The 72,089-nt window shown below is 35.3% G+C and overlaps 2 protein-coding genes across 2 annotated transcripts; one reads left to right on the top strand and one right to left on the bottom strand.

Moving 5' to 3' along the window:
• Positions 1–23,719: 23,719 nt before the first annotated feature.
• On the bottom strand, positions 23,720–24,517 carry LOC127121887 (uncharacterized). The gene is made up of 2 exons (XM_051052318.1): positions 24,226–24,517; positions 23,720–24,183 (listed from the first exon to the last, which is right to left on the bottom strand). Exons 1-2 carry the CDS (start codon positions 24,515–24,517, stop codon positions 23,720–23,722), a joined length of 756 nt encoding a protein of 251 aa, XP_050908275.1.
• Positions 24,518–26,226: 1,709 nt separating this feature from the next.
• Positions 26,227–30,563, top strand: LOC127118047 (GDSL esterase/lipase At2g42990). The gene is made up of 3 exons (XM_051048181.1): positions 26,227–26,670; positions 27,429–27,918; positions 30,088–30,563. The coding sequence occupies exons 1-3, from the start codon at positions 26,296–26,298 to the stop codon at positions 30,279–30,281; spliced, it is 1,059 nt and encodes a 352-aa protein (XP_050904138.1). The 5' UTR covers positions 26,227–26,295; the 3' UTR covers positions 30,282–30,563.
• The last annotated feature ends 41,526 nt before the right edge of the window (positions 30,564–72,089 follow it).

Genomic DNA, 72,089 nt, shown 5'->3' with positions numbered 1-72,089 from the left:
ATGACGTTGCTTGAAGTCCAAGGGATCTAATACAAAATATGATAGTTTCCTTAGCTCTTTCAAATCGGGACATTTGAAACTGTACTTCTTAGTGTTCCTTCATCCACAATCCATGGTCTGAAAATGTTTGCAAATTAAACCTCAGTTCCTTGAAGTTATTTTTCGTGTGATGAATGTAATTATGCACATGAATGCATGAATGCAACAATCACAAATAAGGGATCACACACAAGGAATCCAGAGGTCAAAGGATGAATCAAGTCATTGTCAAGATCAATCATCCATTTTGGTGGATTATGGTTTTCACCTTATCAACACCCAAGTTCCATTGATATTGACAAGACTTGATTGGATCAACCAAGAATCAAGGGTTTGTTGTGAGTCACGAGCATAGAGTCAGGTTAAGAACCTCCCGAAGGAGTGTACTAAGGATAAAAAACATGTAGTTCATGTTCTAAAAAGTTCTCATAGTCTTAATTCCATCTATCGGATATTATAGGTTAGGATGACTGACTCATCAACCCATAATATTCTCAAGAGAAACTCGTCTGAGTGTAATATCGTGTAACAACTGTTATCAAGTCTACACCTGAACAGTCTTCGTACTATGTCCTAAATAGGCCAAGTTGGGTTAAATGTTCTACAGTCCTCAGCTTCTCGGACCCCAAATCAGAGAAAATAATTCCTAACCACAAATAACTTGTGTGACATTAATAGCTCCTAAAGGGTCTCCACTGAGTAGATGGGTATCAAGCCAACTTGTTAAGGACTACTCCACACAAGTCGAACATGACTATACCATCCTCCTACCTTAATTGCACTCAAGTTCGGGTTAAAACGTATCTCACCACACAGAGATCACCAAGCATAACAAGCAGATTACATTATACAAACAAATATACAAATATCAAATATACAATTATATACACATAAAAAAGTAGGTTAAACCCAGTGGAGACTACTCCCCAGCAGAGTCGCCACATTATTTTTGTAGCGGTGAATTCATGACCATTAAGCTATGGATAAACTTAACGTCAATTAAACTAGAGTCGCCACCGCGCTTTTATTGTTTCCAAAGGAAAAGGGAAAAGTACGAACAAAACCCAAATATAAGAAGTTTTCAAATCAAAACTAATAAAATGCTAGAAATTACAGGTAAAGGAGTTGGTTACACAGAGGGAAGGTGTTAGTACCCAAAGTGTCCTAGGTACTCCTAGGGATCCCTTTTTTATGTGTGCATCTATTTTAGTATGAAATGATGTTTGCAAAAAATAGAGTGATGGGATGAGAAAAGAATTCATTAATTATATTTTTGTGTTTGACAATACCTTCGGACTCGTGCCTGCGTGTTGCAACTGGTGCGAAAAAACAACTGGCGAAAGAAAAGAAAACAGAAGAGTCGCCACCATTCTTTATTTATCCCAAAGGAGGGAAAGGAAACGGTCGAAGAAAACCAGAAGAGAAGGAAAAGACAAAGTCTCGCAACCAAATCTTGGGTTCGGGAGTCGATTATGCGAAGGAAAGGTATTAGCACCCCTACGCATTCGTAGTACTCTACGGGATCCACTCTTGTTGTTCTTATCTAAAAGGTGTAGGTTTATCTAAAGTACTATTTACTAAAAGGAAGGTTAAAAGAAAATGACTCGCAAGGATGTCGCATCCACTGCCTACGTATCTCACCTGAGTATGAGAATCAGAGTCTTCGCAGCTCGGCTACCTATGGGTTAACGAGAAGTGTGATCGCTAAGACATCGTGTCTTATGCCTACGCATCTCGACTGAAATGAGAATTAGAGCAAAACGTAGTTCAGCTAACTACGGGAACAAAGGTCTCGATTGCAACTAGGGCAAGAAAAAGGGAAGGTCTCGATCGCAACGAGGGCGAGAGAAAAGAATCGCAACAAGGGCGAAAGCAAACAAGGATTAGTTGTTAGTCGTCAGTCAAAACTCGGCAAGACATCGCATCTCGTGCCTACGTATCTCATCTGAACATGAGAATCAGAGTTATCGTGGTTCGACTAACTAGGGGTTAAGGATTGCCATCTGAACATGGACTTACAAAAGAGGACACCAGTTATGTCAAACGAAAGTGGGCAATATGTTCAACATTCTAGCAGTAGGTGTCGCATCTTGCTGAATCGAGTCTTAGGTAGTTACCTCTTTGCAATAGAACGGATTGACATGCCACAAGATCGCAGACGCACGGAAGGTCTAAAAATGGGAAAGCTCTGTCTGAGAGTTGTCATGCAATGTGGACATATGTGTTAGGATTTACAAATGGGAACATCTACCTAATGTTAGCATGCAAAGAATAAGGGAATTCTATCTATGTTATCATACAAAGGGTTTTACCTAATGGGTGCTACCTAAACTGAATAAGAGTCGACGGATGGAGCAAGGAGAAGAGTCACGGATAAGGGTAGATGACGATGCATGAAGCAATCGACTTACAGGTAGATGGTGATGCCTGAGGCAATCGACTTACAGGTAGATGGTGATGCCTGAGGCAATCGACTTACAGGTAGATGGCGATGCCTGAAGCAATCGACTTACAAAAGGATGGATGAATACGTGCAAGTTCTGTTAAGTTTTGAAAATGATTACTCGACGTTGGATCGAGCTTTTGATCTTGTTTTGAAATGGTTATCGGATGTTCGTTTTAATTCTTGTATTAACAGATGAATAAAGAATGAAAGAATAAACATTATACACTTCATGGGAGAGGGGTACATTTGTTATGAATGGGGATTGTTCATGGCAATCAAACAATAAGAATATATGCATCATACATCATATAAGTAGGCAACAGTTAATCAAATAAATCAGATAAGTAAACAGGTATAATCAAATAAAAGAATCAAAGAATGAAATAAGGGAGCATTAAACAATGCATGGGAAGTATGAACATGTTAAACAATCAAACAATAGAAAGCATGGATGAAAGAAACAAGTATAACAGGTGACAGATGGATCAGATAGATGAAAAGATGCACACAAGGTTCACTGAATAATTTAATCAGGAAATGAGGTAAGATCAAATAAAATCAAGATGAAAGGCCTCTAATACATGGCATATGAGATGAACAAGGGAGGATCAAAAGATCTCTTCAATTGCCATAAGCAATCCCTAAGTCAAACATCGATCATAAAGAAGTCAACTGAAAATTCAAGTCAACTTAAAAAATATCAAATAAATAACAACTTAATCAAGAAAATTATGAAAAATTAAACTAAATAAGGTGGGCTCAGGACATCATCATCCCCCAAAAAAGATTTTAAAAATAATGAAAATTGGCTATTGAATTAATTGAAATAAAACAGAGGTCAAAACGAAAGTCAACCAACGAAACTAGGTCAAAAATAAATCCAAAATAAATTGAAAAATGGGAAATAAAATTCCAAGAAAAGGTCAGATTGACCATGGGACAGTGGTCAACCTTCACCCCAAAAATCACAAGTTAAAAATAATTTTAAGACATAAAAATAAAATCAATAAAAAAAAGTGTGTTAAAATGGACCATTTAGAATAAATAATTAAAATAAAACATTAACATTAAATAAATACGAAAATAAAAATAAAATAAAATTAAATAAGACATTAAGAAAAGTGAAAAATATTTTTGGGTAATTTTATGGACAAAGAAAATATTTTAAATAATTAAAATCAAAACAGAAAATTAGATGTGAATTAAAAAAGAAAATAAGAGTAAGAGTGACTAGTGTTGATGGGCCCTGAAGGGGAGGTGTGGAAAGCAACGGGCGCAAGGCCCATGGTCCAAATCCAATATTCAGGCGTGACACACTAAAATGTATATTTTATATTAAAAATTCATGTCAACATGGTATCAATTGGGCAAGGCAATGTTAAGTGACTAGAAGACAAAATAGAGATGGATGGCCACGATTAAAACAAAAGCAAACGATCCAAGGGCTATCATTGTGACACGTCCTCATCTTCTTCACTAACACCAAACCCTAGCTCCATGCATGCAAAAAAGCGTGAAAAAGCTGTGGATTTTTCCAAACTTCCATTCAATAATACGCATGCCATAGTGCACCAAATGGGATGAAATAAAAACCAAAATTCAAGTACAAAATGTGTAGATCATCATGGTGACTTATTTTAGTAAAAATAATGGCTTAATCATGGAGAAAAGTTGACCACAAGAGGTCAACATGGACACGGGCTAGGGCAAAAATTCAGCAACACAAATCAATAGCATTAACACAAACATATGATTGGCATGGTAATAATGATGAGCATGGTAAGCAAGCATAGATATATCAAAACATGGTCATGGAAGAGATGATTACCTAGTGGAAAAAATATAAGTGGAATGGTGCTTCCTTCTTGGTATTTCAAGGCTTCAACTTGCTGACTTGTGATGCTCTTGCCACGAAATTCCAATGCCTTCTTCTTAGGTTTAGGGTTTGCCTCTTTTAAATATGTAGGTCAAGTGTTTAAATGGGCTTTGAAACAAGTGATGTCCATGAGAATAAAAGTGCAAAGTGAGGTGTATTTGGTGAGGGCATGTGAGATTGTGTTATTTGGCAAAGTTTAAATGAATGGACATATTGCTGCAAGGCCCAAAAATGAGGTGACAAAATGTGACTTGGTTTGTAGCATGGCTTGGAAAGCAAGAAATCCATTCCAAGTTGGTGACTTTATGGCCATGTAACTTGATGATCAAGCTACCAATTGGAGAAATGATGAAAACAGTAGCAAGATGTCATGGAGTATGTCATCTTTCATATTGATCACAAGTTGAAATGATGAATGGAAGAAGGTGAAAATGGGCCTCAAGTTCAGGTTTCATCATGCAAAACTGATTGGGCCAGTTTTGCCTAAATCTACCTAGAGAATCAAGTCATGGTGCCCATTTTAGGTGAATGTATCTCTCAAACTATGGATCCAAATGAGATGATTCCCAAAGGATGTGAAAGAGGACACGGTAAGGTACAATTGTTATGAATAAAACATTTTCAATTGGTGCCTTGAAGTACAAGAAAATTGGCCAAGAAGTCTTGACAAACTTTGAAGATTTTGGACTTAGAAATTTTTCTAAGTGTCCTAAAAATATGTCTCACTTTGACTAAGCATAACTTTCTCAATTTTAATCCAAATGGAGCAAACTTTATATCTCTAGAAAGCTTGGAACAAGAGGAACAACTTTCATGTTGGAGAAATTTTCAAATGGAGCTTTTATCTTGAAGGAAAATGGGCTTAAAGTGAGTGCAATAATCATGAAAACTTGCCCTAAATGGAAAGTCAACCATTTCCAAATTAAGTAACTTTTCCAATTCCTGATTAAATGATGAATCCATGATCCAACCTTGATCAAATTTCACATGTAGGATCCCCTAGGCATGAATTTTGAGATTCCACTCTTAAAAAGTCAGGAGTTGACTTTTCTGGCCCCACTGTTGACTTTTCCCAAACTGTCTGATTCCCGATTCCATTGATCAATTGAAGCACTTCTGGCTCAAATAAAGAGCTGATTTTTTGTATGTAGACCCTTGTGGACATATGGAGGGCCATGGAAAAGAGTTTCACCCAAAGAATCAGAAATAAACTGATTTTATACCAAACCCTAATTTTAGGGCAAAATGATCGGGAACTGATTGCCAATGGATCTTTCTGAGATAATTGTGAATCTTCCTAGGCCAAGATACCTGTCCAATCATGACATGGATGAGCTTCCCTACTTCCAACCAAACATTGCCTGTTGCAAGTAGCCATGAAACCCTAATTTCCTGATTAAATCTAGATGAACACTCTGATAGCTCTGAATCCTTCACTAATGAACTGAGGACCATAACAAGATACCTGGACCCCCTGAGACCCTTGAGACTTGTATGTTTAGAGAATGAAGTCCAATTCTCAATCTTGCTTTGTGTGGGCTCCTTCTATTAAGGAGTGATCAATCAAAACCTGATTTCCATGTCACTGATGCAGTATGCAATGAATGTGACCTAGTATGATGCTAATGAAATGTGAAATATAATCCCATGCTTCCAGGAAAAATGAAGGGTAAATTTTGGGGTATTACACTGCGTACCAACATAAAATGAGGGATCAAAACCTCATAGTTCGTGATATCAATTTCAAAATGAGTGGAGTGTTTTGAACAAAAATTTAAGTTTAAAAGAGGCACAAAAGGCCTAAAAGAGTTTGGGTAAGTGTTAGTTCTTTTTGTCTTTTGAAATTTTAAGTCAAGTATGGTTAAGTTCATTTACAAGTTTGATTAAGAAAAGAGTGTAAAAATTCAATGGCATAAGGCCAAAGTTTTTAATTTGCAATAAAGTCTAAGTTTAGAAATCATAAGCAAAGAAAGTTTTTGAAAAGGGGGAGAGATTTGAAATTTAAGAAGTTGGAGGAGATGAAGAGACTAATCCTAAGAAAAAATTTAAAAGTTAAGGGTTGGAAATATCTGACCAATGGGATGCAATCCAATAGACAAGAATGTCATATAGAAACCCACTTTTTCTTTGGACTTCGAAACCAAGCAATATCAATACACAAATATCAAGATGAAGAGCAAGGCATCAAATAAAGATATCCACATCCAAGCTAGAAACTTTATAGTCTGCTTCATAATCTTCCCCGTGTATCATATGACATACTCCTTGAATGACTCAGAATAAGGCATTAGACACAGGTTCAAAGTAACATTTGCATCAAGACCATGTAGCAGATGAACTCAAAAGGGATCTCAATACTTGCATCAGATGAAAGTTCAATTCACAATGACTTGGCTTCAAAAAATTTAGCATTGGCCAAGTCCTTTTGCATAGGGAGTGTTGCCTAATTCTAAGTCCAAGTCTCAAATCAAATCTAACAGTCCACACAAACAATTTTTAGGAGTTTTTGTTGTTTATTATGTACTTTAAGGCCATAAGATCACAATTACAAATAAGATACACAAACAAGTATATACAAACATAATATATATGGCTCAAGTGAGCAAAGCAAAAATGACATAAACATAAACAAGTTAAGTGATACGAATAATGGCAAATGATAAAAGGGCTTGAATTTAAAGTGTATAAAGTAAATGAGTTGAAATTAAAAGTTAGTCAAATGTTAGTGGATTAGAAGTTAGTGGAGTTTTTCTTTTTATTGTTTAAGTCATTCTTTGGAGAACACTCAACCCTCTATTCACAAGTATGGATCCTTGAACCAAGACATCTTCTAGAAGGAAGGAAAAAGGGTCAAGTTTCCACATAATACCATGCAAGGGGGGAGACTTAAAATCTCACTTACTAGAATGCTATGCTTTTGGGTCAAAATTTTGACCTTCGTTAAGCAATCATAATTGGACTTGTAAGACCCTAATTTTGACTCTAAGATCCCTCATGGCATCATATCATTGCTCATAGCATTTGCCTCAAGGATCATATCATCTTGGCTCCTTTACCCTTGGGTTGGGAATTGTTGTGAACTAGTTTGAGACCACCAAGCATGCTTGAATTGTATATTATTGCTTTTATTATTTTGTTTACTAACCAAAAGCACAAAAATATTTCACTAACATCTTTTGTTTTGAAGCTTAAGCAGTCATGTGATCCAAGGCTCCTAGGAGGCCCCTATGCTCATTGATATGGCCAGATGAAGTTGAAAGCAAGCATGACAATGGGCCACAAAGCTCTCAATCATCATATATGCCTCCCAAGTGTCTCACTCAAAGGAATTCTGAATTTTTTCTTCACTTTTCAAGCTTGAATTTCAACTTCCCCGGTTGATCTTCAGCTTCTAATTCCTTAGCCTTGCTTCATTGTTACTCCAAGATCAAGCTGCACTCGAGAATTGGATTGGAACAAGCTCACACAAGCTGCACTTCAAAGGTTTTGACCATAACTGTTTTCCTTCGAATCTCTCTTATTATTGTGCATTGCTTGGTTTGGTTGGTATTTCTGAAGTCCTCATGTGAGAGGCAATTGATTTGTGGTTTTAATTTTGAGAATTGGACAAGTTCAGATTGAACACTTCATATATCAAACTCAGGTTTCTTCCTCCATAAGAATCTTGAGAAGAAACTAAGGTCACATGGGTGATGTACATCACCCCAGCTTTCGAATGGTATATGGATCGCGTGCTATGGTTGAGGTTTGAAAACCTGCAAGTAGTGGCCGGATTAAGGCTTCTCACCGGAGAAGACGGGGGTTTCCACCACCGCCCCACGCGTCCAAACCTTGGCCCTTGGATCCATTGCTTCAGATCTAATCTTGGATCTTGATTTGTTTGACCTTATTTAATACATGATGCCACACTATTGACTAGTGTTCACCATGCGCGCGTTTCCCAATCACATGATCAACCACGTCAATTAATGAAGTGAGATCTGACGCCTGTGGATTTTTCCAATTTATGAATTTCCATTTTATTTTCTTTTATTCTAATTATTTTTAAAAATTCATAACTTCTTTATTTGGAATCACAAAAATATGGGACCAATTGCAAAAAATTTCTCTTAAATTCTAGTTTCTAAAAATGATTCTTAATTATTTTTGTGATTCCATTTAATATTTTTTGTGAATTATTTCAATTCTGGTTGTTTTTAATTCATTTAAAATACTTTTTGATATTCAAAAATGCCAAAAATATTTTCTTAACATCTTTGGATGATGACGGATCTATGAAAAATATCCTCATTAATTTCTTAATTGATTTGAGATTTATTTGAGATTTTAGTCCAATTATGTTATTTTTCTTTATTTTTAATTATTTAAAAATAGTTTCTATTTTTAAAAAATGTTGAGAAATTTTTTCAAACCATGTTTGACCATGTTAGACTTATGATGATCCAATTGGACTTATCCAAGTTGATTTGAATTGGATTTGAAGTTTGACCTTTATTTGTTCATTTTATTTTATGTATTATTTTAACTCCAAAAAATACCAAAAATATTTTTGTTATTTCTTGACTGCTAATCTTCATTTCACTTCTGTTTACCATTGATTGATGTTGATTTCATTCATGTTTGATCAATGTGTTTTGGTTATGTGTTTTGAATTTCAATTTTGTACATTCCATTTCCATCTTCATCTTCTTCTTTTTCTTTTGACCAATGAGTTAATGATTGGTGGTTAGCCTTGACATATGAGAGGCTTAACCTTCTTTGGTCCAAATCAAATTCATCTTGATCAAAGATCAAGTGAATTGTTTTGTGTCCAAGATAGGTTGCTTCTTGGTCAAGCAAAAAACCTAAATCCATACAAGGTCATTCTTCTTTTCTTTTGGCATGGCAAGTTATAGGAGCTTGGCTTACTAGTCATGGTCTCTAACTTGTGTTCATTTTCCTATAGTTTTATTGACCGACCTCAGATAGGTGTGACTACTACATTAGTCCACTTACGATTGCTTAACATAGCGCTAAATTGTCGTATGGCGCACTAACACTAACTACTAATGACTAACTTTAATTCAAGCATTTAATTCTTGCAATTTACTTTAATGAAATTTAATTTCTTGTTCATTAATTCATATTGTATTTTTCCTTTGCTCATTTGAGCTCATGTTTATGTTTATGCCATTTTCCTTTTGCTCACTTGAGCACATTATTGTGTATATACTATTGCCTTGTGTTTGTTTTGTTTTTGTTTGTGTGAACCCAATGCAAATGGAGAAAGGACTTAGAATTAGGACCTTACCTATGCTAATTGGAGTTTCAAGAGCAACTAGGTCTCATGCCTTTAGAATGCTAAATATTTTGAAGAGCAACTAGGTCTCATGCCTTTAGAATGCTTAATCTTGAAAGATGAATTGAAAGGACCTCTATTCTAAACTCACTCTTGTCCATTCTTTCTATTGCATTGTGGAACTTTTTGATTTGTTTGTTCTTGTGTGGTAGGGACCCCAAACTTGAGCCAATTAGAAGGACCATTGTCATGGACATTCAAGATAAGAAAGACAAAGCCAATTGGAAGATTCCTAGGACCTTGATTGATTATTTGCTTGATTGTTTGAGTTAATTGTTATTGCTTGCTAAGTCCAAAGGAAGGGAGAAACTTGGATCATCTTTATGATCTCAAGAAAGGAACTCCAAGGGGTTATTTCTCTTCTCTCATCTTTGCATGTTTAGGACCTAGCCCTTCTCTTCTTCTCTCCACTCTAACCCAAGCCAAACTTATTTTGTGCAAACATTAACTTTGTTTTGAAAAATTAGAAACCTAGGCACTATGTCTTTGATTTTTTTCAAACTCTTTTCATAACACTTATTTTGAATTGAACTTTAAGTCAACTTTGACTTTATTTTGTGAATACTTTTCATTTGTAAATACAACTCATTCAAATTATTTGTGTGGTTCCAATGACCATTTTTTGTTAAAGCTTTTCATAAACATTAGCTATTAGGTTTGAGTTATCATAGTGGTTGATATAAACCTCACCTATATCCTTAGTGATTGGACTATAAGTCTTCCATACTTATTATAAGGTGGATCCCTCACTAGTATCTTGAAGCTCTCCTCACATGGTGGATTTGTGGTTTAGGTTGAGTTTTCTCCCTTTGATAACAAAAGACCTTAAAGCTTTTGACCAATCAATTCACCAACTTATTTTGAGATTTTTACCCCGAACTACGAGGTTTTGATCCTACCTTTGTGATGGTACGTAGGCAATGGGTTTATCCATTCAAACACAAAAATTGTAACTAATTTGTATATTCTTTTCTCATCTCCCCAATCATGTTTGCACAAATATTTTCACAAATACCAACCTACCATACAACATTTGCAAAAAGGGCTCCCTTAGAGTACTAAGGATGTTTTGGGTGCTTAAAACCTTCCCATTGCATAACCAACCCCCTTACCCAGATCTCTGACATTTTTATTAGTTTTTGATTTGATAAAACTTCTCGGTTTTTGTTCGCTTTCTAACCTTTCCTTTGGATAAATAGAAGTGCGGTGGCGACTCGAATTGTATGATTTACTTTTGATTTAGTTAATAAATGTAAAGGTAACAAATACCCCGCTACAGGACTTATGTAGAAGTCATAACTATCTGAGGTCGGGCAATAGAAATTTTGGTGTTAATGCATGTTAGAGATATGGTATGATGAACCATACTCCTAAAACATACCACACACAAAAAGAAAATGATCAAAAGGGTGGATAGAATCTCATCCATACTTGTATTGGTTTATGGACCAATTAGCCTTAGGATATAGAGATGTCATTGGTCAACAAAATGGATGGGATAGAATAGGATTGAAGATGAAGAGGGAGGGGAAATGAGATAAACATAAATTGGTCATAGGAGGAATTTTATCAAATTAAAATTATTCATTCATTTTGGGAGATGAAATGTACATTTCATGAATCCCCTAAATCCAATGATTTTAATCTAACAAAAGTCAAATCAACCTTGATCAAAGCCCAACCACAGTAGTCAAACTTCACAAGTCAATAAAAATGGCTCAACACAATTTATTTCAATTAAACAAATTAAAAATCAATTAAAAATGCATTAAATTAAATTATGTTTGATCAAAAACCTAAAATCTCTTCAAAACACCAAATAAATGGCCAAGAGATTTATCCTAGATCAATGAAGGTCAAAAGACCTTGGACAAAAAAAATCATTAGTTTTGGAAAGTCAAAAGTATTTTTAAACAATTAAAAATATGCACACAAAAAAATAAATCAGGAAAAATATTAATGTTGATCCAAAAAATAATTTTAATTCAGCAAATGAAAGAGGAAATTATTTGAAATTATTTGGTGAAAGTCCCATATTTTTTGGATCAATATTAAAATTAATATGAATTAATGAAAATAAAGCAATTAAAATGAAAATTCAGAAATTCAAAAAAATGTAGACAATCTGATCTTCCTCATTAATTGAGGTGGAAGATCAAATGGTCCAAAGCGCGCTTCCATGTGATCTCTAGTCAATTGCGCATCACGCGTAGTAATCACAACCAACGCTCAAGATTAAAACATTTTGAATGGATCATGTGGTTTAGAAGCTTGCCAACACATCGCCGGAGCCAGAGCTCCGGTCTTCTTCTCTGGTGGACCTCACCGGACATGTCCACCTTCAACCATCACCGAAATGAAAGAGCAAGACATGGATTTAAAGAAAAAATGCTCAGGAGCTCCAATCTGGCCTCAATTTTGTCTAACTCCAAGTATATAGGAAGATACAGGGAGTTGAATTTTGAGGATCATGATCTGAGTTTCTTCATTTGACCTCTAAGCAACTCAATCTTGTTGCCTACATTAGTAGGACTTCAAACAACCAAAAACCAACAAGAATAGTGGAGAAATAAGAGAGAATCGAGGAGTGGAAAATCTGGAAAATCACCTTCAATGGAGCTTCATATTGGCACGATCATCCTCTCAATTATGGTTGACCTTGCTTCAGATGCTTGATGGAATGGAAATGGATCAAGGAAAGGGATGGACTCTTGGAGTTTCAATCTCAAAACAGTTGGAGATTTAAAACTCGATTTTCAAAGAAAATCTTCACGCTTATCCTTTAATGGTGAGGGTTAGGGGTTGATGAGTAAAAGCTTGGGCATGAGGTCCTTATTTCTGAGCAAAATAGGTCTTATTTATAGGCCATGAGATTGATAATTGTACACTTCCATTTTTGGCAAAAGTTTGAAAATCTCTCTTGCATGCTTGCATGGGCGTGTGATAGGCCCATCAAGTGATGCACTTAGTTCCAAAGTTTAGGGTAAGCCATGATGAAATCATGTTGTCAAACCATGCATTAATGTATGAAAAACGGAACTTGAAATCATCCAAATGGTCCTTCAACTTTAACCCATACGCAAGTGCCTCATACTTTGTCCAAATTAGATGATTTTGGTCTTTTTGGAAAGGTTAGATCAAGAGGAGCAATTTTAATGTTGAGTACTTTTTCATTTGAAGCTTGGATAATGATTAATTTTAAGGTGGAAATTTGACAAATCAAACATATTAAAAAAAAATTAAGTACCAAGCCATATGTTCACTTCTTCCACCTTGAATAACTTTTTCTATGGACTTCAAATGAGAAACGTTCCTTCATAAAAGTTGTATCTCTTACAAATCCCTTCAATTTCGTAACAAATTTGACCTCATTTGGATTTATCATGAAGGAGTTATGCAGTTTAGAAGTTGAGGAAAATCACTTGTTCAATAGTATTGGCCCAAAATGACTTATAATGTTTCCTCTTGGCACATGCATTTGCAAGTTGAATTTGAACTTCCTCAAAACACCCAAGTTGAAGTAGACATATTGAATTTAATTATGAAAATTGAATGGATCTTATCTCATAAAAATTGAGCAAGTTATGGTCTTGGGAAGCTGACCTCCAAACTAGGGTTTAGACAAAATGACCTATAATCTTTCACCATAAAAAATGATTTTCCTAGCAAAACTAGATCTTGACTTAAACATGAAAGTTGTTTGGAATGTCATTTAGAGTAACTTGTATCTTGGAATAATTTTGATATGACAAAAAGTGTAGGAGATAGGGTCTAGGGAACCCCAGTTTTGACCAATTGACTTTCTCTGGTCAACCACCATGAACCAACTTGCTAGCTTGATATTCGCTTGACTTTTGGGACTCATGGGGGATAATATATGCATAAGATGATGAAATTTGAAATATCCCTTGAAATATTTGATCAGTTGGTGAAGAAACTTGTTGAAGAAGTCACATAAGATACCCAGATGAATTAGGGTTTCCAAGGCAAACCAACTCCTAACTCTTGGTGATTTCTTGATCAAAATAACATGTGAAGATCACCAGGATCCATATATGATACTTAGAGTCAATTTGAACCATTTCTTGATTGAGCTGCTTGCATTGAGGGTCTTAAACCCTAGATATGAGTTTGATAGGACATAGGTGAGCATACCCACTACCTACAAAAGAGTTAAAATATACATTGACATATTTTTTGGCATTTTGGTTAGTAAATAATAAAAATCAAAGTATGATACAATCAAATGTGCTTGGTGATCTCTCCCAATGCAAACCTAATGAATGAGGGGTAAGTAGGATGCCATGAAGGAGAATTGCGGTCCAAAACGCAGCGGAAATTAAAATTTTCTCCTTTAGAGATCCTTACGAATGGTCAGGATCAGTGATAGAATATTTACCTCTTGTGACGACTGAAACCTTTGGTGCAGATCTCTTGTGACGATCAAAACCTTTTATGCAGATCCACGAAGCGATCACGAACGTTGAACGATGACAACGTCTCTACTCAGTCCACACGAACGGGTTCCTTCAATCTCAGTGCTAGCTGGTACGAATGAAGGCTTTGAGTGAGAGAGAGAGAGTGAGAGAAAACGAAAATAATGCAACCGCAAATTTTTGCTTCTGCACAAGGGTTCTATTTATAGAACCACTTGTGTGGGCTTCAAGCTAAAAGCCCACTTAAGTGTATTTTGGCCCATATCTTATAATATGCCCAAAATCACTTAAGCTCATGGTACCTTACCATATTTCGTATTCTACTCAAGTACAACGTACCTTACGATGTTCTATAATTCACTTAAGGGCACCGTACCTTACGGTATTCCTTAGTTACTCTATCTCTCATCAATCCGTCCTTTGTGTGTGACCCTGTAGGTTTTCGTGACGTTGGCAATTATATTAAATCACGCATTTAACATAATAAACAGTGAGCGGTATCTAGCAACACATCACTGCTACCCAAGACACGAAAATGTCATGTGATCTGACAATTCCTTCTGTGATAATACTTATGTGTATAATTACCCTTTTGCCCTTATGTCTATATTGAACACAAGGCATAGACCGTGTCATCCTTGTCCAGTTCAATATTGGGCCCATAGACATTTATCCTGTTATGCAGGATGGGCAAATTCCATCTAGGTCACTCATGTCCCTCAGCATGCTTTGTGGAGTACCCATCAACTGTCTTTATGGTTATCCAGTTACGGACAACGTTGGATCAGCAATAAAGCACTCGACTCTACATCTAGGATCCATAGTGGTTTCAGGTCGAAGAGTGGAATACACTATTATCACCATGAGAATAACTTATGACACCTTGCATAACTTTCTATATAGTATTCTCATAGCGGGTCAATCCGGTATAAATATTACTCCTAATATCCATACCTATGTTTAAGACTTGATAACTCTTTATCCATGATCCATGAGATGTGATCATCGGTCTACAAACATAATAGTCTTAATGCTTTAATGTTATCCCACTTCGCACTAAAGCTCGACTACGGATACTTTAGGAATAGTGTCCTTATGTTTAATGTGTTCTCATGATTAAGTCACACTTAATACATTAAACGGACTATCTATTCCAGGGACTTTATTAATCAACCATAATAAAGAGAATGCCTTTTATTATTCGATACAAGTACCAAAATGTATTGGCCTCTAGGGCTTACACCAACAATCTCCCACTAGCACTAGAGCCAATCAGGCATACCCCGTATGCCCATTGATCTAGTATGGCCATCATGCTTCTGCTGCGCAAGAGGCTTTGTCAGTGGGTCAACTATATTGTCAAGTGTAGGTACTTTACATATTTTCACATCTCCTCTATCTATTATCTCTCGAATGAGATGATAACGCCTAAGTATGTGTTTGGATCGTTGGTGAGATCTAGGCTCCTTGGCTTGTGCGATAGCACCATTGTTATCATAATAGAGACCAATGGGATCCACAATGCTAGGGACTATGCCAAGTTCACTAATGAACTTTTTGATCCAAACAACTCCCTTTTCTGCATTTGAGGCAGCAATATACTCGGCCTCGGTTGTAGAATCAGCAACTGTATCTTGCTTTGAACTTTTCAAGCTCACAGCGCCACCATTTCAGCAAAACACATAACCATTGGAATCATTCATATTAAAGCGTCTCAGCACCTTGTCTATGTACTCTGACTTAGGCCAAGCATTTTATGATCTATCTCTATAGATTCTGATTCCTAATATATAGGCTGCTTCACCTAGGTCCTTCATAGATAAGAATTTCCCTACCCAAGACTTTACTTGTTGCAGGATAGGGATATCGTTTCCAATGAGTAATATGTCATCTACATATAATCACAGGAATACGATCATGCTCCCACTAACCTTCTTGTAGACACAAGGCTCATCTTCGTTCTTGATGAATCCATATTGTTTTACTATTTCATCAAAACGAAGATTCCATGAGTAATACATCACCTTGATCAGATATCCATATATCTCAGGTAGGTGACGTATCCTGCCTGACCTACGCTGGTCTTGTTCTACTTGAGCAGGTTGCTCTTACACAACTACTTGTGTTTCCTGCTCCAATTCCTCCATAGGTGTGTCGATGCTTTGTGATTCTTGAATTTCTTCAAGCTCTACTTTCCTCCCACAGGTTCCTTTGGAAATAAAATTATTTTCTAGGAAAACTCCAGTTCGAGCGACAAATGTAACACCCCGATAAAAATAAGATAATTATTTAATTTAAGTTAATATTATATTTATTAATTTAATTAAATAATTGGAATTATTGGATTATTATTATTATTATTATTGGAATAATAATTATTGGAAAATATATAAGTTGGAAATAAGGAAAAAGAGTTCCATTTTTTGGTAAAAAGAGTTTTCACGTGAAAACAGAGAAGCAGCTCAAAAAGAGGAAAAGGGCAAAGAGGCAGAGCAAGAGGAAGAAGGTTGGAGAAGAGAAGAGCTTGAGGCTAAAGGATTGCCGGATTAACTCAGGTAAGGGGGGTTTATCGTCGTTTAATGGGTATTATGGGTTAACATGTAATGGGTAGTGATAAGCCGTTGATTTGACCCTAATTGGATTATGAATGTTGAAAAATTGTGATGAATAGATGATGTGAAAACTGTAATTGAATCTGTATTTGTGTGAGTGGTGATTTCCCGAACGTATAGCTTTTTACGGAATCGGATTCGGAGGTCCGGAAGTCCTCCAACGGCGGAAAATGCGGATAATTCTGCATTCTGCTTCGTGTTAGCGCAGGAACAGCTCTCTGTCTTGCGTTAACCGGTTAACCCAGGGTGTTAACCGGTTAACACTGTTAGGAATTGTGAGGTATTGCTGTTTTGCTTGCGTTAACCGGTTAACCCAGGGCGTTAACCGGTTAACACTGTTGTGAGTTGTGAAAATATTGCTGTTCTGTCTGCGTTAACCGGTTAACCCAGGGTGTTAACCGGTTAACACTGTTGAATTTGGCCAGGAAGCGTGTTCTGTCCTGCGTTAACCGGTTAACCCAGGGCGTTAACCGGTTAACACTGTTGGAAAAGTGAGAAATTAATATTTGAATAATGTGTGCATAATTGGTGTTTGGCCTATACTGGCGTATGATGTAATAGGGATTAATTCCCGCTGTTTTGAGCAGTATAGGTATTAGTGGAGTGTGCTAATACTGTGATTAATTATTTGACATGATATGATGTTTTGATACATGTGCTGATGATGTGCGAAAATATGCATAATGTTGTGAATGTATATATTATGCATGTGTTGGTGAATGGACTGTTTTATGGCTTAGAGTGTGAGCATATGTCCATTATGGATTGTTGTTAATGATGTTGCATTGCTAGGTGAATTAGCATGCATATTGTGGCCTTTATGGTGGTAGCTAATTCCCATGGTGAGGAATTAGTGAGTAAATCATTGTGGATTATTGTTGATGATTTTGCATTGCTAGGTGATTTAGCATGCATATTGTAGTCTGTATGGTGGTAGCTAATTCCCATAGTGAGGAATTAGTGAGTTGGTGGTAGCTAATTTCCGTGGTGAGGAATTAGTGAGTGAGTCACTAGGTCTCAAATGAGTGGGACTAGTGGGCTTGGTAGCCGTATCTGGATTTGATCGGTGAGGTGAACTATATGTTCACGAATAGTCGGTACCGCATGCATGGAGTCTCATTGCATAATGTATGTCTTGTGTATAATATGAATGGATGTGTTCCAATATTATACGTGTGTGTTGATGTTTATGTTGAGCATGATTATGATGTTTGAGTGGAGGTTGCCGTTACCGAATGTGTGATATGATTAGGGTGATTAATGTGTTATTCACTTAGCATTACATGACATTTTATAATGCTTATTATATCGATTGAGGAACTCACCCTTACAACTATTTTTCAGGTAACGAGCAGTGATTGAGTAGAAGCTAGTGCTTGGAGTCTACTGTAGTCTCCTTAGTGGGTCATGCTCTGATAGATGTAACATCGGGACGAGATGTTTTACCTTGTTGGATAATTTTACATGTAATGTGTTACATGTTTTGCATGATTGATTTGATTTCTATCCGCTGCGTATTGTGCAAATGCTTTATGTTTTGAATTAATAATAGAGCATGACAGTTATTATGGTGAATGGTGTGAAATGATTGTGTGACACCCTTAATTGCATAATTACTCTGATTGATATATTGTTATTTTAATTAAATATTTGGGGTATTTTAGAAGGGTGTTACAACAAACACTTTGCCCTCAGAAGGATTGTAGAAGTAATACCCTCTTGTTTCTTTAGGATACCCCACAAATAAGCATTTGTCAGATTTGGGCTCAAGCTTAGTTGAAATTTGTCGTTTCACATAAACCTCGCAACCCCAAATCTTTATGTAAGACATATGTGGTTTCTTACCACTCCATATCTCATATGGTGTCTTCTCAACCTTTTTGGATGGAACATGGTTAAGTGTGTAAGCTGCTGTCAATGTCCCCAAAAGGAGTTTGGAAGATCGGCGTGACTCATCATGGATCGGACCATGTCTAACAGGGTTCGATTTCTTCTCTCAGATGCACCATTCCATTGGGGTGTTCCAGGAGGAGTAAGTTGGGATAGGATCCCACACTCTTTCAGATGGATCAAACTCTAGGCTTAAATACTCACCACCTCGATCTGATCGAGGAGTTTTAATATTCTTACCTAGTTGGTTTTAACTCGTTAGGTTTCACCCTTTTAGTATTAATGTTATTAATAGGCATTTTGAGATCAAGGACATATAGTCCATTACTCATTTGTGCAGTAGCATAGAATATATCATTCAAATAAATTGAGCAACAATTGTTCTTTATTATAAATGAAAAACCAAACTTGTCCAGACAAGAAATGGAAATAATATTCCTGCTAATTGCAGGTGCATAATAACAGTTCTCTAACTGAATTATAAAACCACTAGGTAAAGTCAATACATAAGATCCTACGGCTAAAGTAGCAACCTTTGCTCCACTGCCAACTCATAGGTCAACTTCACCTTTTGCCAAATCTCTACTCCTTTTCAGCCCCTGCACATTTGTACAAATGTGAGAACCGCATCCAGTATCTAATACCCATGATGCAGAAGTAGATAAATTAATAACAAAATTACCTGAAGTTGAAGTCTCTACTCCATTCTTCTTATCTTCCAGGTACTTTGGGCAGTTTCTCTTCCAGTGTCCGGTCTTACCGCAATGGAAGCAGGTGCCTTCTTTTGCTATGCCTCCACTAGGCTTCAAAGCAGCAGTGGGTCTGGGATTGGCAACTTCCTTGCCCTTCCCCTTATCACTCTGCTTAGTGGGCCTTTTGTTCTGTCTCTTTCCATTTCCGATCATCAGAATGGACTTCCCTTTTGACTTCAGATTCTGCTCGGTAGTTCTTAACATGGCGAGCAGTTCAGGAAGAGATTTGTCCATATCAATCATATTGAAATTTAGGACAAATTGACTGAAACTATCTGGCAACGATTGCAAGATCAAATCAGTTGCAAGTTCCTTTTCGAGGGGAAAACCCAATCTCTCAAGGTTTTCCACATACCCAATCATCTTGAGTACATGGGGACCTACAGGGGCTCCCTCAGCTAACTTGCTTTGGAAAAGGGCTTTTGAAACTTCAAACCTCTCATGCCTTGCTTGCTCTTGATAGAGCAGCTTCAGGTGTTCGATCATATCGAACGCTGACATGTTCTCATGTTGCTTTTGCAATTCTGAGTTCATGGTAGCCAGCATGAGACAAGCAGTTTCATTGGCATCATCGACATGCTTCTTATAAGCATCTCTTTCTGCCTTAGGTGCAGAACTAGGAGGTTCCTCTTCAGGAACAGGTGTCTCCAAGACATACAGCTTTTTATCATGTTTGAGGACAATCCTCAGGTTTCGGTGCCAATCCAGAAAATTTGTCCCAGACAATTTTTCCTTGTCAAGGATTGATCGCAAGATGTTGTTAGAGGTGTTTGCTGTCATGGTTATCTACATAAGGATTAAGAAAATATAAGTATCATTGACATATTTAATTAGGCCTTTAATCAAATATGCTCCCACTATTTTACTCAAAACAAATGACCCTCATCATTTGATTCGGAAAATCCCGTTGGAAGATTTTCTAGTGGGTCGAGATCCATATTTCACTTCGTTCTAAGTCCGCGTAGGCGGATTACACAAAACTAGGTTATTTAGGTAGGAACTCCTTCCAGTTGTATCTCATACAACTCTCGAAAATTTCAGTTGGGTGAATAACTCCTTATTCCAATCCATCATATGGATTATTCCCAACTCTTGCTTCTAAAACATATATGATATTATTATAATTAAGTTTGACCCATTGTCTTAGCAGTTGGATATTACAATTATCCCATCGCACCTTACTAATATAGAACATGCACCTCGCTTTGGCGAAACCTACATTATCCGATACTAGTCTTGATGAGTGCTATAACTTGGAAAGAAAACATATATAATATCATCATAATTTGTTTAGTTAAGTTTGACCCATTGTTTTAGCAGTTGGATATTACAATTATCCCATCGCACCTTACTAATATAGAACATGCACCTTGCTTTGGCGAAACCTACATTATCCGATACTAGTCTTGATGAGTGCTAAAACTTGGAAAGCATAAACTTAATATTTTAGTTTGAGGGAATTGCAATTGTTATGATCTCACCGGCTTATTTATCATATAAACCGTCTCTCACATGCATCAACATACATTCACATGCATCAACATACATACAAACAAAATGAAACAGTTATGGCCCCTAGCGCAATTGTTCTCCCAAGCCAATGAGAGAACCTAAGTTAACCTACAACGATCTAAGCTTCTCCAAGCAAGATCTTCAAGGTTGTCCTCCTTTAATATTGAATTCTTCTCTAAGCTTCTCCAAGCAAGATCTTCAAGATTGTCCTCCTTTGATATTGAAATCTTCTCTTTCTTCATAACATTGTCTTCTTCTCTTTCTTCATAACATTACATTCCAAAAGAAACTCGTTTTACATACGAGGGTTTGAGATGAGAAAAGAAGTTACATTAAGAGATTAAAAGGAGAGGCACGACACGCAGGTCGTATTTAAAACCCAAAACAAAATAAAGGACAACTAAGGCCATAACTGATCACCACAAGGCAATAATAACAAACACATTATTATTATTAATTTTAATTCCTTTAATTAATTAAAACCAAATTAAATTTCGGCGACCGATCACACTACGCATGAACACAACCCTTGCGTAGTCACAAAACAGGAACCCCAAAATTTTGACTCTGGGAGTGTGACGACCGTCACAGGCGTGTGACGACCGTCACAGGCAATGTGAGTGTGACGACCGTCATGGTCGTGTTACGACCGTCACGCATCCAGTTTGTTACGCCTGTTACGCTCGTCACATGAGCTTCACGCGGCCAAACTAATAGGACTTTGAAACAGTCTACGGACCTATTCAAAAAAGCCCTAAATTCACAACTCCTTGACGGCACAACCCTTGCGCCGTCACCAACCCTAATGCGCCAATTTCAGACCGTCAAACACACCTCGATTGTTGATTCAGTATGATTGATCAACAGGTCATTGCTTCACCATACTAATGTCGGGTTCCGAAGCAAATGACCATTGATCGCTCAAAGGAAAACAATCATTTAGTGTTCGAATGAACGAAACAGAAACAGTATATCACATATACCGTATTTTGCATTAGGATTACTTATATCATATATAAGTTGATCGGTCTCAATTGCGTAACCTATGGACGATCGATGTATCGCTGCTTCACCATACTAATGTCGGATTCCGAAGCATAGTCAACATCAATCATCCAACTCGTACACTCATGATGCCAAATTTAATTACTCGTTTAATTAATTGATTCATTCTGTCTTTTAATCATATTAATACAGAAATTAAACAGCTATCAAGTGGCTCTGATACCACTGAAGGAGAATTGCGGTCCAAAACGCAGCGGAAATTAAAATTTTCTCCTTTAGAGATCCTTACGAATGGTCATGATCAGTGATAGAATATTTACCTCTTGTGACGACTGAAACCTTTGGTGCAGATCTCTTGTGACGATCAAAACCTTTGATGCAGATCCACGAAGCGATCACGAACGTTGAACGATGACAACGTCTCTACTCAGTCCACACGAACGGGTTCCTTCAATCTCAGTGCTAGCTGGTACGAATGAAGGCTTTGAGTGAGAGAGAGAGAGAGTGAGAGAAAACGAAAATAATGCAACCGCAAATTTTTTCTTCTGCACAAGGGTTCTATTTATAGACCCACTTGTGTGGGCTTCAAGCTAAAAGCCCACTTAAGTGTATTTTGGCCCATATCTTATAATATGCCCAAAATCACTTAAGCTCATGGTACCTTACCATATTTCGTATTCTACTCAAGTACAACGTACCTTACGATGTTCTATAATTCACTTAAGGGCACCGTACCTTACGGTATTCCTTAGTTACTCTATCTCTCATCAATCCGTCCTTTGTGTGTGACCCTGTAGGTTTTCGTGACGTTGGCAATTATATTAAATCACGCATTTAACATAATAAACAGTGAGCGGTATCTAGCAACACATCACTGCTACCCAAGACACGAAAATGTCATGTGATCTGACAATTCCTTCTGTGATAATACTTATGTGTATAATTACCCTTTTGCCCTTATGTCTATATTGAACACAAGGCATAGACCGTGTCATCCTTGTCCAGTTCAATATTGGGCCCATAGACATTTATCCTGTTATGCAGGATGGGCAAATTCCATCTAGGTCACTCATGTCCCTCAGCATGCTTTGTGGAGTACCCATCAACTGTCTTTATGGTTATCCAGTTACGGACAACGTTGGATCAGCAATAAAGCACTCGACTCTACATCTAGGATCCATAGTGGTTTCAGGTCGAAGAGTGTAATACACTATTATCACCATGAGAATAACTTATGACACCTTGCATAACTTTCTATATAGTATTCTCATAGCAGGTCAATCCGGTATAAATATTACTCCTAATATCCATACCTATGTTTAAGACTTGATAACTCTTTATCCATGATCCATGAGATATGATCATCGGTCTACAAACATAATAGTCTTAATGCTTTAATGTTATCCCACTTCACACTAAAGCTCGACTACGGATACTTTAGGAATAGTGTCCTTATGTTTAATGTGTTCTCATGATTAAGTCACACTTAATACATTAAACGGACTATCTATTCCAGGGACTTTATTAATCAACCATAATAAAGAGAATGCCTTTTATTATTCGATACAAGTACCAAAATGTATTGGCCTCTAGGGCTTACACCAACATGCCAAGGTATGATCCCAATGTCAATGCATATGATGAGATGACATGAGAGATCTTAGGGTCAAAATTGGTGTCTTACAGTTCCTACACTATAAATGAACTTATCGAATCCTGTATGATTAGTTGGCACCCAATTAGCAGCTCCAATTCTATGAAGTACTGCATACTTCACACTCAAGCAACTTGCTGACAGCTACCCTTTTCTAGGTCATTCCTTTACTTGCTTTATAATAATTTCTCTGCAAATGAGATTGTCAGGAACTTCCACTTCAGCTTGTTCTTCTTCATTTCTGCCTAAAACCTTGTTTATGATTTCTGGAGAGAAATCAACACACCTTCCTCTAACATAAACCTCTCTAAACTCCTTACTCCTCTTCTTATCACACTCCTTAGAGATATTCACAATGAATTCTTTAACAAGCGTTTCATAACACTTGCCAAAGCCAGTCACACTTTTTATCAACCCAACTTCTTGAATCAGACCCATGACTTCTTTGCACTCAATGGAATATTTTCCAAGTTCCCTTTCCAAGTCCAGTCTTCTTTGGTAAATAAATTTCCACTTCTCTACATTCTTCACAGAGTGAAAGGAAATATTGTCAATTGGAACTTCAAGAATATTGGTTGGAATCTTCTTCCTAGAAGCTTTCTTTCTTGTAGCAGAAACAATGTCTTAAACATCATATTCGACATCAAAGTCAGAATCACTAGAACCATATGGGACTTCCTTTCTCTTTAAGAATCTCTTCTTAGTGGCATGAGTAACAACCTTGCTCCACCCTTTTGTAGGACCAATATTAGTACTTCTCCTGAGAGCTTTTAAGGGCTTGTTAGAGAACTCGACAACTTTCCCCTTTCTTCTCTTTAACCTCTTAGCTATTCCTGGAGCCAATATCTTACCAATGGACTCATAATCAGAGTCTAGATCATCTATATTCACAGTGTCTATAGATTGATCCTTCTTCTCTCTAAAGTTTTCTTCTTTGTCTGACAAATCACCAGACATGCCATCAAAATCGTCTTTTTCTTCATATTTTTCAGGGGACTTAGTAGGAACATTTTCAATAAGGTTTCAATATCTTACCAATGGGCTCATAAAAATAGGTTTTTCAGAGGAGGCTTAAGAAAAAGAGGTGTGGGAAGTGAGAGTGGGATTTTGTGTACGTCTGATAAATAGAGCGTGATTTTAAGTGTAAAATAATTTTAATCCAAAAATAGAATATGCATACAAACATGTAAGAGGCATATTAACTAAGACAAACACAAAAGGTCGAAGGAGTTTTTACCCAATAACAATAATCCATGTGTCAAAAGACATTCCAGATTATGACACATAAGAGGACAGGTGCCAGAGGTATAGAAAAAGTTTTGTCCACTTGTGTGCTTATCAGAGGTTCAGTTATCCTTATTTTGAGTTTCAGAGGCTATTATACACCAGAAGCTGGTTTAGGGCTTCTGGTCATAGTAGCTTATGAATATCATCACATTCTGCTACTCTAATCAGATGGAAGCACAAACTTGAAAAATAAGATGCTTGATTCTGATATAGGATAAGATTCTCTGTCATGCTGATATAAGTAAAATTAACACAATGAAGTGTAATTATTCTTTCATAAATAAGAAGCCCTTCTAAAATATAATTTTAAAGAAGGGATTAGAAACTGTTGCATAAAAGCTCATAGATACTCATTCCTTTCTTTGTGCGGCTTTAGATATGTTGTTAAGATTGTTCTTGTGAAAGAGACTTTAGATAGTCATTCCTTTCTTTCTGCTCAATCACAGTAGAAAGAGACTTTATTACTCATGCACAGAAGAAAGAGACTTCACTGCTTAAGCAACCTTGCAAGAGACTTCCTCTACTTTAAACAAACAGTTTAGTAGAAATAATCACAATTATACTTTGATACACAATCAGAAGTATATAAGTGTTACAACAATCACAATGATTCTTAGCACTTAAGATTTCTAAGATATACAAAGATAAGAGGCAGATAAAAGAGTCAACTTCCTTCAATGTGTTCCGTTAAGATGTTTGATGATTGTTAACCTTCCTTCAAATCTTCAACTTCCTTTTATAGAGGCAGATAAAAGAGTCGTTGGAAAGTTGTATGTGCAAGAGAACATTGAAATGCAACAACTCTAAGAGAGAGACGTTGGAATAGGGATTCTGTTAAGATCTGCAACCAATGTGTAATAGCATAGTCTGCTGCATCTCTTTTTCATCTTAAGAATAAACCAGACGTGGGGCGAACTAGACAAGTCACATCAACCGTAGATAAATTTCAAATCTTTTTCATCTTAGGAATAAACCAGACGTGGAAGCGTCCCATTTTTCTGGTACATAATTCAAATTCAAATTTTATTCACTCATTTACTTGAATGTTGGAGTGCTAACCTTTCAAGTCAGCCCCTCTTTCACTACATCAGAAGCTTGAGTCCACCGTTGCATCTCGCAGTCTCCGATCTTCGATGAATTCTTGTTACTGTACGATATATATATATATATATATATATATATATATATATATATATATATATATATATATATATATATATATATATATATATTATATATATATATATATATATATATATCGGAAATGTTAGAAGCCACATACAAACTAATCATTAAAAACTCCCAACCAAACTTTCTGTGAGCATTAATCACATTTATCTAACCTTGACAAACTATTATATATACATGTATAAAGTTTATGTGGAAGCCAGAATAGCATCTCCAAATAGAAATAAAACCAAAGATTTACACAGTCATTATTATATATCATGAGGCTTATATACATTTGCGTACTATGGGCAATATTAATAACCCATGTTATCTTGGTGGCTTGTAAAACTAGAAATAATGTACCAGCAGTAATTGTGTTTGGTGATTCTTCTGTTGATTCTGGAAACAATAATAAGATAGCAACACTTCTCAAGAGCAACTTTAAACCTTATGGCCGCGACTTCGAAGGCGGCCGCCCCACCGGACGGTTTTGTAACGGCCGCGTTCCACCGGACTTCATCGCCGAGGCTTTTGGTGTTAAGAAGAATATACCAGCATATTTGGATCCTGCTTATAACATTGATGATTTTGTTACTGGTGTTTGCTTTGCTTCTGCTGGAACTGGATATGATAATGCAACTTCTGATGTACTTGTAAGTTTCTTTTTTATATAGTTTATAAAAATATAGTAAAAACATTTTAGTCACTAACATAATAGTGATTGTTTTGTTAAGATAATCTTTTTGATCACTAAAGCTATTCTTATTTTATGTAATAAATTATATAAAATTTTCAATTGTTATCTCCTTTTAATGAGTTAATATTAGAGCCAAAAAAGTTTTATTTTATTTATTTTATTTAAAGGAAGATTAAAAATACAACTTATCCGAACAATACTTAAATGATACGGTAATGAATCTCTTCCATTTTAATTAATTGTTCGACAATAATATTAAATTATTTTAAAAAAGATTTATGTTGTCTACCATGGTTATCTCTCATTTGAAAGAAAATATTTGTATTTGCGCGCTTTGAGAATACCTATATTTTAGAAAAAAAATTAAAAAACTTAAGTCATGTTGAATTTTTTTTACTCAATTGAAGACAAAAATTAAGAGTGATATATAGATTCAATAAGTATACAAAATAGACTAGAAAAAGAAGAAAAAAAACAAATAATATACATAACTTTAACCATTGATAGTAATAGAAACATACAAGTTAGGGTTGTCAAGCAAATTAAAGAGATTGTTTATGATAATTAATGGAGATATGTTGTGGTTGCTATGCCATTGATACCTTAGACGTGACAATGTGTGATACCATGTGTAGTGTAGGAGTTGATATTTATATATATATTTATAATTATAATTAATTTAATTAATTAACATGGGTTGTGAATATTTTACAGAATGTGATACCACTATGGAAGGAAATAGAGTTCTACAAAGAGTATCAAGCAAAACTAAGAGCCCATGTTGGTGAAGAGAAAGCAAATGAAATCATAAGTGAATCATTATACCTAATAAGCTTAGGAACCAATGATTTTCTAGAAAACTACTATATTTTCCCAACAAGACAACTTCATTTTACAGTGTCACAATACCAAGATTTTCTAGTGGATATTGCGGAAAAATTTGTGAGAAAACTGCACTCACTTGGTGCTAGGAAACTATCCATAACTGGTCTTGTTCCTATAGGGTGTCTGCCATTAGAGAGGGCTACAAATATTTTTGGTGATCATGGTTGCAATAAGAAATATAATAAAGTGGCTTTACAATTTAATGCAAAGTTGGAGAAAATGATTTATAAGGTGAATAAGGAGCTTCCTCAATTGAAGGCTTTGTCGGCAAATGCTTATGATATTGTTTTTGATATCATTGCAAGACCTTCCTTCTATGGTATGTTTTCTTTATTTGTTAGTATGATTTATGTCTTTTAAAAAATTGATATATTCGATTTACATATCATTTTGAAAACCAAATTCTCTACCGTATATGATGATATATTCGATTTTATAAACTTTTTGATCTTGATTGCAAGATTAAAAACATAAATTTGCTTTTATTTATATTTTTAAAATGATCTATTTTAAAACATAATTGTCCAATCTTAATCGAATAGTTATCAATGGTTACATGTGTGACTGGAGATAACCGCACTCTACCATTATTGTACTAACAGTAGTAACAAGTAGCCTGCATTAATTATGGATCCATTAATATGGTAGCTCCTTTTTGAACCTAAAGTTATTTTCATAATCAATGCAGCAAAACTAATTAAAGGGGTACAGTTTTTTTATTTCAATAAAAAAACAGTTATTTTTTAAAAATAAAAAATATAGTCTGTAAGTAAATGCTTATCGCTTACTACCTTAATTTTTGAAATTTATTAATTATCAGAACTAGATCAAATACATCAGATATGTAATGATTCTGAAAAATAATTAAATTTCTTATAATAAGGAAGTATAATAAGCTGTGATATTGTGTCTGAAATTGGGGCTGCACAATGATTTTCCAATAAATAAGTAGAATGACCTCCATTCAAAATAAGTATAACATGTTTAGAAAATTTATTTCTCTTAAAACAAATGTTTCTAGTTTCAAATCATCTTAAATAAGTAATACAATATATGTTTAAAAAAAAATGTTTTAATATTCAATGAAATTTATTTGGTATTTTTTAATTGAATCCTTTATTTAATAAAAATAATTTTAAAATTTAACTTAGTGAATATTTGTTTCAAATTTCATAATATTTTTAGAATGTGTTTGAAAGGATAATACTTTAATTCAAACAATATATATATATATATATATATATATATATATATATATATATATATATATATATATATATATATATATATATATATATATTAGTCTGATAACTTTTTACCACATATTTGTATAACAAAATTTACTGTTGAATTAAAAGATATTATTATATAGATCATTCCTATAAAATTTAACATCAATTGAAAATCATTTAATTGTTAAAGACATAGTCATAAATTTTTATGCATCTTATTGATATACCAAATGATTTTTGATTAATATTAAATTTTATATAGATGATCTATATGAATTTTGTTATATGGATATATGGTGAAGAGTTATTAGATATAATACAAAAATAATAAGTAAAATTGGAAGAGAAAAGTAAATTAAAATCTCATATTTCCTTTTTGTATAAATAAAATAATCCCCATTTGATACAAAAAATTCCACATTTATTAAAATTTTAAGAATTTACTTTTAAATTCTATTAAAAATGTTTGAGAGGGATAAAAGAAATGATATTTAGTAGTCCAGTTAAATGAATTTAAGTTATTAGTATAAAATTTAATTCTTGATAACATCATTTCTTTATATTTTTGTATTAATTTAAGTTTTTATATTAATGAATCAATAATTTAAAAATGTTTGTACAAAAGGTTGGTGTGGCATTTGATAGCCTCTCTATTTGTTCACGACGTAAGCCTATCCTACATTTAAGCTGGGGTCCTTGTAAACTAAGACAAAACATAAACGATCCGATTTAAATTTAAAAAAAAAAAATTATTAAAATATAATTAAGACAAAATATAGTGAAGAAAAAAATGTATTTGGTTAATAGAATGTACTTTAGAGCAGCTACTTGAAATTATTAAAACTTTTGTACCCTACTAAAGTTTTATTAGGTATGCTTTTATATTTGCTCATTAATACAAATTTATGGAGGCAAGGACACTTCTCTACCATTCAAGCAACAAAATGACTGTGTTTTAATATTGTTGATAGCCTCATATTTCATTTTTAGGGATCACTTGAGTCACAATCTAAATATCCTTTAGTGCTTTTCAGACAATTTTCAAGCATTGGTCCATATAGATTATTTGAAATTAGTCCCCACAATATAATGTAATGGTCCATACAATTTTTAAGAACTGGTCCATACAATTTTCTCGCTGCTCTAAATTGTACTGAATTTTATAAAATTATTTGATTAGTTGGGATTAAAATCAGTTCAAGAAAAACACATAAAAATGATTACAATGATAATATGGACTTTATATGTTTTTGCAGGATTTGAGGTGACAGAGAAGGCATGTTGTTCAACTGGAACATTTGAGATGAGCTACTTATGCAGTGACAAGAATCCACTAACATGCAAAGATGCAAACAAGTATGTGTTTTGGGATGCTTTTCATCCTACTGAGAAGACAAACCGTATTGCCGCAAATTATTTGATCCCTAAACTTCTAGCAGCTTTTAGATGATCCATTCATTCCCTTCTAGACTATCTTATGTTCAAATATTATTGCACAATGCTCAAAAGAACAATCCAACTATATGCCAAATTGAAGGACTATGAGATGTGCAAATGATCACTGTTTTAGAAGCGGCAGCAAATCAAGTGCTGAGGTTTTGTGGTATGGTGCATGGAATAATCCTTTATTTTGTGGAAGTTGTTAGAAGTTGTTATTTTCTTGTAGTCTCTTTTTAAGCATTGTATTTCTTCCATTTTGGATTATGAATGAATTTACAATCAGTTCCTCTTCTCTTTATTCTTAAGGAGGTTTTCTTAGTCTTCGAACTGTATGAATCGTTTTAACATAACATTGGTGCTATCAGTGAGAGTCTCCCTCACCAAAATCTAATGGCGGTAACCGGATCCTCTTCCACGAAAAGAATTGATGAGCTCTCAAAATAGATGTCAGTTGTTCTTGTTAGATTGGAAACAATCTAAGAACCCTAAACCCTAAATCATAAACCATTTACCTCGATTGAACCTGAATGTTCCTCGTTTCAAGGGAGTTGATGCACATGGTTGGATCTTCAAAATTTCACAACTCTTCACATATCACCAGACACCTGAAGATCGCATCACCATCGCATTGTTTTGTCTCGATGGTCCAGCTCTAACATGCCTGAGAGGCGTGAGGAGGGACTTTGTTTCAATTGTGACCAAAAGTGGTTAACGCAGCACCGTTGTGGTGGTCGTGCATTTTTTATGATCGCGGATGAAGACGGCGACGATGTGGATCTGAGTCAACTTGAGACAATCCTTGCTAATGAATCACCACCAGCCCAATTGAGCCTTCATGCCTTGGCTGGCTCTCAAGCAACAGACACTTTCCATGTGGCTCTCAACCAAACCCTTCATCCTAAAAGCATTTAATTCTTAATCTATTTTTTCACTCTAAATCTCCATCCTTTTGATTCATCACATCATAGGGAGCAAAAGAAGATAGAATTTCAAGTAAAGATTCTTCTTCATCTTTTGCATTGCTCACATTAACCTTCTATTTTTACTGAAAAAAGTTATATCATGTCCGGAAATGTATCTCCGTAACGTATATGAACTTGTCCGGAGATACATTTCCGAAATTTGTCTGTGTTCATTTTTGAAGTCATTTTATAGCATTAGTAGCGCTTATGTACTATACTATAGTTTTAATTATTTTCATTAGATATGGTACTTATTTTCTCAAAATAAATTTACTACACCAATTTTGATTTTCCGCAACGGATCAATAGACAACGTCTTTAAAACCGTAGCTAAACATGTATTATACCACGATTATTTCACTTTAAAAGCGTAGCTAAAAAGCGTTGCCTATTCATTTAATGCTACGGTTATGGAACTGCAGGTAAAATATAACCGTTGCCTATTCATTTAAAGCTACGATTATGGAACTGCAGATGAAATATAAACGATGTCTATTCATTTAAAACTACGATTATGGAACTGCAGCCAAAACATAACTGTTTACTATTATGCATAGCCCGCGGTTTCTTAGTCCTAGATATTTAAGCGTGGCCTTTTCTTATTCAATAAAAACTACAATTTCTGTGAAATAGAGCACAACTAAATAATATTGCCTATAAATTTCAACCACTAATACAAAATTGCAGCCTAAAGAAAATACATTTTAGTGGCCGGTAAATTTATATTTTTTCATATCTTTTCTATTTTATTAATTAATATGTTATTTTTCCTATCTGTTTTATTTGATTAACTAATATATATATATATATATATATATATATATATATATATATATATATATATATATATATATATATATATATATATATATATATATATATATATATATATATATATAATTTTTTCTTTTATTGAAAAAAATGAAATTATAAACTTTAATTCACTATATTATTTTAAAAATAGTTTTTTTAGTTTAATTAATGTGAATATTATTTATTATTTTATTACAATGTAAAAAATATTTTAGGGATGAAAAACAAACGAATTTGATAGACATAAATTATAAACTTTCCAACTATCACGTTTTCCAGTAAAATATTTACCCAACTCCTTTGTTTTCCCTACTTTATACCAAATTGACCTATTATTATATTTTTCTATTAATATTTATGAGATATTTATTATATTTCAAGATGGTAATCTGTATAGATTTTTTTTAAAGAAACTATTGATATTATAATAGTTGTATTTGTAAAACTAATTTTGTTTTTGTGAATTTCGTGACAACTAAATGAAAATTAAATTACTGTAAATATCAAACGATAATTTAATCATTTCAAATTTATTATTTTGATTTAAAATTTGAATAAAACTTAATGTTGAGATGTTATATTAATTAAATTCATTAATTAATTAGAGATACTACATTAATTATATTTTATGACAAAATAATATATGAAGAACAAATAAACATGTATATTTAGAATGAAATTGTGAATATTTTGCCATACTTTTTATATAAATAAATCAATAATATAAAATAGAAAAACTAACCTAATAAGTATTTTAATATTTTATTAAAAAAATTATAAGGATTTCAAGACCAAAACAAATAGTTTTTCCCTAACTTCGTTTTCTCATAGAGCCCTAACCGCCGTGTTCTTTTTCCTTTTCCTTGAGCGCCTCCACACTTTGGCCTCTGTCATTCCAGTCACTTTCTGAGATGTCCTTCATATTCTATCTTTTATCATGACTTCATCTTCGTTCTGTATTATATTTTTGTCTCTCTATAAAGGTGAGGATGCCCTTTATCTTGCATTTTTATTTGATTTGGATTTACAAATTTGGGTTCAAAAAATTTAGTATTTTCAATTTGTTACTATTATACTCGTAATCTCTCAATCCTTAATTCTCATCTTTGACAATTTCTATGTTTTTCTGTCAATCCCTAAATATCCTCTTTTCTCGTATTATGTTTTTTAAGTAAATAATATTGGATTGTTTGATTCAGCAAGGACATTTGAGTTTTCTATGTGATTGTTGTCACTAGAATCATCAGGTTTGCAATTCTAAGCTTTAACTATTTTGAATCTCGGTTCTTCTTCTCGGTATGATATTGTTACCTTTGGGATTTTAGTTTGTGATCATTAAGTTTATTTCAAAAATTAGTTGAAGCAGATTTGTAATAAATGATTGTTGTATAATTTTCTAAGAGTTATCCTGCAATCTCTCTTTATATAAGAAAAGAAGAAGTGGTTTTTTTGTAACTACTTAAAAGTTACAAATTGTTTTCCTCATGCAATGATGAACAATTTTCTCTTGTTTATTTTTGCTAATTTGTTTTCAATGCAATAAATATTAATTAAAAAAGGGATATGTGACGATTAATGTTTAATGAATATGGAAAGTTTTATGAATGGTACATTATATTTAGTGAGCATGCAAATCGAATCTTGATTCAATACAAAACTGAACCTACTCAAGATGGATCTCTTGTGTGTATATATTTATCTATTTTATACATGAATCTTGTATTGAATCTTGACTCATATTAATGAATCATTATCTAAATAGTCTCACTGATGTCGATTACTAGTAATCATTGGGTGTTGTCCACTTGTTAGGTGTGATTCGGAAAACATTTCAAATGTTATAGTATTGTTGTTGACTAATGGTAATGTTCCTTTCATTACTACTAATTTTGTTCTGGATTTTTTTATTGCAGGGACAAGGGACAATTTCAGCTATTTCTATTATTGGGACACGAATTTTTTAAGTCTGGTATTTTGTATCCAATTTAGATTGGGAGCTAAAGCACCAATAACTCATGTAGATGTAATTTTTTATGTAAATAATAAAAATGAATTTGATCATTAGCTTAACATAATTAATTGTTTTTAATATGTTTTTAATTATAATAATATACACAAATATGCCTAAAAAAAGAACTATATAAATTTAATATGTTGTGTTGTGAAGAATATGTAACACTTTAAACTTGTGGTCTAAACAAAATTGTGGAAGTGTGGCCTAATGAATAGACTGTGGTTTTAGAGTTGTAGCTTAATATAAACCGTGGTCTAAAACTAGTTCAAAAAGCGTGGCCTGTTCACATACTAAAGACAACGGATATTGGTATTTTTGGGTGAAAGTGCAAAAAGCGTAGTTTATTGGAAAAGGCAACGACGGCTTATTCCACGCCTGTATAACCGTAGCTTAAACTTTTAGACTACGGTTTCTATATGTCTAGCCACGGTTTTCGTGTGTTGCTTAAAATCATTTTTGTTGTAGTGATTGTTTCTTGGAATGTCCAATATGTGGTTGTTTCTATGAATGTTCAAGGTATTATGAAGGCGGTAAATGTTGGCAACGACTTTAATAACAAGCAAGAGTTGAATCTCGTGATCAAATGCTTTAATGGATTCGTATGAAGGCCTCTAAACTTAGATTTGCTGTGGTTATCAGAATGTCCGATAATGGTTTTGATAGAAGATGTGCCTTTGTGACAACGATTTGCGAAAGAATCGGGAAATATAGAACCCCTCTCCGGAATTTTAAAAGAGGCGACACCGGTACACGAAAATGTGATTGTCCGTTTACGGTAACATTTCTCGACGGGTTTGAACTATATTTTCATGAGGCTAAACAAGCTGATAATGTAGGCTCTGATTGCGCTAAGTGTGGATGCAAGATTGTGAAAACATATGGTCTCCCATGTGCTTGTGTTATTGCTAAAAGGTGAAACTTGGTGACCCAATAAGAATGGACTAGGTTTACTCATTGGAAGAGACTTAGGTTTGATGATGATGGATGCATGGGTGACGGTAAATCGAATATCTCTATTTTGACTGAATTAGAAGTAATACAATAGAGATTTTTATAAGCTGGTGACAACATGAAACTCCACATCAAAGAACAATTGAGGAAGATTGGCTATCCAGAAACCACCCTCTCAACCCGTAAAAACAAAAGGTGTCCCCAAAAAAATAAAACCTACACCGAATGACAATTCGAATACACGGTCTCCTTCATATGTTGAACATGTTGACAAAGTTTTTCCTGACTCATTGACTCCAAAATCTCAAAAAAGTGTTGTCAAATGCGCTCACATTAGCAAACCACACCCGACGCCAGTTTCGCAGAAGATTCCATTCATCGACGAGATGCATGCTTTTATGCATAAATATATCGAGCAGATCGTCAAGAATCATACATACGATTGTATGAAAAGAAAGAAAAGTTCGATGCGATTTATGAGTCTCTTGTTTTATGCTTGAGCGGTCCGACACCGAAGGAAAAATGGACGTGCTTCCCTAAAATGGGTCACCTAATAGCATGTGCGTATGATATTGTGTGTGTTGACCTGACACGCTACGGTTTTTCAGCAACTTTTTTCCCACTGCGAACCTCCCCACCCCAAAATCCAAATGATCGTATCATGTGTATTGGGTGACTTTCAAAATCAAGTCATTTTGTTCAAGTTTACGTGAAAGCAGGATGCCCTATACCAGTTACATCGACGGAGTAGACGACTCATTCAACCACAAAAGCCGAGACTTGGCCGAATCATTTTATGGAAATGATGCAAGAATTCGAGAGATTGAACAACGTTGAAAAAGAATCGAATACACAAAATTCCAAGGGGGTACCACCTATAGATTTAGTCAGCGATAAATATTTTGATTCATTTTAATTTCTTGTTTAACCTGACCAATAATTGTATGAAATTGTGTCTCAATATAAATGAATGTTATATATTCACCTTTTGTTCATATTTTGTCTTTATGCATTTTTTATCTTCCCCATGACAACATTTGTGTTTTTGTCAATGAAAAAATAGGTTTTGTTTTAGTGTTTTATTTTCAAACTTGTTCAGGACAAGTTCTAGAGATATATCTCTGGAACAAGATAATAAGGTGCGGTTCCAGAGATATATCTCTAGAATCAATATGCCAGTTAATGAGTGGTCCAATTTGCTATTTTTCAAAAGAACAACATGTATTCCAACACATACAATCCGGGTTGGAAAGACCATCCAAATTTCCATTAGAGCAATAATCAAAATCCAAATGCTAACCAAGGAATGCACCAAAGCCAACAAGCTCGGTTTCAAAGGAAGCCATCACAGTTGGAAGAGATCTTGCAGGATATCATTAAAGTCACTAAAAGTAGCTTTAATCAGGTAAATAAGAACCATGATGAAATGAGTAGAAACCAGGATGCATCTATCAAAAATATGGATATGAAGAATGGTTAGTTATCCAAACAAATAATTGTTTTGCAAAGCTTGGGTGGAGGATTCACAAGTAACACCATAGACAATCCTAAGAATGAAACACGCAAGGTTGTTGATACAAATTTATGGGTGATTAGTGATAAGGGTAAAAATGATATAGAAAAGGAAGAGAATAACAATCAAGGTGACCAAGAGGGAAGATGAATCACCCTTGATCAACTCATTGATAAAAACTCTCCTCGGAGAAGAACGAAGAAACAGATCTTGACTGAGCCAAACCCTTATTTACCGGATTACGTAAAACCACTGTACCTGATAATTAAAAAGAAACTGCTACAAGGTGATGAAGCATGAATGTTTGCAAAGTTCAAAAAAAATGCTAGCTACTCTCCAAGTAATTATTTTGTTCAATGAAATTTTAGAACTAATGCCTAAGTTTGTTAAATTTATGAAGGCATTACTAAAAGGGACGAAAGAGAAAGTGATCAAGGAACATGTAAACATGACCGAAAAGGATGATGTGGTAAAACCTCAATCCTTACCACCAAAATTAAAAGACCTAGGTAAGTTTACTATTTCTCATAATATTGGTGGAGTGAATATTCTACATTCTCTATGTGATATGGGATCCAACGTAAATGTCATGCCACTGAAAACTGTTAAAGAATTGAAAGTGGGTGAGATCACACCGAGTAATATGACTCTCACTCTAACTAACTCGTATGTTACTTAACTGGTTGGTATTTTAATTGATGTGTTAGTACGTGTCAACAGATTAGTGTTTCCTACAAATGTTGTAGTACTTGATGCAAAAGGAGATTTAGGAGTATTTGTTATTCTCGGACGATCATTCTTGGCAACCGAGAAAGAAAAGATTAATGTAGAAACGAGACAACTTATCTTGAATTCGAATAAAAGGAAGGTGGTTTTCATGTGTATGACCGGACCCCTTATGTGGGTAATTTGGATACTTATTAACATCTGGATGAAAAAGGTAGGAAAGTAGACAAAGGAACAATGAGAAGGGAAGAGACCGGCGTGAGGGTATCCCTTGTGCCTGACGTGTTTTAAGCATTGAGCATCAAGCTATTGACAGAAAATAAGCGCTGGATGGGAGACAACCCATCAATTTTTAATCAGTTTTTATTTTGCATAATTTGTTTTATTTCTATTCAAGACCATCCTAAAGAGAAACTAGTTACTCAAGAATAGCCCAATCACAAAGATCTATATTGTTCTTAATAAAAAAAATTTGTAGTTGTTTATATTTTTTTCAGATTGCAAGTTCTAACTTTAGCATTGAGCAAATGATCTAAAAGAGACTTGGTCGTCAAAATAGTAACTAGCAACTTGAAGGCGAAAGATGAGAAAAGAATCAACGAACTTGTACTCAACCTACAGATACCTCATCTGGTAATGTTTGAGCCAAATATTTCCATTGTTCACTTTTCTTTCTTTATGAGTGTATCCATGCATTTTTCTTTTATCTGGTTTGATTTATTTCTGATTAAGTTATCAGGTTTGATCAATACACACTGAGGCAAAAAAAATGTTTATAACTTTGAGCCTTTGTAAACCACCCTTTAGTAGTAGGTATATCCTTTGCTAAACACTTTGAGCCTAAGTCTTTCTTTCGGTGACGTAGCCTTAAATTCTTAGCCTTATTACTTGAAAGATCTTTTCATTCTACCCTCTCTTTGGAGTTAATAGAAATATTGTTAGAGTTTATGAAAAAGATAAAGTTTAGGGTTGCTCTTGGAACTAAGCAACGTTTTAAGTTTAGGGTTGGGGTACTAGAGAATATGATTCAAACTTTTCAAAAAAAATTGTGAAAAAGAAGTGGAAAAGACACTTCTTCAAAAACAATGAATGAACGAAAAAAGAAAAAGAATGACATTATAAGAAAGATCACGAATCTCTAGTACTAACAAAAAGGTATGTTGAATGAAGGAGAACTAGGAACCTAAATCCAAAGGTTTAACCCGAATTTTCCTAAATACATCTTACTCCAACATAAGCCAAGTTACAACCTGGAAATCCCTCTAATATGTGTGTTGTGATCTCTTTGATGAACTTTTTTAGAATGTAATCAAGCTAAATTTAATTGATTTTGCATGTTGATTGAGTGATTACCCTATCCATTGAGTGAGTTATAGTGATCCGAGGGACAAGTTGAGTACTCGTAAAATGTTGAGGATGTTTTCTGAATTTGCCGGATAGAAGGTTGAAGCTAGAACATGGTCAGGTAGAAGAAAATTTAAATTTGGTGATGTTGATTGTTATTGTGCGACTTGTTGTTTGTTGAAATATGCAGTTACATATGAGTTACTTGAGACAAGCAACGATTCAAGTTTGGGGTTGTGATGACAGTCTATCATTACATATATTTAGTCGAAGAATCATAGAAAAACAAGTTAAGGTCGAGCAAATATGAGAAGGAATGACCAAAGAATGTGGGGAAAATACCTAAGTGTGTAAATTTTGGACTTTGTGAAAAATTGAGTAAAAAGAGCAAAAAAGAGTGAAGCTTCGGAAATAATCAAAACCACCATCGCATAGCATTGGACACACGATATGGAGTTAAAAGTTGCATCATATGATGTAAGATATCGTGTGTGCGATGGTCACTTTTTAAGGCCTTTTTTTTGACGCGTTCTGGTCCATTCTGACACTTTTAAAAGGAGAAATTATGCACTTTCACAAGTTTTATGAAATTTGGCACCGGGAGCACGATTTTACAGTATCAAAGGGTGATTTTAAAAGCATTGGAAGCCAATGGAGGCCAATCCTTCAAGGGAATTCATATGCTATTCTTATCTATTCAATTGGTATTGTAATTTTAACTATGAGTAGTTAAGCTCATCTAGGTTAGGTTGTGTGATAATGAACCTTATTCAATCTTGTTGGCAGTATATGTTGGTTTGACTTTGTATGAATCCTTTGAATTATAATCGTATTCATTTGTTTATTAATCTTTATTATTTTTATTTGAGATACTCAGTTAATATGATATTGGACACATAAGGATTACTGACCCTTAGCCTATGTGTTGGACCTAGGGCAATTGTTCTACTTACGCTGGTTGAATATGGATAGGAGACCCCGAGTAGTGGCATGGGGAATTAACATTCTGTACATCACCTAACCCTTCTTACAATATAGGACTAGGGATAGAAAGCTTTGAGTAGTGGTTAGTGAGTTATTTCATGAGGGATCGACTATAAAGTTTTTGTTAGTTCGCCGTGAGATTATAAGGATTAAACCATTCATACAAGGCATCATACATCAACAAGAGAGGATAACGGGATTCTAATACACAACCTAACCATATTAATAATTTTGTTTTAAACTCTTATTTTGTTTTTCTTTCTGAAACCTGACCCCCCCCTTCCATTTACTATTTTCCTTTACATTGCATAGTTGATGGCTTGTTCGAACATAGTCCATGTGGATTCGATCTTTTATTACAGCGACATTATCGGTACACTTGCCAAGAAGTCATCAATGACTACTATCGTGTTTCCCATTGTGAAGCCACCAAATCTATTTGGTACGCATTAGAAGTTATCCATGAGGGAACTAATGAGGTCAAACAAGCTAGGATCAATACCTTAAATCAAGAGTTTGAACATGGTGAAACCATTTCCGACATACAAAAGAGGTTCACCCATCTTATAAACCTCTTAAATGTTATAGGTAAGCCTATTTCCAATGATATTTCTAATAATAAAGTTTTTAGGTGTCTTAACAGGGAATGGAAACCCAAGGTCACCGCAATCAAAAAGGTGAATGATCTTAAAACAATTGATCTCACAACTTTGTTTGGCAAATTGGAAGAATATGAGAAAGATCTCACTTGCTTGGAAAAACATGAAAAAGAGCAAGAGAAGAAGGTAAAGAAGGAGAAAGGTAAAGATAATGAGATAAAGAAGAAGTATATTTCTCTAAAGACTTCAAGCTCAAAGTCCTCAAACAATGAGAAAAGTGATTGTGAAACAAGAGATGACAAGAATTCTGATGAAGAAGATATGAGGTTGTTCATCAAAAAGTTTAATAGATACATACGGAAATATGGAGATAAGTATTCTGACAAGAACCAAAGCAAATCTAGACAGTTATCTAATTCCTCAAAGGAATATGAGAATAAGAACAGCAAACCTAGAAGTTCATGCTATAATTATGGAAAAGTAGGTCATTATAGGTCGGACTGTCCTATTATCAAGAAAGACAAAGATAAAGGACATCACAAGAAATCTAGCAAGTCTAGAAGAGCCTATGTTGCTTGGGAGAGAGAAAGTGATTCTTCAAGTGATGAAAGGTCAAGTTCAAGTGTTGAATCGGCCAAGATTTGCTATATGGCAAACAAAAAGAAAAAGAAGGTTGTAATTAATTCTAATCTTGAATCTACTCATGAATTATCTTATTCTCAATTACAAAAAGATTTTGAGAATCTACAAAGATAAGCCACAATTGCTTTCAAAAAGTTAGCTTTAAATAAAAGAATATTTTCACACTTGGAAGCTAAAGTATTATAAAACAAAAATAATATGGAAGCTCTTAAGATATCTATGGTATATATTCTAAAAGATAAGAATGAGAATGAAAAATCATCACAGTTTGGTTGTGAAACTTGTAATATTTGGAAAAAATAGGTAAAAACTCTTCAAGATAAGTTGGATAAGGAATTAGAACCAAAGGTTACTTTTACTATTTATACTTCAAAGTATAAGATGCCTTCTCATAATCCTTATAGAAGGTATAAATTTGTTGAAAATGGTTCAAATAGAAAACGCATATCTTCTCACAACTTATATTGTCATTATTGTTGCAAGAAGGGTCACACTATTACAAAGTGCAAGTTTAGGAGACTCTTTGTTCCTAAATGTGCTTTTCAATGGTTGCCAAAATGCAACCAAAGTTTCATTAATCCTCAAGGACCTAATGAAGATTGGGTACCTAGCATTTTTCGTTGATCATGCAGGACAAATGTCTTGACTCTGTAAAGAGAGTATGGGATCTCGTTTATGGAGGCTCAAGACATGATACAGGTGACATCTCCTTATTTCATTTACTTTGTGGAAAGAAAGAAGGGTTATTTTACCAAGGAGGTCAACATCTAGTGTTCTGTTAATTGGTAAAAGTGTGTTGATTATTATTAATGTTTTCTATCCGAGAAGTGTCGGAAAAGGTATTATGTTTCAATATGTAGTTTTTTATTCAATAAGACATATTAAAGTACATCAAATTAGGGATTGATCAATCTAAGATGATGAAATCCGAGGAGGAGCAAGATAATTATCATGATTAAACAATATTGAAGTCCAATCTTAAAGGGTGATCATCAAGTTAATAACCTTCTTAGATACATTATTAATCACACTTTCAAGTACTATTACAAGGAGAAAAATGGTAAGAGTGTTTGATTTCAAAAGAGTTTGTGGCGCATTTTGGATTTATTCCAAATTTCATTCAAGAGTTCCTTGTGGAATGCAAGTGCATCCTCCGTTATTCGTGTGGTGAGGTAATATCGTTTCAATATTTTTCTCGATTTGTAAGTAAGTTCTTTCTTTTACCTGTTTATTTTTCAAAAGTATATGATATACTTTGTGTTTGATACGTGTTATGAGTGTTTATTTCCATAAATTTCAATTGATAACCATGGTGTGTTTCAATATACATGTTTTTAGTGACCTCATCTTAATATCTTCACGTGTATTCTATACGGTTAATATTTTATCCTTTCTCCATAGAGTTCAAGTTTATGTCGATGATATCATCTTTGGTTCCTGTAGCGGTAAATTCATGACCACTGAGCTGTTGGTTAGCTCAACATCAATAAAATCAGAGTCGCCATCGCGCTTTTATTGTTTCCAAAGGAAAAGGGAAAAAGTATGAACAAAACCCAAAGATAAGAAGTTTTCAAATCAAAAATAATAAAATATCAGAGATTACAGGTAAGGGGGTTGGTTACACAAAGGGAAGGTATTAGCACCCAAAGTATCCTAGGTACTCCTAGGAAGCCCTTTTTGTGTGCAAGTGTTTTAGTTGAAAAAGATGTTTGCTAAAAAAGTAGAATGAGGGGATGAGAAACGAATTCATTATTTATATTTTGTATTTGACCAGACCTTCAGTCTTATGCCTACTTACCAATATAAAAATGAGGGATTAAAACCTCGTAGTTCGTGGTAAAAATTTCAAAAATGGGTGGATTAATTTTAACAAAAGCTTAAAGATCTTTTGTTATCAATAGGAGAATACTCAACCAAACATACTCCGATAATGAGGGTTTTACAATATTTAAGAGGGAGGGTTCCAACTTGGATTCAATCAACAAGTATGCCACTAACCCCTAATAAATGGAAAGACTTACAATCAATATACCATGGAATGGGAGAATTATATCTCAACCAAAGATAACTTAAGTCTAAATGCTCTCTTTTGAAAAGTTTAAAAGAAAAAAGGCACAAAATGGCCAAAATGATTAGATGATGTTGTTAGTTCTTTTTTGTCTTTTTGAAAATAAAGTCAATATGATTAAGTTTATTTATAACTTTGATTTAAGAAAATATTTTGAAAACCAATGGCATAAGACCAATGTTTCGACTCATTAAAACAAGTCTAAGTTGAAAAACACAAACAAATAAGTTTTTGAAATTAAAGAAAGAGGAGGAGATGAAGGGACCATCCTAGAAAAGATTTAAAAGTTTAGAGTTGAAAAGATCTAACCAATGGGAAGCATCCACAAGATAAAAGTGTCAGATAGAAACCCATTTCCTTTGAATTAACAAGCAAGCAACAAAGCATAATCATTCAAGCAATTAATATGAAGACCAATGGCATCAAATAAAGATAACCAAACATCCAAGAAAGAAGTCTTCAATGTCCTTTAAATGTATCAGATGAAATATCTCTTGAAACATACTCAAAGAGAAACCATCAGATAGGAATAATAAGATCAAAATAATAACTCAGACACAAAGAAAGAGTGTAACAGATACACTAAAGAAGGAGTTTCTAAATCTTGTATCATATGAATGGTATTGACCAAGAAAGGTCTAAAATAATGGCATTGGCCAAGTTCTCATAGCTCAGGGATCTTGTGTACTCTAGATCCATAAGTCCAAATCAATTCACAGACAGAGTTTCAACAGTCCACCAATGTATATTTTAGGGTTTTTGTTTTTATTATGGGTTTAAAGTTCTAAGACCACAAACAAAACAAAATTACAAGCAAAAATATATCACAAGCACAAAATGTGGCTCAAGTGAGCAAAGTGAAAATGACTGAAACATAAATAAATTGCATGAATGTAAATGACAATTAATGATAAAGTGCAAGAATTTAAATTGCATTAAAGTAAATGGCACTAAACTAAAGTCAATACAAAGAAATGTTAGTGGGAGAATAAAATTGTTTAAGTCATTTTTTGGAGAACACTCAATCATCCACTCATAAGCATGAAGATATGGACCTATACATCATTCATGAGAAGGGATCCAACTTGGATAAATCAACAAGTATTCCACTAGCTCTCACAAATAGAAAAGAGGTAAAATCTTCACACAATATCATGAGGAATGGGAGACTTACAATCTCACTTATAAAAATGCTAATGCTTTTGGGACAAATTTAGCGCTATGTTAAGCAATCATAATTGGACTTATATAGAAGTCACAACTATTTGAGACCGGGAAATAGTAATATTGGTGTTAATGCATGCTAGATACAAGGTATAAAGACCAAGCTCCTAAAGCATACCACACACAAAAATAAAAGGGGGTGGACCTATCTCAATCAAGCTCATGTTGATTCATCTGACACAGGGTCCTTGATGAACCAACTAGCATTTTGATCTATTGAGAAATCATTGGCCAAAAGGGGATTAGGGAAGAAGTGAGATGAAGATGATAATATGAAGTGAAAGAGATCCCAAATTGATCAAGGGATGAACCTCAATTGATCAATATCATCCATTCATTTTGAGGGATAAAGTTCAAACTTCATCAACCCCCTAAATCCAATGGTATTAATCAAATTAATCTCCAATTCAACCAAGACCAAGGCCAAACAGAAATTGAGTCAACACAAAGTCAATAAAATAGCTCAACAAAATATTAAAGAAATTAAACCCTTTAAATCCAATTTTAAAATGGAGAAAATCATATCTTAAAAGGGGAAAAACCTAAAATCCCCTCAAATCACTAAACAAATGGGCAACAGATTTATCATAGGTCAAACAAGTTCAAAGTACCATATGCTAATTTTTTTGACATTTTTTGAAAGCCAGAAGTATTTAAAATCAATTAAAAATAAGTCAAAATCACAAAATTCACTAAAAATATCAAACTCAATCCAAAAATTAATTTTATTTCAGAAATGGGAAGAGGAAATTATTTGTGAAATTTGGTGAAAGTCTCATAATTTTTGGAATAAAATTAAAATTATAGTGAATTAAATGAGAAAATGCTATTTAAAAAAATTAATTGGAAAATAGAATTTATCAGAAAAAATAAGGGCCATCAGATATCCTTCATTAATTAAGGTGACAGATCTGATGGCCAAACGTATATCATCCACCATGGTCATTTGTCAACGTGAGCGTACAAGTGGTATTTCAAATGGATGGACCAGATTAGAACATGGTCACGTGATCAGATGGTCTGGACTGCACAACACACCACCAGAGCCCTAGCTCCGGTCATCTTCTCAGTGGTTCGTGATACAAATTTCAAAGTGGATGCATTGCTTTTAACAAAAATTAAGTTTGAAAGGCACAAAGGCCTGAAAATGGTTTGAATGAGTTAGTTCTTTTTGGCTTTTTTGAAATTTTAGGTCAATTATAGTTAAGTTTATTTACAAGTTTGATTTAAGAAAAGGAGCTTGAAAATGCAATGGCATAAGGCCAAAGTTTCTATCTTTTTGCAAAGTGGTCAAAGTTTAGAACTAAACAAGTTCAATCAAAGAAGATTTTAAAAAGGGAGGGAGAGATTTTGAAATTAAGGAAATGGGGAGGAGATGAAGAGACTAATCCTATTCATAAAATTATAAGTTAAGGGTTGAAAAGATCTGACCAATGGGTAACAATCCAATAGACAAGAATGTCAATATAAATCCAGATTCCCTTGGACATTTAGAATCAAGCAACACACAAATGCACAATTATGTTATCTTGAAGAGCAAGGCATCAAATAAAGATAGCCACATCCAAGCTTAGCCACTCCATGATCTTCCTCAAGATAGCCCATGTAACAGATGGATTCACAAGTCACAGGTTCAAGAAAATAGCTTCACAATGATCATGTTGCAGAGGAACTTAAAGGGATCTTGAATGATGTATCAGATGAAGTTTCAAATTGCAATCACTTGGTTTCACAAAAGTTGGCATTGGCCAAGTCCTTTAGCATATGAATGTCGCCTAAGTTCTAAGTCCATTTGTCCAAGATCAAGTCAACAGTCCACACAATTTTTTATTGGATTTTTGTTGTTATTATGTACATTAATGGTCAAAGACCACACAAATAAACAAAGTATACACAAAATGGAATATATCACACAATATGGTCAAAATGGACAAAGTGAAAATTGCATTAACATAAACAATTAGAATGGTATGAATAATGGCAAATGAATATAGACTAAAATTAAATGACATTAAAGTAAATGGCTTGAAATTAAAAGTTAGTTGTTAATGAGTTAGAAGTTCGTATTGTTTTGCTTTTCCTTTTCATTTTTTAAATCATTCTTTGGATAACACTCAACTCACTTATCACAAGCATGGATCCTTGAGCAAAGACATCTTCCAAAGGAAGGAAAAAATGTCAAGTTTCCACACAATACCATGAAAGAGGGGAGACTTACAATCTCACTAACTAGAATGCTATGCCTTTTGTGTCACAAATTTAGCGCTATGTTAAGCAATCGTAATTGGACTTATGTAGAAGGTCACAACTATTTGAGGTCGGGCAATATAATTTTGGTGTTAACGCATGTTAGAGACATAGTATAATGGACTATGCTCATGAAACATACCACACACAAAAAGAATATGCAAAAGAGGTGGCCTAGTCTCATCCATACTTAAGTTGATTTTTCAATCAACTAGCCTTAGGATTTTGAGATATCATAGGCCAAATGAGATGGATGCATAAAGAATGGGAATGAGATGAAGAGGGAGGGGAATGAATCAAAACTCAAATTGGTCAAAGAAGGACTTTTACCAAATTAATATCATTCATTCATTTTGGGAGATGGAATATACATTACATCAATCCCCTAAATCCAATGATATTAACTTGACAAAGTCAAATCAACCTTGACCAAGGCCCAACAACAAGAGTCAAACTAAAAAAAAAATCATCACAATTGGTCAACACAATTAATTGACATTTATTCAAATTAAAAAGACTAAAATAATACAATTAAATTAAGTATGGTTTGTCAAATTCCTAAGACCTCATCAAAACATCAAAGAAATGGACATAAGATTTATCATAGGTCAAACAAGATCAAAGGACCTTGGAGAAAAAAATTCAGAATTTTTAAAGACTTAAAAGTATTTTTAAACAATTAAAAACAAATATGAAATCAAATAAATCATGAAAAATATTAATAATGAACCAAAAAATAATTTTAATTAAAAATATGAAAGAAGAAATTATTTGAAATTTTTTGGTGAAACTCTCATATTTTTTGGATCAATATTAAAATTAATATGAATTAATGAAAATAAAAGGATTAAAATGAAAATCAGAAAATAGCAAAAAACGTGGACCACTTGATCTCCCTCATTAATTGAGGTGGCAGATCAAGTGGTCCTTAGGACGCGTTCCACAATGGACACTAGTCAATACGCTGCAGGGATGATATTTAAAACCAACGCACGAGATTAAAACATTTTGCAAGGATCCTATTGTTTGAGACGTGCCAACACACGGCCGGAGCTGTAGCTCCGATCTTCTTCTCCGGTGGACCTCACCGGACTAGTCCACCCTCAACCATTACCAAAATAAAAAAGAAGGACATGATCTGGAAAAAAAATGGCGTAGAGCACGAATTTGACCTCAATTTTAACTAACTCCACATATATAGAAAGATATGAAGAGTTGAATTTTGAGGTATGTCAACTGAGTTGCTTCGATTTGACCTCTAAGCAACTCAATCTTCTTGCCTACATTGGTAGGACTTCAGACAACCAAAGATCCAAAAGAATTGAGTATAATTGAGTGAGAATCAAAGAGATAAAGTTTTCTGAAAATTTCCTTCAATGCTACGCAGTTCTTGATGAAGAGAATCTGATCACACTTGAGAAGCTAATAGGAAGTGATTGGAGAGGTTGCAAGGCTGTGGATGCTGGAGTTCTTGAATCTCCAACAATTGAGATTCAAACTTAAATTTCAAATTAAAATTTCTCAGGTTCTTAGAATGAGAGGGTTTCAATGGGGGGAAAAGATGGCGTGCAAAGTGTGATTCAAATGAGCTCATAAGCCCTCTATTTATAGCCAAAGGGAATGATATTTGCATACTTCAAAATCTGTCCAAAATTGGCAATGTGGATGACATGAGTGCATGGGCATGTACAGGCCCATGATGCAATGCACTAAGGTGCAAAATGATTCAAATTGAAGTTTGAATGAAGCTTGAATGGCAAGGCAAGTTGAAATGAAGTTTGAACATTTGATTTTTCCAATGATGCATCCCTGTTATGCCATGCGCAGACCTAATCTTTGTCCAAAATACATGAACTTGGGTTCTTTGGAAAGCTTGGATCAAGGGGAACAAGTTTGATGTTCAAAACTTTTTCATTTGGAGCTTAGAATATGGAGAATTTTGAGGTGGAAGTTTGGAAATTTTAACATGTTGAAAATGTTTCTAAGTGTCAAGCCATATATCTCAATATTCCACCTTGCTTAACTTTTTATATGAGCTTCAAATGAGAAAAGTGTATTCATCAAAGTTGTATCTCTTTAAAATACCTTCAAAATGGTAACCAATTTCATTTCATTTGGATTTATAATGATAGAGTTATGAATTTTTGAAGTTGAGAAAAATCACTTGTTCAATGGTATAGGTCAAAAATGACCTATAATGTATCCTCATATCACATGCTCATAAAAGTTGAATTTGCTTTGACTCTAAACATCAAAGTTGAAGTAGACATCTTGAACTTGACTGTGCAACTTGGAAATCTTTCATATAATAAAAATTTAGCAAGTTATGGCCTTGGGAAGTTGACTTTCAAATTAGGGTTCAGACAAAATGACCTATAATGTTTCAACATAGAAAATGATTTTCCAAGAAAAACTAGATCTAGGTATCAACATGAAAGTTGTTTGGAATATCATTTAGAGTAAAGTTTCCCTTGGAATCATTTTCATATGGTGAAAATTGTAGGAGATAGGGTCTAGGGAGACCCACTTTTGATCAGATGAATTCATCTGGCCAACCACCATCAACCAACTTGCTAACCTTCAATTCTTTGGACTTTCTTGGTCCATGGTAGATTATATATGCATAAGATGATGAATTTTGAAGTGTCCCTTGAGAAATTTGATCAATTGGTGATATAACTTGTTGGAGAAGTTACTCAAGATACCTAGTCAAACTAGGGTTTCCAAGGCAAATCACCTATAAACTCTTGAAGAACACTTGATCAATATATCATGTAGGAATCAATGGAAATGATATATGATACTCATAACCATTCTTGAATCAATTCATGGTTGTGCTCTTTGTCATGAGGGTCTCAATCCCTAGATATGATCTTGATAAATCAATGGGATCATGCCTTACCTACAAAAGAGTTAGGAAAATGCAAAGACATATTTTTGGTATTTTAGTTAGTAATATGATAATATACAAGTATGATACAATCGCATAGTGCTTGGTGATCTATCCCAAAACAAACCCAATGAAAGAGGGGTAAGGAGGATGCCAAGGTATGATCCCAATGCTAGTGCATATGATGAAATTGTATGAGGGATATTAGGGTCAAAATTGGGGTCTTACACCTTTCATTGGTACACAAGGAGGAATTAACTATAACCTGCTTTGGCTCGTCGTCAACTTGGGTTCCCCTTGAGAGACAAACCTAATAACACCTTGTTAGAAGGTCTTTTCTATCAAGAGGTTAAAGATCCCCAACATTTGAAGTAGAAGATTATGCATGCTTGGCATAATATGCATAGGAAAGGAAAATCCGAGCTTGGTCCGTGCAATTGTGTAGCTTTGAAAGCTTACATTCTTTGGGTGAAGAAAAGAGCTTTGGAGTTGAAGATGCCTTATCCTTGTGAAAGACCTATGTCTATGGTTGTCGTTGAGTCTTTAACTCTCCCTAACCAAGATGTAGAGGAGTTAGAAGACGCGCTCACCAAGACGAAACAAGATTAGGATATGTAGGAAGAGCATTTCCATGCTTTGAGCAAAAAGCAAGAAGAGTTGCAACTTGAGTCTAAGGACAAAGATGCACTCATTGAGCTACTTGAAGACCGAGTGACAAAGAGACAGAGAGAGCCGGAGGTTTCATCTTCCTCTAGTATGCCTCAGCCTTCGGTTGCTTGGAAGAGGATTATTGATCAGCTTGTCCTCGAGAAGACTCACATGAAGGCTTCTTTTGAGACCGAGATCCAACGCATTCGAAGGAAGTATGCGCCTACAGCCAGATCTTCTGACATTGTTGTTAGGGATCCTTAGGATGACTAGTCTCCTTTTCTCTTGTATTTTTCATTTGGTTTCTGAAATTGTACTCAGTGTAATCCTTCCAATTATATAAATAAAAGAGATTTTTATGGTCATATCAAATTGTTACAATTGTTGTTATATATATATATATACTTGCAAATAATATAGTAAGTTCCTTGAAAATAAAAACAATCAAGCTTGCATTTCATGCATCATTTGCATAAGCAGGTTTCTCTTTCGCCAGATGTCTCATTGGTGTTTCTTCTGTACTTCAGCCAAGTTGACTCATCGATACAATACCCGTGCCAATCACTCAAGGATTATGGAGCATCTTGAACAAGAGAACAGAAACCTGAAGGATGAGATTTCCCGTTTGACTGCCATGATGGAGTCAGTCCTAGCTGCTCAGAGTCAGTCTTCTCCAACGCCTGCAACTCCTCCTCCTCAGAGGACTGTCATTTCAGAGTTGGCTACCTCTACTGTTCCTACAACTGCTGCTCATTTTGCACTGCACATGCCTGCAGGATTCCCGCGGGGAATGCCGCCAAACTTCGTGCCTGAAGGCTTTGCGCCTATTTTGCTTCTATACTGGCATCTAGGTCGGTCATGTCTGTGTCGCCGCCTGTTGTGCATACCCTACCTCGTGTAGAAGATACCATTTATCATTACGAGCGGTCTGAGGGCCCGGATGTGTATGAGAAGATGGATGATATGAAGGATCAATTCCTTGAGTTGTGCCAGGAGTTGAAAACTTTAAGGGGTAAAGACTTGTTTGGGAAGAGTGTTGCAGAACTGTGTTTGGTCCCAAATGTGAAGATTCTGGTGAAATTCAAAGTGCCTGACTTTGAAAAATACAAAGGGAATACCTGTCCACTCAGTCATTTAGGGATGTATGCCCAAAAGATGTCTACTCAAACGGATAATGATCAGTTGTTGATCCATTATTTTCAAGACAGTCTGACCGGTGTCGCTCTGAGGTGGTACATGGGGTTGGATAGTGCGAGCATCCGCACATTCAACGATTTGGGCGAAGCATTTATAAAGCAGTATAAATACAATGTTGATATGGCTCACGATAGAGATCAGTTGAGATCATTGTCTCAGAAGGACAAGGAGACATTCAAGGAGTATGCATAGAGATGGAGAGAGCTTGCTGCTCAGATCACCCCTCCTTTAGAGGAAAAGGAGATGACTAATATTTTTCTGAAGACCCTGAGCTCATTTTATTATGAGCGGATGATTGCCAGTGCCCCCAGTGACTTTACCGAAATGGTAAACATGGGGATGAGGCTAGAGAGGAGGTGTCATCCAGCAAGAGGTATGACAACAATTTCAGTAAGAAGAAGGACAATGAAGCTAATGTAGTTTCCAGTGAGAGGCAAAGGAGGCCTCAGATTAGAAGAAATCAACCACCCCGTCAACATCATCATCAAGTATCTTTAGTCATTCTTGTATTTTTAGCGAATCAATCAACATCAGTTCAGCAACAACAACGTCAACAACAACAACCACAGCAACAAACAAACACCTACAACAACAACAATACCAACAATCATCAATAACAAACTTTTGAGAGGAAGAAGGTCTCTTTCTACCCAATTTCGATGACATATGCAGAACTATATCCCTATCTGGTTCTTAAGAACCTATTACAACTAAGAAATCCTCCGCAAATCCCCGACCCACTTCCCTGGTGGTACAAACCAGAACTCCGTTGTGCTTTCCATCAAGGAGCTACCGGGAATGATATAGAGAACTGTTACCCCCTCAAGTATGAAGTTCAGAAGCTGGTTAAGAGTGGAATGGTGTCCTTTGAGGACCGCGCGCCGAATGTTAAAGCTAACCCACTGCCTGCCCATAGAAATTCATCTGTTAATATGGTAGATGGTTGTCAAGGGGAGTTCAAGGTATTCGATGTACGCTTCATTAGGAGGTCCTTGGTGAGGATGCACAAGGACATTTGCTTGGTTAGTGATTCTGAGCATGACCATGATGGTTGTGTAATCTGCAGTGTCAACCCTAGGGGTTGCGTGATTGTAAAGCGGGACATCCATCGGTTGATGGATGAAGGCGTGATTCAAATTTTCCAATCCTGTCACTTAGGTGACGATGTGAATGTCATTGTTCCCGTGTTTAAGAATCCTGAGAGAGTGGTTATTCAGTATGACAGCAGCAGCAGTAATAGTGTCAGCAAGAGATCAGTATCGACGTTGGTTATACGGTTGGCGAGTTCAGTCTCGTAAGCATCCGATAAAGTTGTTCCTTATCAGTATAATGAAACTATGGTGAAATATGGTCAAGAAGTTCCTTTGCCGATGACCAGTTATGTCGTAAGCATTGCTGATGTTACTAAGGTGACCCGCAATGGTCGTGTGTTTGGACCGGTGTTCCCAAAGAATGTAGAAGATTTGACTGTCAATAAGAAGGTGGATGTGCCTGATGTAGAACCAGTCAGTGCTCCAAGGTGTCAGTCTGGTGAATCCAGTGGCTTGAAGCCTAATGATGATGATAAGCTACTTAGGATGATTAAGAAGAGTGAGTTCAATATGGTGGAGCAACTGCTCCAAACCCCCTCGAAGATCTCAGTACTATCTTTGTTGATGAATTTCGAAGCGCACAGAGAAGCACTGCAGAAAGTTCTTGAGCAAGCTTATGTGGAACACGATGTTACGGTGGATCAGTTCGATCTTATTGTGGCTAACACCACTTTCTGCAATAATCTCAGTTTCTACGATGAAGAACTCCCCGAGGAGGGTAGGAATCATAACTTAGCTTTGCTTATCTCCATGAACTGCAAAGATGACGCTTTGTCAAATGTGCTAGTTTACACCAGATCTTTGTTGAATGTGCTTCCAAAGTCAACATTGTCCAAGTTGTCACATCAAGGAGCGCCTATGAGATATAGTGGCGTGATCGTCAAAGCTTTTGACGGTTCTCGCAAAATTGTGATTGATGAAGTGGACCTCCCGGTGAAGATAGGTCCGAGTGAATTTCAGATTACTTTTCAAGTAATGGATATCCACCTGGTCTATACTTGTTTGTTGGAAAGGCCATGGATTCATGAGGCGGGAGCTGTTACCTCCACATTACATCAGAAGCTCAAGTTTGTTAAGAATGGAAAGCTAATTATTGTTGGCGGGGAGAAGGCACTGTTAATCAGCCACTTGTCATCTTTCTCTTATGTTGAAGTTGAGGATGACGTTGGAAATCCGTTCCAAGCCTTATCTATTGTTGTTGAAAAGAGAATTGGGGCACCTATGTCCTCATTCAAAGATGCAAGGAAGATTGTTGAAGATGGAAATGTTGATCAGTGGGGGAAGATGGTAGAGGTCTCCGATAACAAGAACAAAACCAGTTTGGGTTTCCAACAAGGTTCGTCAGCTGTCAGATATGAAGATACGCAACTCAACTTCCGTAGCGGAGGGTTCATTCATGGCAATGAATAACACTTAGTTGTTGTGCTAGAGGATGACGAAGATGAAGGCTGCACCAATTTTGTGACGCATGGAAAAGCTTGCAACAATTGGACTGCTGTTGATATTCCTGTTATTATGCATCAATCTAAGTAATTGCTTTTATTTATTTTTGAAAATTCTTCTCCTATGTCTAAGGGAGAAGCGGACAGTGTTTGGGCATTTTTAATTTGATCATTAATAAAATATAATTCTATTCATCCACTTCTATGATGTTTTGTTTTTACTTTTTGCTTTATTCTGAAAATGGTAATCACAAAAAACATGAATAAATAATATAATTGTCCATCTGCATGATGTTTGGTCACAAATTCATTTCTCTGAAATCAAAATATTAAATCATTATGCAGGTTGGTTTTTAACCCCATTGAATACAATGATCCTTCTCCTTCTCCAAATTTTGAATTCCCCGTGTTTAAGGCTGAGGAGGAAAGTGGTGAAGAAGTGAGTGATGAATTGTCTCACCTTCTTGAGCATGAAGGAAAAGCCATTCAGCCATTTGAAGAGTAGATTGAGCTAGTCAACTTGGGTTCTGAGGATGATGTGAAGGAAGTCAAGATTGGGTCTCGACTGTCTCCAGATGTCAAGAAGGGGTTGATTGATCTTCTTCGAGAGTATTCAGATGTGTTTGCTTGGTCATATCAAGACATGCCTGGGTTGGATTCTGAGATTGTGGAGCATAGATTGTCGTTTAAGCCAGAATGCCCGCCAGTCAATCAGAAGTTGAGGAGAACTCATCCTGATATGGCAGTGAAGATCAAAGAAGAAGTGCATAAGCAGATTGATGCCGGTTTCCTTGTAACTGCTGAGTATCTGCAATGAGTGGCCAATATTGTGCATGTTCCGAAGAAGGATGGAAAAGTTCGTATGTGTGTTGATTACCAATATTTGAATAAAGCCAGTCTGAAAGATGATTTCCCTCTGCCACACATTGATATGTTGGTAGACAATACAACTAAATTCAAAGTCTTTTCGTTTATGGACGGATTTTCCGGATATAATCAGATCAAGATGGCACCCGAAGATATGGAGAAGACCACATTCACTACACCCTGGGGAACATTTTGTTATAGAGTGATGTCTTTCGGTTTAAAGAATGCTGGTGCAACCTACCAGAGAGAAGTGACTACTCTTTTTCATGATATGATGCATAAAGAGATTGAAGTCTATGTTGATGATATGATTGTTAAATCTATTGATCAAGAGGAACATGTTGAGCATTTGTTGAAGCTATTCCAGCGTTTGAGGAAGTATAAACTCCGCTTGAATCCCAATAAGTGTACTTTGGCTGTGTTCTTGGTTAGCAAGATGAAACTGGAAAGAAAGAATTTGTAATTTACAACCTTAGTAAGAAGTTCATCGACTGTAAGACTCGGTATTCTATGCTAGAGAAGGCTTGTTGCGCATTGGCTTAGGCTGCTAAGCGTCTGCGTCAATACATGTTGAATCATACCACTTGGTTAATATCCAAAATGGATCCAATCAAGTATATATTTGAGAAGCCTGCTTTAACTGGGAGGATTGCCCGTTGGCAGATGTTGTTATCAGAATATGATATTGAATACCGATCTCAGAAAGAGATTAAAGGTGGTATCTTGGCTGACCGTTTGGCTCACCAACCGATTGAAGATTACCAGTCAATGCAGTATGATTTTTCCGATGAAGAGATCTTGTACTTGAAAGTAAAGGATTATGATGAACCATTGCTTGAAGAAGGGCCAAAACCTGGTTCCCATTGGGGCATGGTATTTGATAAAACTGTTAATCAGTATGGTAATGGCATTAGGACGGTGATTATTACTCCTCAAGGCACGCATTTTCCATTTACAGCTAGATTGACCTTCAAGTGTACAAACAATATGGCAGAATATGAAGCTTGCATTATGGGGCTTGAAGAGGCCATTGATCTCAGAATCAAGTATTTGGATGTATATGGAGATTCAGCTTTGGTTATAAATCAAATCAAAGGTGAATGGGAGATGAATCAACCCGGTTTGATACCATATAGAGATTATGCGAGGAGGATTTCAACTTTCTTTACAAAGGTTGAATTTCATCATATCCCTTGAGATGAAAACCGGAAGGAAGATGCTCTTACAACATTGGCTTCCATGATTGTGGTGAAATATTGGAATGAGGTTCCGAATTTGACTATGATGAGTCTTGATAGGCTAACTCATGTGTTTGCTGTTGAAGAGATCAAAGACGAAAAGTTGTGGTATTATGATATCAAGTGTTTCCTCCAAAGTCAGATTTACCCGTCTGGGGCATCATTGAAAGATAAGAAGACTTTGAGAAGATTAGCCGGAAATTTCTACCTAAATGGTGATGTGTTATATAATAGAAATTTCGATATGGTTCTGCTCAGATGCGTGGATAGACACGAAGTAGACTTATTGATGAATGAAGTTCATGAAGGTTCCTTTGGTACTCATTATAATGGACATGCAATGGCGAAGAAGATATTGCGAGCAGGTTACTATTGGCTGACAATGGAATCTGACTGTTGCAAGTTTGTGAAGAAATTCCACAAGGGTCAAATTTATGCAGATAAGATTCATGTTCCTCCGACACTGTTGAACGTTATTTCCTCCCTATGGCCCTTCTCCAGGTGGGGAATCGATATGATTGGCATGATTGAGCCCAAAGCATAAAATGGACATCTTTTTATTTTGGTGGTTATTGACTACTTCACAAAATGGGTTGAAGCAGCATCGTATGCGAATGTAACCAAGCAAGTTGTTGTAAGGTTTATCAAGAATCAAATCATATGCCGTTATGGTGTGCCAAGTAAGATCATTACTGATAATGGATCAAACTTGAATAACAATATGGTGGAAACTCTTTGCAAAGACTTCAATATTGCACATCATAATTCTTCTCCCTACAGACCCAAGATGAATGGGGTTGTTGAAGCTGCAAACAAGAACATCAAGAAGATTATTTAGAAGATGGTTGTAACGTATAAGGATTGGCATGAGATGGTATGGAAGTTGTGCTCCCAGTAGAGGTTGAGATGCCATCATTGTGTGTCTTGATGGAAGCCAAGTTGATTGAGGCTGAATGGTGTCAGACCAGGTACGATCACTTGAATTTAATTAAAGAGAAGAGATTGACTTCCATGTGTCATGGTCAGTTGTACCATCAGAGAACGAAGAAAGCATTTGATAGGAAGGTCAGACCTCGTATGTTCAGAGAAGGTGACCTTGTGCTCAAGAAGATTCTATCTTTCAAACCAGATTCTAGGGGAAAATGGACTCCTAATTATGAAAGCTCATATGTTGTTAAGAGAGCCTTTTCAGGTGGCGCTTTAATTCTTTCAACCATGGATGGTGAAGAGTTCACTCGTCCTGTGAACGTAGATGCAATCAAGAAATACTTCGCCTAAAAAGAAAGGAACAACTCGCTAAGTTGAAAACCTGAAAGGGCGGCTTAGGAAAAAATGAGTGTCTCGGTGGATTGAAAACCTGAAAGGGCGATCCAGGCAAAAATTAGAGACATAAAACAGAAAGAATTATCCCGATAAATTGAGTACCCCGTTTTGGGGAAATTTATGCAAAAATTAGGGATTTTGGCAAGTAACTGCATCCTGCTGATCTTCAGTTTTGAAGACGTTCTTGAGCATAACAGTTGGATTCTGATCCCCAGTAGCAGCCAAGAGCACAGTGGATATCAACAGTTGGTAGAAGGATTAGTGATCATTGTATTCGATATAACCCTTTTCCATGTAAATTACCATTTTCAACTTTGTAAAGATCTATGGAGTCTTGTCATTTACAGACTACCATTCTATTAAATAAAGTTGAACTTTTATACTATTATTTCTACTCTTGTTTAATTCAGCTAAATAGATTTAAATTTTATTATGATCATTTTCGAAATTAAAATTTTTAATATCAAAATCATTTTTCTTAAACATATAAAAACATGAATTTTAAGCAATCGATTTCATTTAAGAGGAATATCAACAATGGTTCGAAAGCAGTAAGCCCTAAGTCTGAAGCATTTTTGGTTCTCCCCAAGCAGTAGGCACAATTTCTCTTTCATCCCCGATAACATTGTTCAGCACTCGGTGTTTGTTGTTTTCTCCAAACGATTATTTTTCTCCGTCGCCCCAACTGAGTTGATTGATTAATCCCATGCGGAGTTTAGTATGTATTCCCCAACCGAGTTTATATTTGGTCTCCAGCGGAGTAAGAACGATTCTTTGCAGCAGTTTGGATGGTTCTTATAGGACTTTGGTTTCCCCACCAGTCGCCATCAGATTCGCTCTCAGTAAGAGTTTCCTCCTGGGTTCTAAGCAGTTATTTGTGTTTATCCCTTGCATGGTTGTCTCCCATTTGATATGGTGTTGACCTAAAATTCCCCGCAGACTTGATAATGGTTTTCCTCAACAGATCTCCTTTATTTCCCCAGCTAGGGTTGAGCCTTCGGGATATTGATTTCACTTTTCTCCAGCAGTTGTTTCCCTCTTTTGTGGATTGTCCGAGAATTGTATCAATGATTCAAATCTGCGACATCTTTGTATCTTTCGTGATCGTGTTGTAAGCATAATCATCATTTATACATACACATATACATATACACTCATATAATTTCATTGTTGCATCATCACACTTGTCGATTCATTCTTGTTATTTTAATTCTCTGTTATGGTGGTACTTTATCCCCATACAAGTTTGGTGTCTGTCCTCCTTCAATTGTAGAGTGTCAGCCCCTTAAGCAGAAAGACTTTAACCTTTCTCCTTTCCCCACTGAGTTATTTCCTCATGGATGATGATTTATTTCAACTTCCTCCCCCGTTGATTATCTGGATGGAACTACTCCCTTTGCATTATATCCTCACTGGGTGGAGTCTTGATTAACTGTTTTCTTTCTATATCTTACCTAGATCGATGCTTCAGGTCCCCTAAAAGTTTATTACCCAATAACTGGTAATGATCTTCTTAGGTTGCAGTTTGCTACTTCTTGCCCAATACCCGGCAAAAGTAACCTTTTTCTTCACAGCGAATTTATTTTCATGTTTCCCCAGGAAGTATATCTTTGATATGTTCATCCTAACCGGTGACGGTTATTTTCTTCCCCTGTTTTGAGTCTATCCTTGATATATTCATCCTAACCGATGACGGATATTCTCATCTTTGGTATTCTACCCAGTAAAAAGGTAGTTGTAATCCCTACTTGTTCCCTAGAGAGTTAATCTGTGATATGTTCATCCTAACTGATGACGAGTTTCCTTCTCTTTGCGGTCTTCTGCCCAGTAATCGAAAATTGTAAATCCTGCTTTTCTCCCTTTGCAGAGTTTATCCTTGATATGTTCACTTTAATCAGTGACGGATATCCTCTCTATGGTCCTCTATCCAATAACTGATAGATGTAATCCCTATTTTTTTCCCTCGGAGTTTATCCTTGATATGTTCATCCTAATCGGTGACAAATATTCTCTTTGAGTGTATTCTATCCAGCATTCAATAGATGTAATTCCAACTTTTTGTTCAGGTGGTTTATCCTTGATATGTTCATCCTAACCGATGACGAGTATCCTCCTTAACAATTCCCAGGCAAGATTATCCTTGATATGTTCATCTTAATCGATGACAAATTCTCTTTCCTTTGAGTTTATCCTTGATATGATCCCTTTAACCGGTGACAGATATTCTCATATTTGGTCTTCTTCCCAGTAACCGGTAGTTGTAAATCCTATTTCTGCAGTTTTTCCCCAGTAAGTCTATTCTTACCCAGTAACTGGTAATGAATGCACTTCCTGGCGACCCTCAGTGAGTCATCCTTGATATGTTTACCCTAACCAGTAATGCGTGTCCTCTCTGATAAGATTTAATTATCTCCTTACCCAGTAACAGGTAGTGGATAATAGATTTATGATCCTCTTGTGTTGAAGTTTATTTCTTCCCCAGATGAGTTGAGTGCGTATTTCCTTGGTGAAATCTCTTTTCCTTCATGATTCGAGTATTTTAGTTTTATTCTGATCTACCCGTTTCCCCTACAGACGTCTTTTGTTTCTTCGGCTGAGTCTTTCTATTTTCATGGAATTCCTCTAGTCTCCCAGCAGTTTTTAAGTCGTAGCCTGGCCTACACACAACCTCTTTTATCCCCTCAGAGTCTCTGTCTCCCCAGTGCGTTTTTCCTTATGTAATGCATCTTGCTCATGCGGTCAGTCTCTCTGACTTCTTTTCCTCAGTGGCAATATTTCCCCACAAAGATTTGCTTTTACATCCATATCATATGCATCATGAGGTCTCTTGGGGACCAAAATTAGTTTCTATATGTTTTTATTTAAGCCCATTCTACTGAGTCGATACGAAGATTTTAACCTTCACCTCCTCAGTTAGAATGTCCTTAAATAGGAGCAGCTGTAAGACCCCAATTTTGACCATAAGATCCCTCATGCAATCTCATCATATGCATTAGCATTGGGATCATACCTTGGCATCCTCCTTACCCCTCTTTCATTGGGTTTGTTTTGGGAGAGATCACCAAGCACCATGTGATTGTATCATACTTGTATTTTATCATTTCACTAACCAAAATACCAAAAATATGTCTTTGTGTTTGCCTAACTCTTTTGTAGGTAGGGCATGATCATCGTTGATCTATCAAGTTCACATTTAGGGTTTAAGACCATAATTGCTAAGATCACAACCAAGGAATGATACATAATGGCTATATGCATTATATATGAGTCCCCATGATCTCTACATGTTATTTTGATCAAGATTTCTTCAAGAGTTTGGAGTTGGTTTACCTTGGAAACCCTAGTTCATCTGGATATCTTGAGTAACTTCTTCAACAAGCTTCTTCACCAATTGATCAAATTTCTCAAGGGACACTTCATATTTCATCATCTTATGTATATATGATCTACCATGAGCCTAAAAAAGTCAAGAGAATTGCAAGTTAGCAAGTTGGTTGATGGTGATTGGCCAGATGAATTCATCTGATCAAAATTGGCTCCCCCTAGGCCTTATCTCCTACAATTTTTATCATATGAAAATGATTCCAAGATCAAAGTTATTCTAAATGACATTCCAAACAACTTTCATGTTTAAGTATAGACCTAATTTTTCTTGGAAAGTCATTTTCTATGTTGAAACATTATGGGTCATTTTGTCTAAACCCTAATTTGAAAGTCAACTTCCCAAGGCCATAACTTGCTCAATTTTTATGAGATGAAAGATTTCCAAGTTTCTAAATCAAATTAAATGTGTCTATTACAACTTTGATGTTTGGAGTAAGAACTAATTCAACTTTTATGAGCATGTGATATGAGGATACATTATAGGTCATTTTGGACCAATACCATTGAACAAGTGATTTTCCTCAACTTCAAAAATGCATAACTCACTTATCCCAAATCCAAATGATGTCAAATTTGTGACTATTTTGAAAGTCTTTCAAACCGATACAACTTTGATAAAGACACTTTTCTCATTTGGAGCTCACATAAAAAGTTAGGCAAGGTGGAATAATTGAACACGTGGCTTGACACTTAGAAAATATTTTGACATGTTGAAATTTCCAAACTTTCACCTTAAAATTCACCATGATACAAGTTCCAAATGGAAAAGTGTTCAACATAAGATTTATTCCTCTTGATATAAGCTTTCCAAACAGTCATAATTCATTCATTTTGGACAAAGTTTGAGGGGTTTGCGCATGGCTTAAACAGGGCTGTATCAGTTGGCAAGAATCATGCTTCAAACATTCAAATATATTTTCCTTATTTCAGTTGATTGTGGACCTAGTAGAGTTGCTTCATGGGCCTGCACACGCTCATGCAAGCATGTACATTGCATTGCCAATTTTGGAAGTATTTTCAAGTGTGCAAATAACACTCATCTTTTGCTATAAGTAGAGGTCCAATGCTTCAATTTGAAGGACCTTGCGCGTCAGCTTTGCCTCCAACCATTGAAACCCTCTAAATTCAAAGTAAAACCTGATAAATTTCAATTGAAATTTGAGTTTGAATCTCACTGTTTGGAGATTCAAAAAATCCAGGATCCAAAGATTTGCATCACTCTTAATCCACTTCCACAAGCTTCATAAGCAAGATCAAGCAAGAATTGAAGCAAGAGACATCCATTTCTGCACATCATTGAAGGTATTTTTCCAGATTTTTCTTCTCTTCAATTCTATCTCAATTCTCATCAATTCTCTTGGATCCTTGGTTGTCTAAAGTCCTACCAATGTAGGCAAGAAGATTGAGTTGCTTTAAGGTCAAATCAAACCAACTCAGTTGACACACCTCAAAGTTCAACTCCACATATCTCTCTATATATTTGGAGTTAGGTTAAATTGAGGTGATATTCGTGATCTATGCCATTTTTTCTTTAAGATCATGCCCTCGTTTTTCATTTATGATATGGTGAGGAATGAACCAGTCCGGCCAGGGTCATCGGAGAAGATGACCGGCATTTGGCTCCGGCGATGAGCTGGAAGTGTTCAGAGCCATTGATATGATTTAAAGCGTTTTAATCTGAAGCGTTTATTGTGATTACCAAATGTGTGGAATGTTGACTAGCACGCACCATGGAACGCACACTCTTCACCACTTGATATGCCACCTCAATTAATGAGGGAGCTCAAGTGGTCCATGTTTTTTTTATTATCTGATTTTTATTTTTATTTCTTTGTTTTTCATTAATTCATATTAATTTTAATACTGATGCAAAAAATATGAGAGTTTCACTAAAAAAAATTAAATAAAATCCTCTTTCATTTTCTGAATTAAAATTATTTTTTGGATCATTATTAATATTTTTCATGATTTTATTGATTTTATGAATATTTTTAATTGTTCAAAAATACTTTTAAGTTTCCAAAAATTCTGAAAATTTTTCTCCAAGGTCTTTTGACCTTGTTTGACCTATGATAAATATCATGTCCATTTCTTTGGTGTTTTGATGAAGTTTTAGGAAATTGGCCAATCATATTTAATTTAATGCATTATTTTTAATATTTTTAATTGATTAATTGCCAAATTATTGTGTAGAGCCATTTTAATTGACTTTGTGAGTTTGAATTATGTTTTTGGGCCTTGGTCAAGGTTGATTTGACTTGTATAGGTTAAGATCATTGGATTTAAGGGATTAATGGAATGTACATTTCATCTCCCAAAATGAATGAATGATCTTAACTTGGTAAAAATCCTCCTTTGTCCATTTTGTGTTTGGTTCATTCCCCCTTCCTTTTCATCTCATTCCCCTTATTTATGCATTCATGTAATGGACCTATGATATCTTAATATCCTAAGGCTAGTTGATTGCAAAATCAACATAAGTATGGATGAGATTAGGCCCCCCACTCTGCATATTATTTTTGTGTGTGGTACGTTTCATGAGCATAGTTCATCATACTATGTCTCTAACATGCAATAACACCAAAATTCTATTTTCCGGTCTCAAATAGTTGTGACTTCTACATAAGTTCAATTATTATTGCTTAACATAGCGCTAAATTTTGACACAAAAGGCATAACATTCTAGTTAGTAAGATTGTAAGTATCCCCTCTTTCATGGTATTGTATGGAAACTTGTCATTTTTTCCTTCCTTTGGAAGATGTCTTGGTTCAAGGATCCATGCTTGTGATAAGTGCGTTGAGTGTTCTCCAAAGAATAACTTAAACAAAAACAAAAAGCAAATAAAAAGCAAGACTAACTTCTAACTCATTAACAACTAACATTTAATTCCAACTCATTTACTTTTAATGCAATTTAATTTTCGAGCTTTATTCATTTGCCATTATTCATACCATTCAAATTGTTTATGTTAATGTCATTTTCACTTTGTCCACTTGGACCATATTTTGTGATATATTTAATTGTGTATATTGTTGTCATACCCTAATTTTCAACCCTAAGATGCCACCATCATTTGTACTATTTGCATGACATCTAGCATTTTTGCACTACTAACCTATTGAAAATACAAAAAGAGTTTTTACTTTGTTTGTCTTAAGCTAGGGTTTTGCACCAAGAGCTTTCAAAGATTGATCAATCAAGACTTGGCATGAGTTTTAACATTTCAAACTCCTTATTCTTCCCAAGTAATCAAGTGACTTCCATCAATAAGAATCGATTTCAAGATCATTCCATCTCAAGTTCATCAAGCCACAATTCATATGACACTTAAAATTAGGGTTTTGGTCAAAGTCAGCTTGATGTTGGCTCTTTGACCAAAGCATGATTCTATGGCTTAAGGCATGATCCAAGGTATTAAAATATGTACTCATAACCCACTCATACAATTCATATGGCTCAAGAGGTTAGGTTCATAAGAAGATGAAAGTTTGAACACAACTGATGAAAAAGTCAACAAATGCTTAAAGTCAAAGTTTGACTTTTAAGATTTTTGGTCAACTATCGAGTTTTCAAGTCAAGGATTATGAAAATATGATCATTGAAGTCATTTGATCAAGTTTAGTCAAGAAAATCAAGGTTACTTGCAAAAAGGACAAAGATGGAGAATTTGAAATTTTTACCAAGTCCCTAAAAAACATGTCCAAGTACCCAACTTTCCAAGGCCATAACTTATGATCAAAGCCACCATTTTCTTTGCTCCAACGGTCAGATTAAAGACCTTGCTTCATACTTCAACTTTGTACTAGGTGATAAAACCTCAAAAAATTCACGAATAAGGAGATATGGGGTCATGAAGTGGATGATTCATTTGTTGGTCGAGTGGTAAAACACTTAGTGAAATTTTCAGCATGCTGACCTAGTCAAGTGACCAACTTTGTGCCAGTTTTTCACTCAGATCCCAACTGATTCAAGAAAAGTGATCAACAATGAAATTTGTAGATCATGATTCCATCTTTCCAAAATGTCCAAGATCAATAAATTCCCATTCTCGAGCTAAGAGAATCGAATTTGGGAAGACAACCTCATGGAATGGTTCATAAGTCAAATTCTAAGCCAAAGTACACTACAAATCCAAACAAATCCACAAGTACATGTATTTCTTGCTTCTAAATATCACTCTAATCAGAAGATCACACACACTTTTGAGCCATTATTCAAGCAACCAAGCCATTACACAGTGAATCATTCCATTTTTGGCATAAAGGTTACACTTCCATTTGTGTAAAGTGGCTTTAACCCAACATTAAGTACCATTGAGCTCCCAAATGGCTTTGGCTCTGATACATACCAACTATAAACATCAAGTTCACTCCTACACTTCATACAAAGCTCAATAAAACACTCCAAGCCCCCCATGTTTTTGCCATGCTTCCTACTTGGTGTTTTGTGCAAGAACCAAGCAAGCAAGCAAACCAGTACAAGTCTTAATTATTTTATGATATTTGAGGCTTCTTGAACCCTCAAGACTCCCTATAAATAGAGTACAAAGCATCATCTATCCATACACCAAGCTTTCTAATAAAAACTCCATTCTTGAGAGCTTTTCAACCTTAACCTCCATTCTCTCATTTGACGTGTGCATTCTGCAAACCAAAGGCTTCAATCATCTTCTGGGAACTCATAAGCATTAGAAAAGGCATCAAACAGTAGCTGGAAGTAGTGTTGAAGAGGCATTGGACCTTGCTCCAATAGGTATATTCTTTCACTTTGAAACTCATCATACAGACGTCATTTTATTTTGATTTCTGAAGCAAATATGTAGAATTTATTATGTTAAGAAGGATCATTAGCTTACATGCTATTTATATTGTTGTTTATGTGAAATTATGTTGCATGAAACCTAAAGTTTCAGTCCTGGTTTTTGCCTTCGTGCATCTCCATCTTTGAGTATTAGCCAAAACCTATGATACCATTGTGTTCCTTGCATTTTTCTATTCGATTTTGATCTTTATTTCATGAAAAATGGTTGAGAAATGAGAGAGATATGATCGATGAAAGATTGGAAAAATAGTGGAAAAAAGAAAACGAAAATGAGAGAGAGAGAGAGGTTGAAGATGATGCTGAGTTGGCATTGGAAAAAGTCCATGGAACCCCAAGGACGTGGGTTTGAACCTGGCCAACGTAGTGTTTATTTTTTTCTCATTTGTTAAATGTTCATTTTTCTTCATAACTTCAAAAACCCATAACTTCATGATCCCTTAACCTTTTTGGCCCATTCTTTTTGCCATGTGTCCATAAGAATGTCTATTTTATGATGACACCAAAAAAATATCAAACATATTATTTATTTCACCACTTTTGATTGGATGGAAAACATGTGTTTTAAGTGTTTTTTAAGGCTCCTAATCAATTCTTTCGGCTTATGTCTTATTTGTTCTCGATGTTGAAAGTTTGTATGATTAAAGCACACTCTTTTAAATGTTGATTGTTATCTTTAACATGATTGAACTTGATTATTTTCATACAATGTATCAATTGATTCACCTTGAAAACATGTTTGAATGAATGGTTAGGAGGTGATTAGGTTTCCACTTAAGTTTGGTCTTATCATGAACTTTGATTCAAGTCTAATGTTTATTTTGTGAAAACTTATAATGTGATGCATGTTTGACCTAAATTGATTCATGTTGTGTTTACCATGTACCAATGAATGCTTTTACCATGTCAAGTATGATTTTGTCTTCACCATCAATATGTTGTGTCTAGTGATGTCATGTGAAACTTCGTCATGTCTTGTTTATGCTTATCTCAATGCCTAAAAAACCATGTTTAACATTGTCATCCATACCTTGTGATTGCCATTGTACTTATTCCATATTTTGTGCCATAATGTTAATGCATGTTCAATCTTGTTATTGTTTATATCCAAGGGAAAAGAATCATGACATTATTGTCATTTTGCGTGTGTGTGTTCATTTGTATTCTATACAACTTTGCTTCCCCTTAATCCAAAAACTTCTAGATACAATCTTAGGTTTCCCTCAATTTAAACCTTAGGATTTATCTTTCTCTCCTTCTTATAACCACTTTCATAATAAACTTTGACTTAGGTTATTGTTTCTCCTTTTATTTCTTAATCAAATGTTTCAAAACACTTAGGCATATTCAAAGATCTTTTCATAAGACCTAAAAAACACAAACTTAATTCAAAACCTTTTGCCACTTTGGCTTTTCCATGTTTAAAACCTTTTCATAAAAGGATTAGACATGAGTCATCCCTAGTTAAGATTTAAATCTCCTACCCCATAACATTGTTGAGATTGATATTGATTCTTTTCCATTTGGAAGAGGTATGTTGCATACTTGTTGATTCTATATCTAAGTGAGAGCCCTTCTTTCAATTTAATGCAAAGATCTATCTTCCACATGTTTATGGTGGTTTAAATGGGAGTTTTCTCCTTAAGATGACAATTTGTCTCTTTCTCATAAAATCAACCCCAACAAATCCTTTCTAACTTTTGAATCCTAACTACCAGGTTTTGATCCTTCACGGGTACGTAGGCATAAGACTCAATGTCTTTCCAAATCATCAAACAATAAAAAATGTTCTTTTTATCATCTCCCCAATCAAATAGAAAACAATTTTAAACCAAACACATATATTTAAAAGGTTCCTGTAGAGTACTACAAATGATTAGGATGCTAATACCTTCCCTTTTCATAACACACCCCCGTACCTTTAGAATCCCCCCCCCCCCTTTTGCTTAGCTTAAGTTTAATCTTCTAGCTCTGCATATACATATTGGGTTTATTTTTGAATCTTTTCCCCTTCCCTTGGATAAATTAAAGTTCGGTGGTGATATTTTGATTCATGAGTCAAGTCTAATCAATAGGTTGGTCTCCGATTCTTCACCGTGACAGAAATGGCGACTTCACTGGGGATTCAATATTAAGTGGGTGATACCTAACTTGTTTATATGTGTTTATTATTATTTGTTGTTATGTTTTCTTGGGTTTCATTATGGAGATATATAAGTGGTGACGAAATTCTAACCCGGATTAGAGAATACAAATAAGATAGAATGGTGGTATAATCAAAGTTACATGTCTGGAGTATTCCTAAGCATGATTAACATATGATATAACCCCGCTCAGTGGAGACCCCTTTGATGGTAATATTTGTTGTTACGAGTAAATCGTAGTGGCATTATTATCTTCGATCTGGGAGTCTAAGAAACTGAGGACCTTTAGAACCCTTTCAACCCCTCTAAGCCTTTTTAGGATATAGTGCGAAGATTATTCAGGTGTAAGATCTGAGGTAATTGTTACGCGATGCTACACTCAGACAAGTTTCTCTTGAGAATATTATTGGTCTACGAGCAAGTCGTTAAACTGATAATATCCGAAAGATGGATCTATGACTATGGGAACCACTTTAGAACCTTTTTCTATACGTACAACATAAACCTATTAGTAGAGATGCATTTGAAGCCATTTTTGCTCTACTCATTTATGGAATTGTACTCTTCCCAAACATTGATGACTTCGTGGATGTTAATGCTATACAAATCTTCTTAATTGGTAACCCAGTACCCACGTTACTTGGAGATACCTACCATTCTATCCATCACAGGACTAAGAAATGTGGTGGAACCATTCTTTGTTGTGCACCTCTCCTATATAAGTGGTTTATTTCTCACTTGCCCAAATCCAGGCTCTTCAGGGAGAATCCGCATAAGCTCAGATGGTCTCAGAGGTTCATGTCCATTGATCAAGGGAGTATACATTGGTATGATCCCTCCTATGATGTTGGAGTAATTATTGAGAGTTATAGTGAATTTCCTAATGTACCTCTCATTGGTGTACATGGGGGAATTAACTACAACCCCATCCTTGCCAGACGCCAGTTAGGATATCCTATGGCAGATAAACCCGACAACCTTCTGTTGTCAGGTTTCTTTTATCTCAACGACGAAGAGAGTTCCGGTTTGAAGGATAGAATCATACATGCTTGGTGCATCATTCACAGGAAAGGAAAAGACCGATTAGGAAGAAAGAATTGTGTTTCTTTTGAGCCCTACACCCAATGGGTTTGTGCTAGAGCTAGTGAACTTAAGATGCCATATGCTCTTGAGAAAACCTCATTCCCTTTTTCTATAACATCATCATCCACCATTCCTATTGAGAATAGGAAAGAGTTTCAAGAAGTTTTGGATAGGTTGAAATTGGAAAGAAACACTTGGGAAGGCAAGTACCATGTCTTGAATGATAAGAAGATGAAGATGGAGCAGCATCTAAAGGAGAAGGATGATTTGATTGAGATTTTGGAACAAGCTGTGAAGAAACATGAGGAACAAGAAGGTTTACTTCTCTCTAAAGTCCAGCCATTTCATGAGTACTCCAGCATACCTCCCACCTCAGGTGCTTGGAAGGGAATCGCCGACAAGCTTATGATCGAGAATGCTCAGCTAAAGAGGCAGAAAAGGAAGCATCAGCCAGCAGCAGGACCTTCTACATATGAGATTCCTTAGGACTCAACGACTTAGCTGTTTTCCTCTTGTATTATTTAGGATCGTTGAAATTGTATTTCACCCTTTGTAATCCCTAAATTGTTTAATAAAAAGAGGTTTTTGTTCAGCTTATACCAAATTTTGTCTCTATAATATTTGCAATAAATTATTGAGTCTCTTAAAAATTAAAACTCATCTTTTGCATCTGCATATCATACATCATTCAAGCACAAGTTCCTGCATTTCAAGAAACTTACACGTGTCTTCTCCCTCCAATAGTCAAACTGAATCACCAGTACAATACTCGAGCCAGTCGCCGGAGAAGGATGAGTCAACTTGAAAAAGAAAACCAAGAGCTCAGGGAGGAAGTAATCACCTTGAAAGACAGTTTGGAAAGGCTTACTGCTATGATGGACACTTTGGTGGCTGCTCAGAATCAGTCATCGAACAATTCTCAAGATCCATTGCAACGAACAACAATCTCTGAGAACGTTTCAACACCCATTCCAGTGGCGGCTGTCAATGATCAACAATATCACTTGCCACCTGGTTTCCCTTGGGGAATGCCTCACTGTTATATGCCAACAGGATACCGCCCTCAAAACGTTGAAGCTCCAGTAGTGACTGCTGTGATGTTTGTACCTCCTCCTATGGTGCATACAACTCCTTATAATGAAGAAAACATTTTTCACACTGCTCTAAGTGAAGTTGTGGGAGTAGATGAAAGGTTAGAGGGATTTCAAGATCAGTTCTTAGAAATGCAAAGGGAAATCAACACTCTTCGAGGTAAGGATCTTTTTGGCAAGACCCCTTCCGAACTTTGCTTGGTTCCTAATGTTCAAATTCCGCCTAAATTCAAAGTACCATACTTAGAGAAATACAAAGGAAATCATGTCCTCAAAGTCGTTTGTTTATGTATGCTAGGAATATGTCCACTCAGACTGACAACCATCAGCTTCTGATCCACTACTTTCAAGACAGTTTAACTGGTGCCGCTCTTAAGTGGTACATGGGCTTGGACGGTGCAAAGATTCGTACTTTCAACGACCTTGGTGAAGCTTTTGTTCGTCAATACAAATAAAATATAGATATGGCTCCAGACAGAGATCAACTCTGGGCCATGTCTCAGAAAGACAAAGAGAGTTTCAAGGAATATGCTCAAAGGTGGCGTGAAATTGCTACACAAATTTTCCCTCCACTTGAAGAGAAAGAGATGACTAAAATCTTTTTGAAAACTCTGAGTTCATTCTACTATTGTCGCTACCGGGATTTCACGATAACGAAACCGAGACTAAAGAGAATGCCAAAGAGAGGCAAAGTCAGAAGAGTCTCCACCGAATTTTATTTAGTTGACCTCTATCGGAGAGGAGAGGGGAAATAGTCGATAAAACCCTCGGGAAAGAGACGTGCACGGGAAGCGCTAAAAGAGAATAAGGAATCGGTCTCGCAACCGAGATTTGGGTTCGGAAGTCGGTTACGTAAGGGGAAGGTATTAGCACCCCTTACGTCCATGGTACTCCACGGGAACCATTTGGGTTGTTTTACATACATGGGATTTATCTATTATTGTTTTATTTTCAAAAGAATGTGGTAAAAGAAGGGGGTGTTTTTGTTATTATAGTGCTCTCCAAGGATTGTGGCCCTTGTGCCTACGTATCACTCATTCGGGGATGAGGAATCAGAGCTCCGTAGTTAGGAGTAGAAAATATTTGTGTGTTGGTTGATTTTACCTTTGAGAAAAGGGTTTTCAGGATGATGCCCTAAGGCGCAAAAATGAGTTTGATGAGTTGTATTGTTTTTACCTTGAATAAGGGTTTTATGAATGAATGTTTGTGATTATATTATACTAAAGTCTATGGGTGGAGGTGATTATTCTAGACAACAAGTCAAGCGTCTTGCGTCCAAAATAATCAGAGTAAGGGTAGGAATGTTCCATTCTCACTCATTGTCCACCACTTAAGGCTCGTGGTGCACAATAATAATCGTAATTATTAAGTGTTTTGAATTTGATTATAAAAATGCCACTTGACGTTGAATCAAGGGTTTGTTTTATTTAATTATGAAATTTGGCTTATGCAACATGAATGCAAAGTAACCAACAAGAAATTAAAGAGTCTCATTGTAAGGTAGCCCAAGAGAAAGCCTTTTGTGTGCAAAAGGGACCTGAGCTAAACAAAGGATAATGGTCTTACAAACATGTCCCCCTAAGGTGGTGCCATGATGCCATTCTTATAGTATGCATGTAAGTTACGGATAAAAATACAAGTTTTTACAAAGTATCACAAAGAGTAATGAAAAGGCCTCTAAGCAAAGGTTCTAAGATGAAATCCTCTAAGTCCAAGTTGATTAAGAGTGGAGTGAATATTTTTGGTCTTTATCATTTTATCGTGTTTTTGTTATTTTTTAATGTATGATGACAATAAAATAAATAACAAGTAAATAAACATGCATGATGAGTTTGTACAATGATGATGATAATGAGTACTTGAATGTAAATGAACAATAAAATAAATTGCAAGGAAGTAAAGTGCAATAATATAACTGTTAGAAGTTAGTAGTTAATGGTTAGTGGTTAATAGAATAACAATAAGAAAATAGGATAACAAGTTAATGTGAAGAGAATGATTTCATCTATGTATCAAATGACCCAAATATGGTTGAAATAGAGGCAATCTATCAATGCATCAAAGTATCATGAATGATCTATTGATCAACCATTAATAGGTTTGAAGTATTGAAGATTTAATCAACTCTAAACAACCATGGTCATGATCTAATAGAACTAATCAACCAAATAAATGTAACAACAAGTCAACAATAGATATTAAATAATAACAGGAAACAATGTAAAGGAAATGGTTTCATCTATGTATCAAATGATCCAAACATGGTTGAAATAGACGCGACCTATCAATGCCTCAAAGTATCATGAAGGATCTGTTGATCAATCATTAATAGGTTTGAGACATTGAAGGTTTTATCAACTCTAAACAACCATAGTCATGATCTAATAGATCTCATCAACCAATAAATATAAATGATAACAAGAAACAAAGTTTGTTTGAAAATGATGGATAAAATGTAGTAAGAGTAAAAAATCCTCAAAAGGGTGTAAACCCAACAAAAACCATTTGTCTCAA

Source organism: Lathyrus oleraceus, chromosome 2 (genome assembly GCF_024323335.1).
Source record: "Lathyrus oleraceus cultivar Zhongwan6 chromosome 2, CAAS_Psat_ZW6_1.0, whole genome shotgun sequence".
In the NCBI taxonomy this organism is placed as follows: Eukaryota; Viridiplantae; Streptophyta; class Magnoliopsida; order Fabales; family Fabaceae; genus Lathyrus; species Lathyrus oleraceus.
The sequence above is the reverse complement of the archived record's forward strand: the minus strand, read 5'-3'. Positions and strand labels throughout refer to the sequence as shown.

What these genes read in the sequence shown, in the direction of transcription:
- LOC127121887 (XM_051052318.1), bottom strand. Translation starts at nt 24,517, where the DNA reads ATGTCTGGTGATTTGTCAGACAAAGAAGAAAACTTTAGAGAGAAGAAG. An exon ending in GAGAAAGGAAGTCCCATATG is followed by an intron (nt 24,184 to 24,225) that starts GTTCTAGTGATT and finishes ATGATGTTTAAG; the next exon opens with ACATTGTTTCTGCTACAAGA.
- LOC127118047 (XM_051048181.1), top strand. Translation starts at nt 26,296, where the DNA reads ATGAGGCTTATATACATTTGCGTACTATGGGCAATATTAATAACCCAT. An exon ending in ATGCAACTTCTGATGTACTT is followed by an intron (nt 26,671 to 27,428) that starts GTAAGTTTCTTT and finishes AATATTTTACAG; the next exon opens with AATGTGATACCACTATGGAA. An exon ending in TGCAAGACCTTCCTTCTATG is followed by an intron (nt 27,919 to 30,087) that starts GTATGTTTTCTT and finishes ATGTTTTTGCAG; the next exon opens with GATTTGAGGTGACAGAGAAG.